This window comes from Chamaea fasciata, unplaced genomic scaffold (genome assembly GCF_029207755.1).
Source record: "Chamaea fasciata isolate MVZ Bird 193981 ecotype frontalis unplaced genomic scaffold, bChaFas1.0.hap1 SCAF_2, whole genome shotgun sequence".
NCBI classification, from domain to species: domain Eukaryota; kingdom Metazoa; phylum Chordata; class Aves; order Passeriformes; family Sylviidae; genus Chamaea; species Chamaea fasciata.
In genome coordinates, this window is record NW_027094087.1 from 67969129 (window position 1) to 68041217 (window position 72089).

At 37.9% G+C, this 72089-nt stretch overlaps 1 long non-coding RNA gene across 2 annotated transcripts; it reads left to right on the plus strand.

Moving 5' to 3' along the window:
• The first annotated feature begins 14195 nt into the window (after positions 1-14195).
• On the plus strand, positions 14196-50872 carry LOC136285991 (uncharacterized). 2 transcript variants are annotated; one of them, XR_010719655.1, is made up of 6 exons: positions 14196-14272; positions 14494-14559; positions 16675-16778; positions 41877-42038; positions 42413-42474; positions 50545-50872. It is a non-coding gene; the product is annotated as an uncharacterized lncRNA (long non-coding RNA). The 2 variants fall into 2 exon arrangements; XR_010719656.1 differs by lacking the exon at positions 14196-14272 and adding an exon at positions 14285-14406.
• Positions 50873-72089: the final 21217 nt, after the last annotated feature.

A 72089-nucleotide genomic window follows, 5' to 3' on the forward strand; every position in this document is an offset into this window, starting at 1 on the left:
TTCATAAGAAGTGCTGACCGTTAACTTGTTCTGGAAAAATCTGAAATTGCTTTGTATCAGTCTGTCTTGTTATTGCAGAAGAAAGTGAATTCTTGTTTCCTGCTTCTCAGGTGTGGTGGTCGTGGAGGCAAGCTGGAAAGCAGCTTTCACAGTGCATCTGCCAGCAATATTCCAGAAATCACAAACAGAGACATAAGGCCTTAATCATGGGTAATGAAGGAATCTTCATGCTCTATGAAGTCAAGTTCTTTCCACTGCTAACTACCAGATTGTTTTGCAAGACCTTATGTTTGATGAGTGTCAGAAATAGTGGAGATGTTCAGCTTTGCTCACCTATCATTGCTGTAAGGGTGTATTTAAACATCTCTGTGTTTAAATTTGCAGCTTTAATGTTACATTCATGTTGCATTTCATTATGGATGCAGCAATGACTGTGAAGAGGCCCCGCTTCTTGGTAGCAGCCTAGGAATTAAGATGACAGCATTAATTATTTATGCTGTAAAACATCTTCATTGGCAGGTGGTGTGAGGAAAGGGGGGAGGTCAAAAAACATCTCCTTATATTCTTTTGGTGAAAAAGCAGAAGAAATAAGAAGCAAGCAATTAACCATTGCATGTATTTGAAATCAAGGCATGAAGTTGCAAATGGTTACTGCAGTTTCCTTGTCCCACACATAATAAAGTACTGTGATCCTAAATCTAAAGTGGTTGTGTTTGAGGACAACTTTTAAGACAAAATAAAAAAGTAGAAAGGCTTAATAAGGACCTCCAGAAAACAGCTTAGTGTTTAATAGATAGAAAACACAGGATATCACTGGACGTGGTTGGACTTTTAGAGATTTCTTTCGTCCTTTGAACACTGACTGCCATAATCTTTCAAGTGAGATGGAACAATGCCATGAAGATGGATTCTTCAAACTGTCCTGTGAAATAATGGTGAAAATACATGCAAGTAATATACTCCATCTGTTATTACAGATTTTGTTTCTTTGTTTGGAAAAGTGCCTCTGCTTTGTATGACTTAAAAATAACACAGTGAAAAGATATCTTTTAAGATATTTGGATACAACCTTCATAGATAAATAGATAGAAAATGTCATATAGCTAGAGAGACAATGAAAATGTAAGCTGTCAGTGCTAATGCAAACATTGCATTTCAGGGGAAGAATTATAATGTTATAAGTTGTTTGGGAATAACATCTAATTTAAGGAATAACATGAAGAACAGAAATACTTCAGAATACTATTATTTGCTTTTGGCATCACCATAGTGTCTACTGGTTCCAACTGGAAGATACCATATCATACCAGATATTGAATAATACAGACAAAAGATAATCTCTTTCCAGAAAACTTAGTTTTCAAGCAGGCGGGCTAGAAATTGGTGGGAAGATAGGCTGCAACTTGTCTAGAGTCACACAACAGCAATTCCTTCACTGCAGGTCTAGTCAAGCATTCATAAAATTACATTGCCAACAAGTTGAACGTATCTGAGTCGTCCCAGTCTCAGCATTGTGTGCAGTGATCTTGAAATGGCTTTTGACCTGAAAAAGTGCTATTCTTTTCTTTAATGACAGAGGAGCTGGCTATTGAATTATTTAGTAGTTATTTTTATAGAGTCACAGAATGGCTTGGGTTGAAAAGGACATTTAAGGATCATCTAGTCCAAACTCCTAGTCACTCTCATCCTTGTCCCCTGGCAGGCATGTCTTTCACTCAAGTTGCTCAAAACCCCTTTCAATCTGGCCTTGAACACTTCCAGTGCTAGGCCATGTACAACTTTTCTGACCAATCTGTTCCAGAGTCTCACCAATATCATCCTAAAAAATTTCTTCTCTTTCTTTCAATTTAAAACTTTTGTTGCTTGTCCTGTTACAACAGACCTTAATAAAAAGTCTTTATCTTTTTTGAGGACCTTTAAGTTTTGAAAGACCTTAATTAAAGTCTTCCAGAGCCTTCTCTTCTCCAGGGTGAACAACCCTAGCTGTCTCAGATTGTCTTCATAGGAGAGGTGCTCCAGCCCTTCCATCATTTTTGTGGCCTTGGCCCTCTTCCAGACCTACTCAAATGTCTTTTTTGTGCTGAAAACCTTGAGGTTTCTTGTGCTCTCCATGTCTTTTCTTTCTTGTGCTGGAAACCCTGAGGCAGAGTGCAGCTGTCTGTGTGAGGTCGCACAAGGGTGGAAAAGAGGGACAGAATCACCTCCCTTGACCCACTGGCTATGCTGCTTCTGAAGCATCCCAGGATACAGTTGCCTTTCTGGGCTGCAAGTACACATTGCTGGCTCATGTCAAGCTTCCACCTCTCCGGAGAGTGATCTATGCCGGGATCCAGATCCAGTACTCTAAGCCAGGTGTTTGCGTTGGGTGTCCACAGCAAGGTGCTGGCAGCGATGTTTTTTCTGAGAATACACCAGGAGTTGCCTTCAGTGTCAGGCAGAGCCAGTTCCAGCTGGCTCCAAGGGAGACCTGTTGCTGGCCAAAGCTGAGCTGGTCAGTTGATGGTACCTCTGTGATAACATATTTAAGAAAGGGTAAAAAAAGCTGCAGAACAGCAGCTGTGAGAGAGGACTGAAAAAATGTGAAACAATTCTGCAGACATCAAGGTCACTGAAGGATTAGGGGAAGGAAGTGCCCCACAGTGGGACAGGTATTCTCTGCAGTCCATAGAGAAAGCCATGGTGGACCAGATACCAAACTGCAGCGTATAAAGACCCTGGGCCAGAGCAATCTCTTGGTAGGAACTTCACCTCATGGAGAGGAGCCCAGGAAGCAGCAGCTTTTCTGGTGGGACCTCTGCCCTGTTGGGGGGACCCACAGTGGAACAATGTGTTCTTGAAGTACTGCACCTCATGGAAAGGACTCAGACTGGAGCAGTCCTGTAGTACTGTAGCCTAAAGGAAGGACCCAAGCCGGAGCAGAGGAACAAAGAGAGGAAGGGGCAGAAAAGAGAAGCTGTTATGGACTGAGCACAACCCCCCATCCCCATCACCCTGTACTACTTGGAGTGGGTAGAGTAGAACAGTTGGGAATGAAGGTAAAAACTTAAGCCTTGGATGAAGGGGAAGGAGCAGGGTGGATTTTTTAATCTTCCAACTCAATTTCTATTTTAATTTTCCCTAATTGAGTCTGTAATGCCTATTATGGTGATTTGTAAGTGATCTCCCTGTCTTTATCTCAATCCATGAAGTTCCCATCCTGTTTTGTCACCCATTCTGTTGAGGAGGGGTAGGGAGAGAGGTAGATGCTTCCCAACTGAACAAGGTAACCTTACTACAGTGTTGAAGACACCAGTGCAGTTAGAACAGGAAATCAAATTCCCTTTTTATGATGCCTATCTCTCCATCCTCTATAGTACTCAGGTGGTATGTAAAATCCTGTTTTATGAGGTGTTTCTAATTTATTAATGAGCTCACCTGAGACATGAAAAATAGCTAAATACATATCTTTGAAAAATATTTTGAAAACTCTTCCCCTTTGTGCACAATTGGAAATATACCTGTTCTTGTACATATATGCCTGAATTTAACCTATGTCTTTATCAATGTCAGCTATGAATGTACATTCTCATCTGCAGACACACCTATAAAGAAGTCTTCTGTGTTCACATAGAAGTTAATAGTCATGCAGAGTTAACCAGAAGAAAAGGAGCATTTTCTTGTTTAAAGAAAAACTCAGCTCATGAGGATTCTGGGCATTGCTTACTCAGGCTTGAGTTATATTGACCTCTTGTCCATTAGAATAGGCTTCCATTCCATAGAAACAACTGCTGGTGCCACCAAACTGTACAGTTTACAGAATCTGGAGGAACCTATAAATGCTGTGTTTTCTAAGACATAGCCTTACTTAATTTCTATGTTTTTCCAGTTGTACTATTTGTGTAGAATTACCTATATAGAGGACATTTCAAAATCATTTCTCCATAGTATAAGCCAGTTTCTTACTGGCAAAGTAATAAATACCTTTTTCATTTTATCATCTTGGTAAAAAATGGTATCATATTGTCTCATTTTGCAAATGAAAATTAATGGCCCATTATTCACAGTCTTATAGTCCCACACTGCCTATCTTTAGAGATGAGTGAGCTCTAAGGAGAAAAGTTTCATGTCTTATTCACTCCCCTGGGATCTGGGAGGCCACGTTTTGCCTTTCTGTGGCAGGGGATGCTCCAATAATTCCAGCTGTGCTCCCCTTCCATTCCGGTGATGTGCAGATTGAGGTGTTTGCACTTTTAGTTTTAGCTGGTCAAAAACATCTTCACCAGTAAACTGAACAGGGCCAAATTGCAGGTTCCAACACTGGCAAACACTGAGCCCTGCAATTAGTCATTGACTAATGCATGTAATTTTGAAGCTGTGCAGACTAGCCCTCTACAAACTAGTCCTTTGCCAGACAACGACTGAGTGTTGTTCAGGAGACAGACTTAGGGATGGTTACTATTAGGAATGGAACACTTCCAGGTGTTCTGGAAGAAAGAAAAAGGTGAGTTTTGGAATACAGGCACCCACTCTGCTCTACCATTTCAATCAGAGCCTTGATTTTCTAGTGTAAATATAACCTTAGCCAATTCTACTCTCCAGTGCTGGACTGAGGTTGTCAGTTGATATATTCCAACCCTTCTGAGCCCCGCCTCAAAAAGAGAAGATAGACAACATTGTATCAGTCTTCTTCTTGGAAATGATGTAATCCAATTATAGCAAGTGATTGACTGTCCATCTAAAATATTTTGAATGAAGGGTGCTAAGAAAATTTTGCCAAAGAAAGGGACTGTAGCATAAAACCAAGGAAACAGAAGAGACTCCAAAACACATAGTGGTCAGCAAATTCAGTAATTTTACAAGTCTGAGTTGCCCTACTACCCAAGTCAGCATGCAAAGGAAATTCATCATTCAGCAGGTATTTGACATGATTGCTGTTTTGTACAAACAAAGAGGATTGAATTACCTACCTTAGGAGAGTTTTTTACAATAATTGGAAGATACTTATCTACATCCTGAATCACACAGTAGGGATCAGCCCAGGCCTTATGAAGACGTTAGATACCTTTAAAGAGCAGGATTATATATTCAAACAAAGGTATATCTCTTCTGCCTTCTGTGCACAGTCTGAATATTTTAGAGTTTTTTATCACAAACCAATTTTTTCCTCCTAAAGAAGATGACAATAATAGGTGAGACCTTTTATTTTTATCTCCTGTGTCTAATGAAATAAATGTCATAGAATGTTAAGAGACATGCTGCCGTATTTTGTAGATCTGCTATTCTTATTAGCCACATTTTATTACCTGGGATAAGAAAGTCACAGCTGCAAAAATCATGTATGACTAGGTCAATAAGGCATGGAAAATTAATTTAAATCCCTTAACTATGTCAATTTTCTGTGGAAAGGAAGTGTGGAAGATCAAACTCCTAAACAATTTTGTATTTTGTGTGTCAGGTGCCTGTCTAAATAACAAGACAGAGTCAGGTAGAATAACTGTATTTCAGAAATCATGAAGAGAAATAAAAAGAAATGAGTGTTGAATTGTGGCAGAAAGACTGGAATTAGAGTTGGATAAATTAAAGACGACAGAATTTCTAACAAAACTATGTTGAAACAAAGGGGAAAAGGAAGAAAAATAATCACAAGATTCATAAGGTAAGTATAGCAGAAACAAGAAAATAGACAATAACCATTTATTTAATGATAATAACCAAATCAGTAAATAATTATTTTAATTGATCTGGGAGATGACTAATGCCATGGAATCATGGAATGATGTGGTTGAAAGGGAGGGACCTTAAAAATAATCTAATTCTAAACCCTTGACATGGGCAGGGACACTTTCCGCTGGAGAAGTGACAGAATGGTTTTAGATTTGAGAGCAGAAAAAACCCAGGAAAGTTCTGAGAGTAAGGAACGTGAGGTAAAAGAATTTAGAGGGATAGTCCTCAAGAAGGAAAAAGAGATTAAGGAGATGTCATTTAAGTGACACAGACCTGCTGAACTTGTGAAAGAGTCAAGATCCTTAAGTCAGAAATTATTCTGGGAAATGTAATTCTCTATCCATTGTAACTACAATCTGTGTATGAAGCATGAACCTGGCTAAGAAATCTAAACCTAGGGTATTTTCTTCAGTCATTGTGGATGATGTAGTTGCTGCACCACTGGTGCAGTTACCAGTTTCTATTCTGCAGTGCACTGCTAATCATTCCATGCTTGGTTGGCAGACTGAACGAACCAGCTGCCAAAGAGACAGCTTTGCATTCCCTGTGCTTCCTGAGCAATGGTAGAGAGGGGAGTTTCTCCAGTGCAGGAGCTATTTAACCCAAGCACTTTCAGTTCTGCTAAACTTTGGATAAAACAAATTGAGAGCTAGGAATTAGAAGCTGAGGTTGTTAAATATGCTAGCAGTTGTGTTAAGAGCCATTTCCTCAGCTGGTTTTTAAACATTTTTAAAGGAGGCATAAAAAAGAGCTTGTTTTTACTGCCATCAGGTGTGCAAGAATGCAAATATAGGCTGTTCTCACCTGCAACCTAGCAAAGTCAGTGGCAAGATTCCCTTTGCTCCCAGGGCAGCTTGGCCAAGGCCTGTTGACTTACCTGGTGTGCTTTGTCCATGCGTTATACAGCCTGCTTTCTTCTCAGGACATCTACAGAAATAGGTGGGCAAAGCAGAATAATCCTAGTAAATACCCACTGCATCCCATACATTCTGTATAACAGAGAGGTGTATTTCCCTTTTCATTGCTATGCTCTAGTAGTCCACAGGTGACTTGGGATTTAACAGCAAAAATGAAAATGGTGGGAAGGATGACCACACATTTGTGAAATTCATTTGTTCCAATGGTGCTGAACTTTTCTGGGTGACACTGACAGAGTAATAGCTGAGAAAGAACATGGTGCAGGTATATCTTTGTAAAGGAGTGTGAAACATCATACCTAGCCCAGGACTGGTAACTGCACTTCTTCCAGTGTAAGATGTCCAACTTTGAGGAGTGTCTTGTGTTCCTAAGTTTCCTAAAGCTCAGGGTGGTGGCATGCCTTAAATTTGATGCTATGTTTGCATGTATTTCACTGTATTAGCTGTGCCAGTCCTAAGAATGCTAAATCTTCCCTAGAAAACATAAGAGAGCAGCAATATTAGTGTAGGTGAGGCATCTCTCTTGCATGTTTCCAGTGACACACAGTAAAAAGCTTGATAACTTAGAAGTGTTTGTGAACTAATCATAAAAAATACTGATGCTTATATATTTATTAAAAGTTCTAAATATATTTGAACAGACTGGTTTTGTCAGAATAACATTTGACAAATCACACATACCCTCTAAACAATTCTATTCTAAATAGAAGAGGGAGAAAAAATAATTGTTTCTTTAAACGAAATAAATCTGTTCTTGTGCCAAAGCTATAAAAGACAAATCTTTATTCAAATATGTAGTGAAATAATAAACCTGTTTAAGAGATAAATTTAATGGGGTTTTGGTGACTATATATTTTCAATAATTGTTTATATTTTTATTTTAGTAGAAGTTTTACAAAAAGAAGTTTGTCCCTTGAAAAAATCTTGTTAGTTCCAACAACGGTGTAAAAAATTACAGAAGCATTCCTTCTGGGACTGTTCTTCATATTTGTTTTTGTTTCAGAATCAAGAACAACACAGCATGAAATTATGCAGCAAGGACCATAAGCAGCAAAAGAGAGGGAAGAACTTTTTAATTTGATCCAGGCATAAATTTCTAGAAGTAATGGTAAAAGTCATACCATTTGCTGGCATTTGCAAAAAGAGAACCAGGGCTATCCTATTATGTTATCTTTGTACTGCATTGAACATAATAACAGCTTGATTAATAGCTGGCTCTTGTAGGCACAGTCACAGTGCAATTAAGCATGAAACATCTTATTATTAACTTTCAAAAATAATTAGCCACCTCAGTCCCAGTTAGAAAAAATTACTTTAGTAGTTGGACAGTAAAACATTAATTCTGTAACTTGTGTTCTCTGAACCACCACACATTCAGTGTGTGAAAAATTATCACAGTCTGTTAATTCTAGGTGTTCAGAATCCTATCTGGTTAGGGGTTTCATGGTGCCTAAAGCAGATTGCTCTGGACTGACAACTGCATTCCTTCAGGAGCCTGGCTAGACACAGAGTAGAAGCATTATTCTTTGTTCCCTCTGCAGAGAGTAGGAAAGAGTAGGAACCAACAGCAGCCAGGCTTTTAGATAACAAAGAGTGAACCTCATCATTAGAAGGTAAATATTAATATGTTCTTTCTGTATCTGATACAAAACTGAAATGTGCTAATCAAAAGTGTCTCACTGTTTTCCACATCTTCTGCCGCAGTCATCAGTGGGCCCTCACTTTTCCTGGACTTACTTTTGTAACTAAAATACCAGAAGAATCCCTTCTGGATGCCTTTCATGTCACTGCCAGATTCAGTTCCAGGTAGGTTTTTCTTTCCTTGTTCCATTCATCCTTGCCACCCTAGTCTGCCATACCTAAAGAGTTTTTATTCATCCATTGAATGATGAATGTACAGTACTGCAGCTGTGTGTGCTATCCCACTGTATCTGTATTTCAATAAGATTGTTACTCTACAACTGCACACATCTCTTCTTTCTCTGTTTTTTTTTCTTTTTTTTTCTTTTTTTTTCCCCCATGCTATGCATACTGTGTGCACATACTGCAGGAACACACAGTTATACTGATTTCCCAGAAAAGGCATGAGAACTTCTCCTGTGACGCTGTCCTGTAGTCACTCCTGTATTTATGTACATGTGGATGAGGTGGTCACCCTAAAGCCCTGTTTTGATGACTGGAATTTCTTCTCCTTACCCTTTGCTTGCCATCCCCATCACTTGATTGTGATTTTTTTTCCTATTTATCATAATAATTTCATATTTTGTCCTTGTTTGTCAAGGAACCAAAAAGAATCATTCTAACAGCATCAGAAGAAAAAAGTAAAATACCAACCCTGTAGTTTCCTATATGGCATTTTCTGGAAATGGTGGTTTGGTGACTCCCTTTCTCCTGTCTCTCTTTCCTCACTGTCGCCTTCCTTTCCTCCCATTTTGTACCTTGCCCACTTCCTTTTTTCTCTTCTTCCTTCAACATATCAGATTTTTTTTCTCTGAGTACTAGAAACAGTATTTATCTGAGCAATATGCAGTCTGAGGTTTTGATTTTTTTGAATGTTTGTCCTGGAGTGGAAATTATCAAAATAATGCCTCTCTGGCTAGTATGGAAAGAGACTTGAGACAATCATGCATGGGGAAAACAACAGCATTAGAAACTGAAATAAGCAAGGGTTCAACAAACTCCCAGTTCTCCAAATATTTAATGCAGGAAGCTTCTTCAAAGTCAATCAGCACTCCATAGGCAAGGAAGCAAAAGACTGTTCCTTGAAATTACAAATGCAGTTGATTAATGCCATTGATTTTTGATTTAAACTGATTCAGTAACTTGCGAGAAAAATGAATTGCTTCCTTGGTGTTACTTTCATGCATAATGCTGTAGATAGCACGATATCTGAGTAATAGGCACAAGAAACAGATATCACTGATGGCATAATTATGCATTTACTGTAGTTTCAGATTTATCAGCCTATAAAATACATGGATTACTGCATGTTCTACACTGTTAATGCAGTTAGGGCAATTTGATTTCATCTAAACATATTAAAATCAATGCTTAGTGTTTGGTTTAATTTTGGGCATAAATACTACCCAGGGTTCTCAAGATGTAGAAAGCAGTTTCTTAGTGAAATGCATATTTCATAGCATGTGTCACTTATCCATTATTTGGCTGCAAAGAAATATATCAATTGAGAAAGCTGGTAACAAACCACAAGTCACTCAATGAAGCAGCAAATAACGGTAAATGAGAATTTTTTGCTGTCAATTCAAATTCAATCAAAAACAGCTCACTTTATTATTTTGTACAAAGTTGTGAAAGAGCACTTGGAATTTATTCTCTTTCCGATGACCTTTTGTGTTATTTTTTTCTTTTAAAATGTAAATTACTGTAAATGCGGCTTCCAGTTGCAGGAGTATTTAACTGAATACTACTATTCTAGCTACATCAGAAGATTTTTTTTAATGCAAATCCTTAATATCTTCCATGATTATGGCTTTTGGAGTAAGTTCTATCTATTGCAGATCTTTCCTGCTCTGATTTTTGTTATTTCCACAACAACTGTATTTTTGTCTCCCTGGTGTTTCTAATTACCCTTCTAGTAATCTCCATGCTTTTCTTGTACTTTTATAATTTCTGGCTCTTATGTGCCTTTGACCAATCTTACCTTCCATCTTTTGTGTCACTATCAATGCACATACTTACCCATCTTCTCTTTGAAACAGTTACAGTGACATACATTTTTGCCTGCTCAAATATTGCCCATATGTAGAAAGCATTTTATAAATTCCTCATCTCTTATGTCCTTCTGGCTCAGGTATGTGTGATTTACATGAATCTTTTTTACATTATTTCACATCTATATGTGATGTATGGGTATGCATTATTTCACATCTATGTGCTGAGTATGGGTAGGTTTCCACTGTCTATAATGTGAAGAAGCAAAGTGCATGATGCTCCAACCATTACTAGAGGCAGAGGTAGCTCTTATCTCTTACAAGATTTGAAGCTTGGAGAAGAAACAAATAGTGGCAGTTAGACTGCAGGTGTTTGGGATTAGGTCATGTATTTATGATATTTAACCCTTTATAAAATAATTGTTGTATAAAGGGGCTCTCCTTCAAAACACTTTTCATTTCTAGGAGTCTTTGGTGACTGTGGCTGTTGTGATTTGGAAATCACTGATAATTTTTGGTATTAAAAGTACTTTTAAGCAAATAGCATTTGAGTAGGTCAGAACAAGCAAAACAGAACAATTGCACATAGCAGTTTAATATCTTATTTTTTAATGGATGGTTAAGCATTCATGAAGATCTCTGTTTAGAGAGAGAAGAAATTTTATAATTGTTTTGAAGCTTTGATGCAATTAACATTCTCTAAATGAAGTTTAAAGTAGTTAATGAAAAAATGGCAGTGGTAGGAGTTGTATGGGCAGAAGTACTGTAAGGAATTGATGACACCAATTCACCCACCACCTCTCAAGTTTAAGATATAGGGAAATGGGGACTGTACAGGTCATAGTTTGAGTATTTTATGAATGTACTATGGTTTTATGTCTGGAATATATTGTGGTATTCTTCAATTCCTTTCTGTTCACACAATAGTGGAGTAACCCAAATTGGAGGGGGTGGTCTGTGCACCAATGGTGGTCAATGCAGTTTAGCTACATCAGGCTGTTTGGGACTGTGTTCACACATCCTGAGTAAACTGTCTCAGCCTCCTCCCTGTATTGTCATCTCCAGGCCTTCAGCTACCTTGCTGGTACCTTGCTGGACTTGGTCCAACATGTCAATATCTTTCTTTTACTGGGAAGTCCAAAGCTGAAGATTATTTCAAGTGTAGGCAGAGAGATGTCTAATGGTGAGGAATAATCATGTCTTTTGACTTGATGGCTATAATTTTGTCAATACATCTCAGTATGCATTTGGTTCACATCTCTGCAAGAGCATGATGCTTGACGAATGCTCAACGTATTTCCTTCCAGAATCCAGGTTATCTTTTGCAAAGCTGCTTACTAATGCTAGCACTCTATACAGATTCATGGAGTTATTCTGACACAGGAATGGGACTTAGCAGTTTTCTTTACTGAATTTTGTGGTATTTCCTTAAGCCTTTCTCTCTAGCCTGTTGAGACCCCTCTGAATGGCTGCCCTCAATAATGACTGTGCATCCAGTCTTGTGGTAGTTCATGAACTTGCTGAGCATGTTTTCCACCTCATTGTCTGGGATGACAATCAAGGTGTTATTGGGCATAGCATGAAGCCTTAAGGAATGCTACTTGTAACCAGATAGTCCTTGGATATTGTGCTTCTGGTCACTACTCCTTGAGTTGGGCCATGCGTTAATGTCCGGTCATATTTTCATGACCAGGTGAGTACCATATCCACTGTACTTCACACTTCTGATTTGAAAATGTTGGCATACAGCATTAGGCATGTGTAGGATTTTGGCTGAGGTTCTTCAAGGCTTTCACATAACAGAAGGGAAAAAAAAGAACTGTGTATGAACAGCAGCCCCAACTCAGAATAAGGAAAATTCACTCTATAGCACTGAAAATGTGGTGTAATTCCAATGAATGACCATGCTGTGGGGGAAGTAAAGAGGAAAAAGCATTTTTTTTGCACTTCTGCCATAATATGCTATGCATCACAACAGTCACTTTCTTCAAATTATCAGTGATAAAGTTGTTAGTGCTTTTATTACTCTGAAAATTAGTGTCTGACTTTTCTTTATTTGTGTAAAGCTTTTCTGAAAATGGTGTTAATGTTAGAAGAAGCACTTCTATAACACTCTATAATGTTGAGCTGTTTTCTGCACAGCAACTGTTCACAGCACTTAAGCTTTTTCCTTATTTTTTATGTAGTAAGTAGCCATATTTATAGTGTTTATGTTAATGATAAATTATTTTTTGTTTATTTTGCAGTTTTGACCATGCACATATTCTGTCGTATTTCAGTCTGCATGGTTTTATCTCAGATTTGTTAAAATCAGACACAAAAAAAATCTCTACAAGACAAGGAACTAAGGGACTTACACGAGTGTCAGGCTGAGCACCAGGATAGCCTTTTGAGTTCTCTCTCAAACCATGTGTGCAGCACATTCATACAGTGAATCTGAGGGCAAGGTGCTGAAGCCCAGATGCAAAGCACAGGCTGTGCATCTGCCTATGCAAGTACAGAAGCTTAGGAAGGGGCAAGGCACCAGTGGCTGGTTTTATATCTGCTCTGCCAGCTGAGGGGTTCTGGGGAGCACCCAGCCCATTGCTGGGGTTGAGAGTCCCTGTGGATGGCCCTATAGCAAAAGTCCATAGGAGAAGCTCGAAATTGCAGTGGCCTCACAATTGTTCCTTGCAGATGGTAGAGATTGTCATCTACCTTTAATAAGCAGTGTATAGAAAAGAAAGTCATATTATATATTTTCAGTTTCTGGGCTCCATACTCTGTGTTTTTCTTATTTTTCAATGGGCAACTGTTCACATCCTGACAGGGATGTGTTGGCTAAATACTTTATTTAAAACCAAATTTGTGGAGATTTTTCCTTTCACATTAATGAGGGAAACGAGAGGGAGATCCAGATTCTACCATTTTTAAAGTACTAGTACTTAGAAGAGACAGGACATCTGTGGTGTATTATTTATTAAATTATATTTTATGTTTGTTTTGTGTGAACAAATCAAAATTGACTGTTTTGCCAATATTAATCCGCCACTGGTGCATCTCAAAATGCAGTCTCTTCTAGGGACAGGCCCAGTTCCTCAGGGAAGTAAATAACTCAGTGATTTACTGATAAAGCCACCCAGTACATATATCACCTATGTCTCATACATCACTGTCACAGGCAACAGCTTGCCTTGCTAAGTGATTCTGTGTTGCTCTTTTTGGACTCATGTAATCAGGTCATTCTACAAACTCCTCATAATTTTTCTCATGCTTATATGTATGAGGGAACTTAGTTTTAAAGTGCAATTCTATAAACTTGACTATAATAGTTGTTGTTGTGAATTTATAGATGGCTTATCTATAAGCCATGTGGTAAATGTGGAAAAATGTTGATAACTACCAGTAACTGTGACATGGATTCTTCTCATGAATTTCAGGGTGGTTCTCCAAATCCCTTGGAAAATTTTAAGGTTTCTGCTCTGATGTGATGCTTTCAAATTCAAGGAGTAGTACTTACATTTTAAAGATTAGGAAGAAAGCATGGATGACCTGAGACTATATATAAATTACAGATAAAAAAGGGCCTGGTATTCCAATTGCATAAACAGTTTCAGGTTTTGAGACTACTCTTGAAAAACTCCATGGACCAGCCAAAGATGCTTGGGCTCCATCTCTTTAATAGCTCTTGCAGTAAAAGCTATTATCAAGTTCTTCCATATTATTTATAGTTCAGATTTGCTTCAAAGAAGTGTTGCCCTAAATTTTAAAGGGATTACAATTGCTGATCTCAGCAATAAGGCTTGGATTCATAACACCTGAAGGCATTACACTGACCTACAGCAAGAACAACCTAATCAAAATCCAGGAGCTGAACCTATTTATCTTGAATTCTGCCCTCTGAAAACAGCAAGGAGGAAGGGGGAGTGTTTTCTACTTAATTGAATACATTCAGCATTCTTAATTCAATGCATCCAGGAACGGTATCCCATCTAATCCCAGGTATTCCCTTAATATGCCTCAACTGAGAGTGTAGTCAGAGGCTTTTTACACTGAGTGGGGAGATGAGACCCCCCAGGAGGCAATTCAGATAATCTGATTTATGGTTATGGCCATAAAGGCTCAGGATCATTGGGGTAAAGGTCTCTTTAAGACTTACACGCTCTTGTCTTCATTGGGAATAAGAGTACCTGGATTGCCTAAATCAATTTGCTTTTTTACAGCCTCAAGGAACAGTGCTGTAATCTGGGAGGGACACTACAAAGGATGCTCAGGTCTTGTCTTTCCAGGTAAACATATCAAACATCCTAAATAATCTGAGTTTACCTGATTTTACTTCTTGTGATCCTCATATATCATTGCCTGAAACTTGAAGAGGGAAAGTTTTACTTTTACACTATAGTAGATCCTTTATGCTGCCTACCCCATCCTTTGAGGGACCCTTTAAGGAACCTAAACTGCTTGTTTAGGTTCTCCTGAGCCGAGTTCTAGGGCTGCTCTAGGTCTTTAATACCAGACATTTTGGCACCTCTTTGGATATTAGTCATGAAAGATAAATGAAGGCTGAGAGACCAGGCTAAGTGCAGTGCCCCCCTTGTCCACCCTGCTGGATTGCTGGTATGGTCCACAGGTGTATTTTGGGCTCCTTGGGCGAGGTCACTCCAGCCACTTCTGATCCAAGGCACTGTGTGTGAGCAACGTGGGCTGCAATCTGTTGGTGTCATTTGATCTTGAACCATGGATTGCTCCTTGGTCTCTTTTTTTTGCAGTAGCAGTGATATATGTGTAGCTACTTATGACCCCAAAACATTACACATATGTGAAATTCAGGCTTTCTTCCTTCCCTAGCCCTGATAATTATCCTCATAATGGAAACCCTTTATCTGCACATGCATCAGTGTAGCACTCAGGTGACCTGTCACATGCTGTGCTGGCTCAGAGCCACTGAGACCTTCAATGGAGTAACATCCCCATGAAACCAGTGTCAACAGAGTGGAAAATGAGAACATTTGGTGGGGAATATATTTGTGCTTAAGTTGATATTTAACCTGCTTTTAAGGAGGAAATGCTTGATTTTATTATTTTAAAAAGATAATCAGCTGAAATGCCGAGATTCCTACAGGGTGGTAGACGTTTCCTGAGTGTAGCCTGGTTTTGAAGTCACTTATTAAACTGTTTGTGACTCATTTATGGTGCTTTCTCTTGTGCAGGGACATGTTGTCCATGGATGATTTCACTGATGTCAGAATGAAATAAGAAGGTGCAAGTGAGAGCAAATAACACAGCAGTATTTGTTCCCAGTCAGAAACTTTCACTTCTACGTACTCTGCTGCCTAAAATCGATGATACCTCTAAACCAACAACAAACAAAAAAAGAGAGCAAAACTGATTTGTTGCTTTGTTGAAGGTTACACAGAGCAAGTAGTAAATCCTAAAGGGATGCTTCCATTTGACTGACTGTTAGATAAAGAGAAAGCTTTCAGTCTTCATTAAGAAACCAAAAATAAAATAGAAAACAACACCCTACCACCAAAAAAGCCACAATGTAAAAAGCCCCAGACAGTTTCAACTGACTGAGTGAGTATAGGATGGTGTCAGATGTAAGCTGATACTGGAAATGTGTTAGGAAGGACAAACAGAAGGGCACATTTCTCCAAATAGGAAAAAGAGATGAAGTTGTTTTTTTCTTCATAAGATATTTTTTTAAAAACAAGATATCTAGAGATGCTTAAATATATATATATATATATATATATATACATATATATATATATATAATGTGAGTTCCTGTGAAATCCATTCCTAAATATGTCTGAAAATGTATTTTTTTTCAGATACGTATCTTTCAGACAGGAATTATATTTGCAGCATATTTTTTCTTTAAAGGGTTTTTCATTTCTGCATAAAAAGCTTATTAATTATTTGTAACTGCTTGCCATCATATTCTGATAATAGAGGCCTGGTTATGGATAATAACTACCACATCCTATTTTGGGTCATATAGATTTTATATATATATATATATATGCATGTATATATACATATACAATTCCTGGTGCAATATTACCCAAAGCATCTCCTTTCTCCCTGTACACAGGACCAAAAGTGCAGGCACATCATTTATTGATAAGACAAAAAGAATGTAATGAAATTATCAATGTTCTTGAATTAATTATGAACATGATTAAGAAAGCTAAAATCTCAGGAGCCAGGATCTCATTACCCATTCAGTCTTAGGGATTGCTTTCATTCAGCAAGGCAAAAAGGCTTTGAGCAGTCCCACAATTGCCTTAGTCTCATTTATTTGTGGTAGTATTAAGGTTTATTTGTTTTCTGGTTTGCACTTCTTCCGAAATTATTTCTTAGTTTATTCATTTAACAAAATGTTCCTTCCTGTTCCACAGAAGAAAGTGCCTGTAAGGCCTACACAGGTTCTTCAGTCTGCAAACCTCCCTTTGAGAACATTTCTTTCAACTCACATTGCTGGAGCTCCTAAATATCTTTCAAGGTAAGTCTGAGAATGTAGCCAAAAAAGTTCTTTCAGATTTATGTCTGCAGCTGTACTATGGTACTGTCTGATTCCCATTCAGCTCGGAGCCTTAATGACATCATTATTACGCTGTCTGAACCAGATTTAACTTGGAGCCTGCACTATATTGTTACTTATCTTCCTTCCTATGTGGGAGATTCAGCATTACTTTGTTTAAAAAAAATAATAACGAGCAGGCAATGGTGTTGCAGTGTTTCAGATACCAAACTTTCAAGAAGTGGGGTGACTGAATCAGTGTTGGATACATGCAAGCATGTCTATTTTAAATTAATTTCTGAGTCTAAATGATTACAATCAGGTATTGCTTTTCTTGCACAATTGTCTGAATGAGAAATGTGATGTGCAGCTGCCTTATTTAGGGAGTTATAATGCCCTGTATTACTTAGCAATTTTGTCTTTTTCTCTTTACAAGGCCCTTCTGAATTTCTTGTTATTGCAGGGTTTGCCCCCAAATAAATGTCGGAATGATGGGGCATAGTGATTAAATTCTGGAAGCAGCCCTGCAAAAATAATGCACTTAGGATTTTTGAAAATGGAAATAAAATCTAGTTAGCTAAGAAGCAGAGATCTAACAAACTACAGGGTTTTGGTGAGGCTTTTTTGTTGTTGTTGCTCTATTATTAGAAGTTTGATATGTCTTTTTTGTTCTTTCTTTCTTTCTTTCTTTCTTTCTTTCTTTCTTTCTTTCTTTCTTTCTTTCTTTTTATTGTTTCTGGTTTTTTATGTTCAAAAAGAAGAGAGGATTCTGTAGCCCTATATTTGGTACAAGCTATTATTTACCAGAATAGACCAAGAACAGCAAAGAACATATTTTAGATTTAAATAAGTGGTGTCTGTGACAAACAAAAAAGATTGATTCTGGCTGTTTTCTCCATAATGCTTTGATATAGTGTTTTACTGCCTTTCCTAATCTCAGTTAATAAATATAAGTAAAATACAAAGCAATTAATTTGCTCAGAGTATGTACATCACCTAAATGGGACAGTCAGACTGAAAAAACAATGATAATGCCTTCCCTTCCTCTTGGTAACCTTGAAATGCAGGATTACATTTACAGCCTGGAACAAAAAGCCTGTACAAATACTACAGTGCTTCTGTTCCAGTAGGTCTGCAGACCTACCAAATGGCAGTATCTTTAAAGAAATAAACGTAGAGGGACTTTACTTAAAACTGACACCTGAAAGTCACTCATACTACTGACGTATATATTCTGTAGCAATTAGAAAATAATATTACTGTGGTTTTTTAAGATTCAGGGATGTGTTTTTTTAAAAAAAAATTATGTCTTAAGTGAAAGATTTTGCCCTCAATACAATTCTTTGCTGTCTGCTTCAAGATTTTATATTTTATTTTATAAATGGCTATTGAAGATAATTTGACACTCTTAGAACTATACTCTATTGCTCTGGGCCTGGTTTTAGCTTTCTTTTTGAAAATGCTAAAGCAATATATGATATAAACGACATAAATTTTATTCCTGAATCAGATAGAGGAAAAAAGGATTTTTCTCCTTTTTAAGATTTTTTTGGAAAAGTACTGAAGGTAGAGCTTTTTATTTTCATCTGTTTCTGAAGAACTGAAAATATCAGCCTGTTATGATATTTCTCTCCCATACCAGCCTTAAAAAGCAATATTATGTAGATGCAAGAAATTGATCAAGTTACAGAACAGTTTCCAGTGTTATCAAGAGAGAGAGCGTCAGCAGCATATTTTAGGTGCCATCTCTCCCTTTAGCACTTGGACATTTTCTGATGCTCAAGCAAAATAGTTTGGAAGATCAAATTTATTATCTAATAAGAAATATATAGCTACCAGTAAAAGCAGGAGTAAATAAATAGTTTGTCACCTGTATGGTATGAATCTTGAAAAAAACCCCCTATTTCTTTAAACTATATTATCATAAGAAAACACACTGTTTTGTTTTATTAATGTTGCAATATATTTCTAATACAAAATTCATGCTGATTTTGTTATCTCAAAGAGTTCACGTTTGCATAAAGTACTGCAAAAGCACATACTGAACTAAAATTACACAGTTTAATAGGAATTGTTTAAATCAAAGAATCAGTAAGAGTGTAACCTTTTGCATTTGTGGAGAATACTAAATTACACTAATTAAAATAATTCATATGTGTAAGGGGTTTCATTTGGTCTGTGAACCTTTGTAATGTAGACAGGAACAGAAATGCTGACTTTTTGTGTGTGTTTACCCTATTCAATATTTTTTAAAAATTTCTGGTAGGGAGTGCATTTAGACTAAGGGTAGGCAAGTATGTCACTGGGGAAGAGTTATGGGAGGATTACAAGGTCAGGCTCTAAACAAGCTTCAAGAAAATCAGGGTGAGAAACAAGCGGCTTGTTTGCTAGAATCCAAATTTCTTTTTCTTTCTTATTGTTATTCAGAGGGATAGTTCAGAAATAAAGGCAATGTCTCCAAAATAAGTCACGAGGGAATCCAAGAAGTTCGAACTCCTCAAATTACGCATGCTGATTATATGTCACTTCGATCCCATTAACTCCTAAAACACGAGGGACTGACTGTTGCAATCAATAATTTAGCTCAGACTGACTTTGGAAAGAGCAGGATCAGGCCCAGGAAAATTGTGAAGGTGACCATTTAGTGTGTCCAAGTGCTTGAGCTGGAGTTAGCCAGTAGTGAGAGGGTGTCGACAGCGTGCGTTGTTTTTGTGCTCTCGTAATCTCTGTGAGCGCCGTGTTTTTCAGGCGGGCCTCTCCCAGCCGGCAGCGCATGGGCATTTCCCAGCTCTGTCAAACTGGGTGCAGTGGGCTTTTTGTCTTTCTAAACACTAATCATCTAATTACTGGCCAAATTAACATAACAACATTTAAACGAGTTGCATTTGGAATGTTTAAAAACTGTATTTAATCCCCTTACTTCTTAAGACATATGAAAAAATATAAACAATACTTTTAAGGATTTTTTAATGAAGACTTGGAAGGGACTCTTCATTGACATTAGGTGAAAACACTAGAAATTAAAATAGCTATGACTTGCTAAACTGCTGACTGATAGCAATGTTTTCATTTTACTTTTGGAAATTCAAGAAAAGTTACAATTGCATTTTCCATTGCAAGAATAAAAATATCTTTACAAGCAAATAGAATCTGAAGACTGCCTTCCAATAAATGTTTTGCCAGAAAATTGTGGTGAACAGTGTTTAAATGTTGCCTTTTATTAAAAAATAGATTTTCAGACAAATTGACAGCAAGATGATTTTAGACAGGCTCAGTTAAATTAATTCCTTCTGCATACAGTATCCTAGTTTAGTTCAAATTAGAATTTTGAAGAATATTAAACTTTACTACTGCAAACTATCGTATCTTTGCAGAGTGACAAGGGTTTAAGATTTTTTTTTTAAAGTGGTTTATGGCATTGTGGTGTTTGGTCCACACTTCTGCTGCTACTTCTTAGATTCAGTGCATGTCACACCTGGCAGCATAGAAACAGTTTGCATTACTTTCAGAAGAAATAATCTTGCAAGGAGGTCAGCTTTGTTCTGAATGGGTTAATCAGAACTACCTGCTTTAGATTGATTTAAATCAGTAATGGATCTGCTCATAAAGCGGCTGTTACTAGATATTACACTGCTATCTTAGTCCTTTGATAGCCCTGATAAGAAGTGCTTACCACAGAGGATGCTCCTAAAGGACAGATATTGTTTCCTGTACCTCAGGGAGTAAAACGCCATACTGCTGGATCAGGAACTTTTACTAACAGCAAGTAAATCCGGGCCTTATCAAGTTACAGCACAAACTGCACTCATGTTTTATTATTCTCATTAGAGATTTAAGGACTAATTCCAGTTGTTAGCACTTAGCAGTTTAATGTTTTCCATAGATAAGAATTAAGATTCTTCTGGGGGAATTTTTTTGTTGTTTGCTAAAGCTTGCAAAATATAATGCAGTAATGCACTTAATTTGAGGTAAACTGGATTTCCTAGTGTTTTTAGGACAGGGTTAAAAAAATAAATCTAATAACTGATTTTTTAAACTATAAAATACATTCTTTTTCAATAAAATAGGGGTTTAGAGAGCTAAAAAAGGCAGATATTGCTTTGAAAAAATATGGTACCAATATTGTTAGTACTTCAGCTTTTCTATGCATTAATAATGCTGATGCAGATCAACAAAGTTAAGAATTTCAGCATGCAGAAAATTATGTTTTGAACCAACTTATTACAATCCCTTCTTCACAATCAATGAAGTTGTATTATTGAGTCAGAAAAGGAGGAAATAAGGGTTAACTAGATTCCTAATGAAATGACTTGTTCAAAGAGATAGCAAATCTTAAATTTTGCATCCATTAATTTCTTGAGAGATTCATGAAGACATGAAATTGAATTATGTGAAACAAATAGTGATATATTTGCATTAGGTCCATGAAGGTAATGATGTCAGAGGAATGAATCTGTGTTTTTGTTCATTAAGGTGACCTGAAACTGAAGCTGGAGCTTCATTACCTAAACTTTCTAAGTTTAATTTGGTTTGAAAAACTAAGATTTGGGATCTTGCAGGGGTTTTTCAGAGCTGTGCAGCGACACTAATCCCAGCCATAGTAATGGCAAAGTTTTTGCTCACAAAACTCTGATGCATCTGGTCAGCTTTTGGAAGTTAAGCATTGGATCCCCCGTGACTTGTCAGTTTCCATGTCTCCCAGTCATTCTCTCAGATCATAGATTCTGCAAGTACTGCAGGCAAAGTTAGAGTAATCTTGCATTTTAGGAAGTTCTGTTTTGGTAATTAAGTCTACTTATCTAAATAAATAACATAATTTACTATAATCCACCCAGATCCAACAATCATAATTTCAAGTCCTCACATGTTGTGAAATTTTGTTGTGTGATCTTCCATTTGTTGTATTCTGTCTGGGCATGTTTCTGTTTGATTCCTCTTTAAATTTCCCCGTCAAACTCATTGGACCCAACCTATTTGAAACGTTTTCCTTGGTTGATATTACTTGATGAAGGCAGGCCCTGTGATGCTGTAAGAGCATCACAGCTAATCAATAATTGCTGTTGTTAGTAATTGATTACCTATGACATTGCATTTGGAAGACATTTTTCATGGAGTAGCAATACTAGGAATAATAGGATAAATCCCAGTGACTCGGAGGCATGTTTCTAGAAAAGCTTCTAAGTAGGAGTCCTTCAGTATTGCTTTCAGCTGGGCTATACAAAAGCCAATTTCTTGAATAGTTTACTTTCTACAGCAATGTGAAGCTTGCTATTGGTACACTCCACTACCATGCAAAATTGTTTTCCTCTGGTAGTTTCCCTTTGAAAACTTCTTGCAGTCATGTTATTGGGTGTAATCCTTCCCCATATAAAAAATAAATTTATTATGAGGATTTCCCACTAGATATCTTGGAAAACTTACACATAGCTGTTCTGTGTCCAAAATGCTGTTCAGTAGATTTTCCAAAGCACCCAGGTAACAGCTGGCGCAGGCCATGTGCCAGCCTTGACAGCCCATATGCTCTCTTTAGTGCTGTAATTATCTCAACACAAAACTCTGATAACCCAGTCTACAGGGTCCAGTTTCACTAGGTTAAATTGACTCAGTGGCTTTGTTAGTAAGTTCCTTTGGCACAGTAAGAACTTCATCAAGACTTTAAGTATTGTGGCAGGCTTGGAAAACCAATATGACTGCTAGTTTCAAGACAGGTGTCTTATTAACCCTAGGAGATTGTAGGTTTCAGTTCATTATGGCGGCACCCAGCAGCACTGCTACAGTTAAAGGTCTGTTGTCGTTCCCATTACATGCCCTTCTTTTCCAGAAAACTTTCTGATTCCTTTGGTTTAACCTGCTTTGGTCTATACTTTGGCATATGACTCCTCAGACTAAAGGCATTTTTCTTTTTCAACAGAATTTGATCAAATTTGCTTTATTTGTTGGGTTATTTTGTTGGCTGTTTTGTTGTTTGGTTTGTTTAGTTTTTAATTAGGACAAGAGGAAAAAATAACACTTTTTTTTAGTTTTTATGCTGTTTAAAGCTTGTGAAGATTATGAATATTTCTCTTTCTAAAATAAGCACTCTGAGTGTCATGATTTTGTGCAAATTTCTTAGGCCAAAAAAGACCATAAATAAATAAAATTAGATTCTACTCTGTTCCAAACTGTAAGGAAGAAAACTGTGTGAAGGTCAACTCAACAACTGTTTTTCTCTTCAATTTTTCTGTATGGACCAGAGGAGAATATGTTCAGTTGCATGAAGTTATCCAAAGTTCCTTTCAATACTTTTGCAATGCCTAAGCTGAAGTGCATGAAGAGACAGTAACAGACCTATGATTTATGTCTGACTTGTGTGCCCTGTGCTGGTTCAGTTCCTTGTGGACAGGTACTGACGTCACCACTGGATCTTGGATAGTCTCTCTGTAGTGTTTGATACATGTGGGTCTCATCCAAAGCCAAAAGAAGTCAATGAAATCTTTGCATTAGGCTTTTGGTTTGGCATTTAGTGATTAACTAGGCGTGGTCCCTGTGATTCAAAAACATGAGGAGCGAACATGAAGAAAGCTAAACTATTGCCTGCATAGTGCAAAGTGAGGTCAAAAACTACTTGTCTTGTGTATTCAGAGCCCTTATTGATTCTCCCAGGGTGAAGAATCTTCTTCTTCTTTACACTGGTGAGGTAAATTACAGCTCACGGCTTGGTAGATGATAGCTGTCTGCAGTCCTCTGCTTAGCAGGCTGATCTTTTTCATTCGTGCAGGAGTATAGAAAAACTTTTGAAGATCTGTGAATTGTTTGATACCAGTTGCTGAAAGGAGGTTATTGAAGTTAGGAAGTGGTCAGACTCTGGCTTTACTCTGCTGGAAAAGAGACGCAAGGACTCTTGTTATCGGGCTGCCTTCCACAGGTAGTCAGGCAACTAAAGTCATCATTTATATGTTGTCGGGAGAACTTACCAAATTTATTGACTTGAACATTATTCTCTGCAAATAAGTTTTAGCTGCTCTCTTCATATTATAATTAAAACGGCAAAGACTTTAATAATTTATGAAATTTTAAACTACATACTGAATATAAATGTATCATTCAATGTGATAGAATGAATTAAATTCATCACTGTCATATAAATGTAGGAAAGATGAAATATCTCTCATCCCACATCATTATCCAATGAAAAGGTCTGTTTTCCAAGGCTGTAGTATCGCATATGGTTTGTCTCATCTTTAGTGCATTTCCAGCAAATGAGACTTCCAAAATACCTTTGAAAAGTACATTTTTCAAGAATTGTGTTTTTAATAACAGCTAGGCTAGGCCAAAGCCTTATATTAAAATCTGATCATATAAGGAAGTTTTGTTCTTTAGTAGTACTGCGAGCAGTGTCAACCGTCAAGTGAGTTGGGTGGAGCCTTTCTTTCATTACCTAACGGAGAGGTTTCTGTCAGGCCCATGCGTTTTATGTGAAAAAAGAGGTGGTTGGTTCTTTGCCTTTTGCTCTGCTGTCCCACTGAAACTATGTCCTACTACAGAAACTTCAAAGCTGTTGCCAGTAGAGGACAGGTTTGGCTTGAGGGGAAGCTCCAGCATCAGTGATGGAAAAGAGGATCCAGCACAGCAGCTCCCATGCAGTCACAGTGCTATGATACTGGGAAGAACATCTCTGAGGGAAGTTTCCTCTGCTTTCTGTTGGTTTTATGTGGTCATAGGATTTGGAAGTGAGTCTAGAGATCATTCCATGAGGTCATGCTCTTATCAGAAAGAATCAGTCTGAGGAATAAAATATGGCAAAATATCTCATTTGCTTTGTGGAGCTGTCCCTGATGAAGCCTCATCCAGCTTCTATTTGCCTTTCCATATTTTCACAAAAACTGCTGAAGACCAAAGACAGGAAAACTCTTTCTAAAGACCTGACTGATACCTACTCTTTTTGAAACTGTCATTTTTACTGGAACTTTTCCTTTCCTGACACATTAAATTCAAAATTTTGCTTGCAGTTTATTTCTCTGCATCTGTCTCCCATAAACTCCTCTGAGTGCCTCCTGTCTTCTCTGTTTTCCCAGTGACTCCTGCAAATTGTCTTGTCATTACAGACAATCAAATGGTGAGGTTCAGTCGTGAGAACTGAAGCAACAATTCTGGAATCTTGTGTTCCAAAAGTGTATAAAGTACCAATATCAGAGAGCTCTTCCTACACCAGCATCCTTCAATGGATGGGCAGTTCTCTTGGGGAGATGGACTGTGACAGAGTAATTTTTTTCAGTCAATTTCTTACAGATTTTAGCTCATGCATGCTGGAGACCCATCTTTATAGAGGAGCTCAAAATGTAGAGATCATTGAACAATCATCAGATGGTGTAATTTGGACTCCTCCTTGAAACCCTAAATTGTCAAAATGATTCTGCAGAGGCTACATACAGTCTCAGTTCATTTCAGATGTAGATTGTATTCAAATCAGTGACCTACAATTTATTCTGAGTTGACAAATACTTAAATTAATGAAGCAATCACTCTCTTATATAACACCAACAATATATTCTGAATTCACAGTTAATATGCTAGTAGAAAGAAACTAAGAAAATAGAATGTATTTAATGTTTCTCATTTGTGTTAGAGGCATCACCCTCCTTTTTCATAAGTAGCATAAATTAGATACTTTTCACTGTATGTATTATTTGTGTAGTATTTGGCCATATATCAGGATGAAATACAGTTCTCTAATTAGCTCCTTCCAAGTACTTACAGTTACCCCAGGCTGGTGATCATCCATGAAAGCAAATGTGGCCCTGGCGATTGTTTGTACACGCAATTGCACAGCCACGGTAAAATTCTTTCTAAGGCTTTGTTGTGGCTCACAACCACATCGTGAACAGTAATTGTGGGAGACAATTTACAAGGATCAGGCAGTTTGCTTGTTTTGGTGAAGCACATATCTTGAAAAAAGGCATTCGAGGTCTAGTCCTGTCTTTCTAATAGCTTTATGGTGGGGTTCCCTTATCCTGAAAGATTTTACTCACTTGGAGATATAATTTTCATGACGCCTCAAAATAAAGAAAGGAGTAGAAGTAAGGTACATTTTCTAAACCCTTTAAATTCTTTTTCTCTTGCTTCCTAGTATTGTTTCAAGGACTGGAAGGTGATGTTGTATTCCTTAGTGTGCTGTTTAAAGTCAGGAGCGGCAATATTTAGCACATGCTTGGGCAGCCGTGTTTGAAATCCATGCTTCCTCTCTCTGGTGTTCTGATGTGCCTTTAGGGGATGCTTGCCTGTTTGTAGTTTGTTTTCTTTTGTTTAAGGTTTCAGCTACTGCATTGACTAATGATTATATAGCAGTAAACTCTCGTCCCTGCTAAATTCAGAGGTAATGCCTCAAAAGCATTTTTCCCCTGTGTGACATAAAACAATAAAAGAACTTGACAATCCCCTTTTGAGAAAGAATAATCCTTTGTTTAAAGAAAAAAAAAAAGGAAACAAGCATCTTCTTGCTGCCAGAGGGTATAGAATTCAAATCAAAGATTAAGCTAATTGATAAAAATAAAACAAATTTCTCACAGTATAATCCTCTTTAGGCAGAACTAACATTTTTTGCATCGACCAGTCTCCAATATGAACCACCTATGCTACTTTAGTGTTACATTATACTTGATTTTGAACTATTCTATATCTATTTGATAGAGAAATAACACAGAACACACTGAATCTGAATTTCATCTTGTACCCAAAAGTAACCAAAAACTTCTGTCCTTCAGTAATATCACCTCAGTAAAGAACTGATGGGACCTATTTATAATTTTAAGAGGATTTTGTAAAAAGCCTGAAATGCCCTTACTGAGGCATTAATTTCTGTATTCTGTTGACCTATTGAAGAATTTATAGAAAAGTTCTAATTGTTCTAATTAGCCAGTCACTTAAAGTGAAAAAGAAAGAAAGAAAGAAAGAAAGAAAGAAAGAAAGAAAGAAAGAAAGAAAGAAAGAAAGAAAGAAAGAAAGAGAAAGAAAAGAAAGTCAATGTACTGTTTAATTATGTACTGCCAGGAGGTTCTGAGCTTTTGTATAATGTGTAATAAATTCAGCACTGCCAATTGAGTTCCACTGTTTGCCTAAAATATTAGCAGCTACCTATAAATGAAGAGACACTTCAATTTGGAAGAAAAGCTTACAGCTAATAGAGGAAAGTGCAACATGCTTACATACACTATTACTTCAGCCACAGTCTGCAATTGTTGGATACATTTGTAGTGGACATTATTTTCATTAGTAGAAGTTTGACAGCAATAATTATTCATAGCTTCATTTTTGTCTGAGTAATATCAGAGCTTTCAGAGATAAGTTTTATATTTAGCTTTCAGTAGACTTTTTTTCCCTCTCTGTTTCTATTTTTTTTTCCTTCTGTCTGCACTTCTGGGCTTGCAGTCAATTACTAGCATAAAACTGAGGGGGCAATTATCCCCTGATGCAGATGCTATTGCTGACATATCTAAATAAATACAGAGTAATTATAGACTAGATAGCTAGGATTGCAGTCTGTCACTCCTTCCTTATTGAGATGGGTTTGTGGAAGTGGCATCACTGCCACAGTGGAAAATGTGGACCCTAATAAAAACTAGACAGTTTGTGTTTGCAGGCTGGAGCCTAGTCTGCTCTTTTGCCATTGATTATGTCCTGAGTTGACAATGAACACAAATACAGTGACTGGGTTGAGTCTCATGATAATCTGAGCCATTACATGAGCCTAATCCAAGAGACAGACTAGACATCAGCCAAAAAAGGGCACCAAAATCAGATATTCCCAGTTTGGGCATCATGTTTAGCCTTGTTCACAGTGAAACAAAATAAACTGCTTCAGACACAGGTGCAGAATTATGGCACTGCTAAGGGCAAGTACTTCGGTGTGTGCTGTGTGTGCAGCCCAAAGCCACGGCTCTTCTGTCTGCTTTCAGCATATAAACCCTGCTCTCCACGGGAGCACCTGTGTCAGGACCAATGAGGAAGAGGGATGCACGTTGCAAACACTGTCTGTTGTTTCTTGCTCACTATGAGCATCACCCAGATTGACCCAAACATGCAAGAATGACTGACCATAAAGTTACTTAAGAAGAACTGCCCAGTGTCCATTAGCCTAATGTTTTGTGGGGAGACTGAAGTCTATAAAAATGTTCATATTCATAGAAATTAAGCATCAAAGCTGCCACTACATTTTCTTTGCAGTGAGTTTTTAACATTTTGGAGGTTTGCTCTTTTGCAAAACCACACACTCCACAAAGGTATAAAATATAGTACTTAATGGCAATGGTACATTTACTCAAGTGCATTAGACAGTTCTTCCTTCTCCTTCTTTTCCTGCTTGATTGGCAGCCAGAGATCCTAGATGCAGCACTACAGGAGATGTTGTTTATAGCCAAAGCAGCAGGATCTGGCACCAGAGAGGACTCCACAGGCATTTGTATTGATGGTGGCTTTGCACTTGCCTCTGGGTCTTTCATGTGGCTGGGCTGATGAAAGTTATCTGGGCAGTTATATGCTCTTGGAAACCATTTATTTTTCCACTGACATTTTAAATGGTTGTAGTGATTAACTGTTTGTATGCAGAGAATTTTAAAACCTTCACCACAGTAAGCCTCTGCAGACGTCTCTGGCACATGGTCTAAGTCTATATTTCTTTTTTCTGCCTAAAACCCCTTTCACAGATCAGTGTGAACAATTGTTTAACTGCAATCCTGTGTATTGGCAGTGGAACTCCATGGAAGGAAATCTGAGGCTCTAGGTACAGCATGGTGTGAGGTTTCAGTCCTGGCTTCAGGACCCCTCTCCTGAAATTGCTTGGGGACTCCATTCTGCACATCTCAAGATGAAAAAGTGTAGTACAAGAACATCCAGAAAGCCAATTGCGTGTTTTGTAGCAGATAAGTAAAGTTGTGGATAGGCTCTGAACTTTTTTCTCAGCCTCTTCTTGTATCTTGTTACACTGAGTGCTGAGTGAGGGGGAGAAAAGGGCCCACAGTGGTGTTCCATTGGGTAGTCCATCCAAACAGCTGGCAACACGCTGCTGCGTGGTGTTACCTGAGATTCTCTGCTGATCCAAGCACATGCATTGTCTTGGGTAAAAAGCACAAGGGATTTCACATTTGGAAATAGAAAAAAAAAACCCAGACCCAGAGTTTTTATTACTTTTCAAAGTACCAGGAGTTCCAGCGTATGTTGTACCTTTGATCTCAAGGAATGTATTTCTTTGTTTCTGTGTTGACAAATACATAACTTTGCATAGAATTAAAGAGTTTATCTGTTAAATGAAATGGTTAGCCAGTAAAACAATGCCATATAAATCAAATATTTTGGTTTCCATTAGATGAAAAATTGTTTTGTGTGTGATTGTATTCTAAAGGATGACTTCAATAATTTACAGTTATTTACAATATTCTGGGATTGGTACAGAAGGAATGACCAAATCTCTACTCTACAGCTTATTCTTCAGATAAATATTTAGCTTATATACATTGGATTTTGCAGTCATGTGAGCCAAACTTTAGGGCAATATTTAGTCACATTTTCTGCTTTTGCCCAAGTGGTATCAAAGCTATCAGAGACAAGTATTTAATCTTCAAGAGTCTAGAGATTTTCTTATACAAACATAAGTTTCATTTTGAAATTATGTACTTTATATTTTAATGCTAACTTATGTATCATTAAAACTAAATTACTAATTTAGTAATTATAATATTATTTATTATAAATAATAACACCTATTACATTTAGTGTTATTATTTCTCATTGTTTCGGTTTTTAACAATTAAAATATTTTTAAAAAAATGTAAAATATGTAAGATCCCCAATCCCACAAATCAAACCAGTGAAAATATGTTTGCAGTTCACTGGTGCTTCTGAAACTTTGAACAAACTCTATGCAGTCTTGAAGCTATGCTTTCGAAACTGAAGTCATACAAAGTATACATTCTGATTTCACTAGAATCATGTTGTAGGCTTAAGTCATGTCTAAAGTTATCATAAAGCATTCTGTACTTGTCAGTGATGAAGGTAATTTTAGTGTGGATATCCTGGAAATTTTTTAAAAGTTAAGTTCGTATAACAAAACTGAGGAAAAGATTTAAAGAAAAGAAAGACAAAACAAAGAAAAAAGAGGGGAGTTCCACATACTTGTGAACAACTGTTCCTCCATTAAAATCACCATAGGATATTCACGACAAACGTTTCACCGTATGTTGCAGGCTTGCATTGGCTCTGAATAATCCTGGAAAAATCCTGGTTTGCTCTATGTGGTAGATGGTTCATGGCAAGCATCTTGAGTTCTTTCTGTGTACCTGCTGCTGTCCTTCCATCTCAGTGGAAACCAAGGCTGCTTCATCTCCGTTACAAGGGATATAATGGAAGGAAAGGGAGAGGAAAACATTGGCAGACAAACACATTGAGAATAAAACACAGGAAAATCACATTTAATTATATAATTATTTCTCTGTACAGAATCACATTTTTCTGGGGCAGATCTCTTAACTTCCACTTGAGCAGACTTAAATGCAATTAAGGTGTGGGCTGTGTACTGATCAGCGGAAGGAAGGTTGGAGATTTGGAGGGGACAGATTTATTTTATAAATATGAAGTGGTCATTTACTTTGCTGGCATTATGCTAAGTTCCATCATTGTTATTCTTTTTTTGAAAGTGCTTCCTTTTAAAGAGAGCAGCTCTTCCACCCCTTAAGTATGGTGACATTTAACAACAACAAAACAACTAACAATTTTTTGTTGTTGTTGTTAATTTTTATTAGAACCTTTTTACAAATTCCATTGAATCATTAAAACTTCATTATATTGGATCAGGCTTCTCACCTCGATTTGAACAAAACTCCTGCTAGCTTGATTGGGAATTATGACTGAGAAAAGTCTTGTGTTTTGGCTAACTAAAACTCAGTCAACACCTTATAAATTATCCTGATACCAAAATATCAACAATATAATTTCCATGAAAGACCTATAGGAGAAAATAACCTTGCTGAAAAAAGTTTGAATTCATCAAACAAGTGTATTGGTTCCAATGATATCTTGCTTTGAAAAACAGTATGAATGATTTAATTTTAAAAAATCATCAAGGCCTATTTATGTATTAGGTGAAATATAGTCTATTTTTATTTGTTTGCACACTTTGTTTCAAAGGTTTTGCATTTTATATTTTCCCAATAATTTTTATTGTGTTGTATTACATGAAGGTTTATATATTTTATTTTGCTATTCCAATTACTCTTAAATAATATAAACTATACATCATGCTTTTCAAAACACAAGCTTTGAAAACTTGCATGATTTCCTACCTCTCACAGTGGAAATTCCTGGGAAAATGAAAGCATTGAAACTTTTTTTAAGCTCCTAATGTTCAGTTTAGTTTAGTTTAGTTTAGTTAAAGGTAAGTTTAAACTTTTAAATTTAAAATTCAGAGATTCAACTGTTTATAATTTTATCTGTGATATAATATCAATCCACCTAGACAGTGTAATCCATCATGGAAGACGAGAGACTCAGGAAAAGCACTAAGACTTCTGAACATTTCTTCAGATGTCCAAGTCTTAAAAGATAACTCTTCTTATTGAGATATTTTTATGACTTTGCATTAACTTTTCCTTCGGTGGTAGCAAAGTCTAACTCCAAGCACACTTCCACTATCCATCCAAGCTATGATTTCCTGATTTTAAGCAGAGCCCTTTGATCTGAGGTGATTTTTGAATTTTCTTTACTATTGAATATTTTGTCTGTATAACTCCATTTAAAAGAGATGGAGAGTTGAAAATTTTTCTCTGTTTTACCAGTTTCTACTGAATTAAGTTCAAGAATTTGTCATTGTTTGCAAATACGTGCTGGGAGTGGCTTTTCATGCTTCATGGAGATTTGAATGTGTTTTTGAAGTTCTGTGTTCCATCAATTACAGTGATACTGAAATTCAGCTATATATACATTTATTCTATCTCCAGGAATTCTGATGTTTCCATCCAGACAGATGCAGAGATGCAGTTAAATTATTCTTAATAAACTCATGTATTAAATTCTTTAGTACATACTTGACGTTTTTAAACTGAAAATTTTAACATGAGGTGTTCCAAACCTACCTAGACTTTGTCAAACTCCACTTTTGTGTAAGACAATGGAACATGGTCAAAGCTTGCATACAGACTTGGTTCAAGTGCTTCGTGCTGCCATGGAAACTACTACTGTGTTACAAGCTGTGTAACATGTACTGTGTGAGTAACTCTAGGGGAAATTAATACTGGATATACACAGAAGTGTGATAACTCTTTTCAGTAAAAAAAAAAAAAAAATCACAGAATTCCAGAATCAGATAAACAGGTAATAACTCATTTTTTGGTGGACATACATTGTAATAAAAAACACATTGTGTCATATAGTGTTAGGCTTGCAGTTTGTTCTTAGTGAGTTTTTCACAAGATTAAAGGACATTCCTGTTTTTTTCACTTGCAGTTTTGAAAATGTTACTTAGATATGGTGCAGTTCAATTTTCCTGATCTTTCAAATGGAGGGGATAGCATGAAAAAAAGGGAATCACCACAAAATCCTAAAAAGAAAGAAAAGATAAACTCTCACACTCTGGAACATTACAGGAAGCTCAGGTATCACTATAGTTGATGTGGTTGAACTTGTTGTCATTGGTCTGTAGTTAACTAGGCTCCTGTTATAGACACTTTATTTCAAAGTGGTCCAGTTGAAATGTCCACTATCCAGATCTACTTTCGAAAGTTCATCTTTTATTAGTTGTGACTAATGAGCCATTCTAGAGACACAAAGAGTATTTCTGGTCATGATTTAATTTATAGTTGATGAAAAAAAGGCACAAACTCAATGTTAGAACCAACAATAATCAGTCTCAGCACAGGCAGTTTCCTTTTCACTGGTGTAATTTTGCTTATTAGAACTGTGCCTCAGAACTGGGTAGATCCTTTTACATTCACAAACATTTTGGTCATAGGTAGTGACTAGGTGATCCTAAATAGGGTGGAAAACAATGTGAATTTATTGTATACTGATTTAAAGTGTTTATGATATATTAATTAAAAAAAACCAGGGTGAACTGGTGGGATCTAACTATATGGATCTGAACTTGTTTGCCTCATCTCTAAGCTGAAATTCACATGCTTACCTAATTAAATCTACAACTGACCTAAAAATGACTAAAGATATTATTGCAGATTCACCCCATGTTTAGCAGGCTAGCTCAGAAAAGCATGCTAGTTGAAGTTAATTAAGCTGCATACTATTTCAAAGTGTTCCTGTCTAGATAATACCAAATTAAAATAAATTTGTGAATATTGTTTTCAGACACTCCTGCACAGTAGTTATTCTTCCACCATGCTTTCTGTCCTTTTAATGTTTTCTGACACTATCTCACAAGCATTTCTTGGATTTGCTGCAGTCAAACCAGAGTTGGAAAACAGGAACTCAGTTTTTACCTGTGGAGAACCAAACCTCACTGTTAGGGAGAATGAAGTGGGATGTCAATGTGTGAGAGAAGACCGGGACTGTGTTTCTGATTTGCACACTTGATGCTGTGTTGTCCAGAGAGGCAAAAAGGCACAGGAGTAGAACTCATTTTGCCTACTCCAGCCATTTAAAATCTAAGGCTGATCTCATCTTTCTGGGCTTTATGGATTACCAATAAGGGGAAGCAACACCTTCAGAGAACAATTAACCTCCTCCTAAGAGGCAGACCTGAGCTGCCTGGGTTTGCTTTTGGAAGTCGATTAATTTTCCCCTGATGATTCTAAAGTAGCATACATCACTGGTTTGACTTAGGTATTCAACATGTAGGCATCCTGTTCAAAAGTTCATCAGAAGTAGTTTTACCGCACATGACGTGCTCACAATGACATATATATATAATCATATACTACTATGAAAATATATGTATATATCCCACCTCTGAATATATATATATGTATTGACATAGGATTCAGTTTTGGATCTTTCACTACAAGAAAGTCATTGAGATGCTGGAGAGTCCAGAGAAGGGATACAGACCAGGTAAAGGGTCTGAAGCACAATGATGAGGAACAGCTGAGGGAGCTGGGGATGTTTAGCCTGGAAAAAAGGAGTCTCAGGGGACACCTAATCACTCTCTACAACTACCTGCAAGGGGGTTGTAGCAAAGTGGAGATTGGTCTCTTCTCCAAGGTAACAAGAAACAAGATAACTGAAAATGGCCGCAAGGTGCACTAGGGGAGGTTTGGATTGGATATTAGGGAACAAACTGTTTATGGAAAGGGTTATCAAACATTGGAACAGGCTGCCCAGGAAGTGGTTGAATCTCTATCGCTGGGTGTGTTTAAAAGATTAAAAGACATGTAGTCATGGCATAAAGAATTCGATGAATTTTATAATTTTTGCCCCTGTGGTGTCTGTATATGCTGTCTACATCAGCTTTAGGAGCAAGGAACCTAAAGACTATACCAGTGAGCTTAGTGGGTCAGTGGTTCTCCAATCCCCTGAACAAGAGCACAGGTAGTTCCCCGTACAACAGGGAGAGAGCAGTCTTGGGCTGGAGTTGTTCCCTGAATTGTGTTCAGGCATTGCATTGGCAGGCCCGTGCATTGGCTTACCAGGAAGCACAACAACATTTGTCCAGTACCAGTGGTTCAACCACGGATCCAGACACCTACAATTTTATGGTTTATAGTCTGTGTTATTTTCCAGACAGGCCCTTTTGTATGTAGACTCTGCTGTTTTTCCAGTAGCTTGGAATTTCCTGAAATTTTGAAGGTCTAAACATCTCACAAGAGAGATTTAGGCAGAAGTGTCCTTAACCTTTCACAAGACTGAGGTTAGACACTTCTTTTGTATTCTCCAGCTGCAGATAAAAGAGCTGTTAAGTACCCAGATCCTCAGCCAAGCTTTAGCTATTTTAGCTATGCTCATTCCTGATTCTCTAATGGGGTTTGATTTCTCAGTGGAGAGCAGGAATAACTGATTGCACTCCTGAGAGGATAAACTGCTGAAAGTCTCTCCTAGTTTTTCAAACCATCAGTATTTCAGAGTGGCTGCTCTGGCCCTTCCAGAGAAGAAGGGAGCACTCTGGTCGGTGGTCACCTGGCAGTTCTTGCTGCTCTTCTCTTTTAGTATTGTGGTGCTTTGGCTCTTCAAACTTCTGCAAAGTAGCCCAGCTGTAGATGTGTTCACCCAGTAGCTGCGTGATCATCTCTCTCTCCCATATTTTGCAAGCTCCTCTCTGCACATGCAAATACTGGTTTTCAATACCCAGAGCTCTTGTTTGACTCTGCTTATTTCCAGTTTCAAATTTATTTTTCTCCTTTTTGTCTCTCACCTTCTCAAGGATGCTCTTATTCTCCTTGCTCTAAATATTTGTCTAAGTCTTGCTTCTCCTGATTTTATTCTGACGCAGTATAATTTTTAATTTGGCTAATTTTATTCTAGGGTTGCAAAGCAGCAGGTTCTTTACTGCTGTCTCTATTCTCATCCTACCTTTACAGGGCTTTTGATGCAGTAGAATAATTAATATTTGCTAAAGTCCACATTGTTAATGCTGAAAAAAGGTTAAAATATGTTAACAAACCTGGGAAAAGTACAGAGGAAAGCATACTGAAATGAGCTATGCTAAAAAGTCATTCATATATCATGAAGTACTCTCCTAAAGAAAGAAGATATAAATGGAGATAGATATATAAAACTGATTGTCAGTTTTATGCCTAAATATTCTGTGGTTGAACCTCTCATTCATTCCCGTTTAAAAATGTTACAAGTTTTCTTAGAAAGTGTAAAAAGATTACAGATTATTTTTGAATGCTGTTTTTATTAGATCTACTGATTTATAGCCAAGTTAATAGGACTATAGTCTTCTGTAGAAATAAAATTAATTTCTTATTCTGTATTCTGGTGATGCAGATGGTGATATCATCTACCACTAATTTTGTAATTAAGAGTTTTTTCACTTTTAACCCAGGACTTTCTATTCTTGATAAAACCATTTTTAGACTATTTCTTTCCATTTCCAGTTCAGGCACAGTTTGCTAAGGTACTGCCAGAATCCGTGGTCTCTATGACTGATTAAATGATCTTCCTAAATATAATTTAAGGCATTAATGATAAATGAGTACTATTTCTATCTGCTCTTTAAGAAGTTTAAGTTGTTTTAAACAACTAAGGTGCCTAAAAAGTCTACCTGGATCCTCCTAGGATCTAAAGTCTCTAAATCACCAAGTGAATTTTTCATTTCTTATGTTGTACATATCGTAATGACCTTCCCTGTTTTTTTTGTTAACTAATTTCTCTCTAAAAGACAGGCTCTTTCTCAGAACATTTCAATATGAATAGGCAGCCATCAAACATCTGTGTTTTGTCAAAAGCTATGTCCCCTGTAATTTTTCAAGTGCTGTGGTTTTTTAGGCAGTCCTAAATCACAGGTTCTCACCTGGATTAGCAGGCTTTATGGTGTGGATTTGGGATTGTGCTGGTCTCTTGTATAAAGTTGCACTGTGAAATGAGAAGAGTGAGAAACATGTCATTTTCCTCAAAGATATGATTGAAGGAAGTTGACAGCTCCTCCTGTGTCAAAACACTTTAGCTTTTGCCTCTCGTTTACCAAAAGCACCTTCTCAGCCAGTAACAATTTGACTAACACCTACTTTTTAATTAAATGTTGTAGCATTTAGGAAGATGCATGCTAATCTGGGCCCCAGATCTGCAGCCCTCAGCTTTACAAGATGCTGCTCCAGCAGGGGCCGTAAAGCTCTCGATAAGAGGAGTAAGGAGCAAGGTGCAGGTCCCACAGCGATAACCTCCTGACTCCAACATTATAGGTCTTTCTGCTGGAATTGAGTTCTACATCTTCCTCGATTGGTTATTGTCACAAATGAGTAATGGATGCACCCTGCCTGCGTCCCCAGGTACACGAGCCAGTCCATCAGGCCATCGGGAAGCGCAGCTGCTGGCCGTGGGGGCAGGCAGATAACAGGCAGGCCCCGAGAGGGATGTTAAAGGCGCCGCCACCACGGGGACAGTGGCCTTCAGTGCTCCTGCGAGCGCCCGCCCGCCTGCGCCCGCCCCTTCCACGGCCCTGCGCGGGCATTAATCAACCTGCTCCCTGCGACCGTGCAGGGCAACAGATAAAGTGCAGCAAACAAATCAAGAGCAGGGAAGCGGCTGGAAAACGCACAGCGTTCAGGCCACGCTTAGTTAATTTTGGTCTATTATTCAGAGGGGGAGAATGTTTAGGATGCCTTGTTCACACTGGGAATTACTGTTAGAAGTGTATAGACATACATGCATATATATATATATACATACACATATATACACACTAAAATATAGTATATGCTTATAATGCGTTATAGTATTGTATTTCTTATTATGTATTATTATATGATAACACGTACATAACATATATATATATATATTTAAAATTAAGCCTTGCAAAATTGTCTAGCTACCTGCTGAGCTGCAAAATGTACTTGTCTTTTTTTTTTTTTTTCTGTCAGTGATGATAGTGAAACAAGTAAGTGGTATTTTAGTAAACCTGTCAGGGAATCAACTCATGCTGACTGAGAAGTGAGTAAGTAGGTAAATAAGGCTTGTGTTTTAATTTATTAAGCATGTTGCTTTGAAAGTGGTGTGATTTGCATTACTATCGCTTTTATAAAGGCTTGACTGGAGGTTTCCTAGAGCATACATGATAAAGTGGATTTTTGTTTAACATACCAGGTAAATTTGAAGGTCAGCTCAGTTTCTAAATGCATCTAACTTAGACAAATTGTCCACATGCCCCTCCAAAGGAGGACGTTTGTAGTATTACCCTGCCTATCATAATAGTAACATTATCTGTAATTCAGGAAATTCCATTTTCTTATCATATTATTTGTTGGAATAACAACAATTTGAAATTAAAAGCTCCAGAAATATCCTTTCAAAAGTGTAGAAATAGAACCCAGATTGAGAACAGATTTTCTAAAGTACAGAACTTCTGATTAACCAACTCAGTAGATGTTGGTACGGTTTCCAAAACTGACTGGAAGCCAGTGCCACAGAGAAAAGCAACAGAACCTGTGATGTACTGAGCTCCTTCAATATCTGGTCATAACTATTACTGTGATTGTGCATGTAAATATATATGCAGTTCTATATTTCTGTAGGCTGTGATTCATCCCATTTGGCAATGCTCAAATTTAATAGAAAGTCTTATACAACACTTTGTCACACAAGAAAACAGAAACATTATATCACAGAAAACACATCTAGTATTCCTCTGGATGAAAATGGCAGAAGCGTTTTTGGAATACAAGAAGGAAACTCCCAAATTTTCATGGCTGTATATATCACAGATTTAGCAGTTATATATTCTGTGGGGGAGAAGGGGTAGTGAGAGAGAAGGTGGAGCAACAACCAAAAATTGTAAAAGTTCCATAGTAGAAAAATATTGCTACTAGAAATTTCAGAATTACAAAATAGTTTACTTATGTCTTTTTTCTTTCTGTGGTGACTCAGAGCAAGTCTGCACTTGGATATTTTCTGGAAGCATTGTTTCAGAATAGCTAAAGGAAAAGAATGTAATTTTCAAAGTTCCATAGCTCTTTCAAAGCAGAGTAATTCAGGGTGGAGATCTCATGAACATATACATCAAGTTCTGTGCTATTTTCCCTTATGAAAGTCTTTGTTCAGTTTGTTTTAATTCAGCTGCTCTTTGACTATTTGGATTATAATTTTCTATGTCATCTTTTTGCCTGAAACAAAATTGATTTAGAAAAAAAATAATTAAGAAAGACTGTTCAGCATTTTTGGGACTAGATTTGGTGATTAAAAGTAGTATTTTGCTAGAAACAATATTTTTTCTACCTTTTGTTTAAAAGGTCAGCATCTTAGAAAAGAGAGATGCTGCTGAAACCACAGATAATACTTTCTCACCATCCCTATTCAAACCTCTCCAGTCTCAGCCAAATTATAAATCCATGGCTTGCTTTCTTTTCACTTTCTTGGTAGAGATTGGTTGGGCCTCAGAGAATTGCTGGGAAAGGGGACTGATGTTTGAAGTCAGTACCAAAGGCTTTAGATCCTCCTCCTCCTCCTTCTCATTATGCGAACCTGTAGCAGGCCTAGAGACAAGATTTCCCCCCACAGCACCCTCTGAGCCTGTTACAAAACTTTCCCATTTTATCAGCCAAGGAGCCACAGAGAAGCTTGCTCACATTGGTTTTCATCCTTTTCCCTAGTGGTGCTGAGATTGCAAGAAAAGAAGGAGCAGTTTTTCTAGGAACATGGGTGAGGAGGAGGCAGTAGTCCATATAGCCAGGTGGAATTTTGGAAGAGAGGCTGGATATAGGCTGTAGGAAGGCAGAAAAACATGGGATGAATACACAGCAAGGAAAACTCACATACCAAAGGCTGAGTATATAAACTCCCATTGCCTTGAGTTTCCACCTAGGAGTGTCAAGTGCAAACCTTAATCCATACACTATGGTATGGATTGTACTGAGTTAATGGACCATCTCACCTTCTAAATTTTCCTTTGTTAAGTACCTGGGTACATCAAGCCTCAGGCATGCTGAGGTGAGCAACCTGAAACAAGAATTGACTCTTAGTCCCAGAGATGTCCATCTCCACATCAGCTCACTTGCAGTGACCACGCTTCTTTCAAAGGTACTCATTGAAAAAGTGAGACTTGAAGAATAAAGTGTGTTCTCATATGAGGTTGGTATCTCCACAGCAGGAGTGGAAATAGAGCCCACTGTGCTACTCTTCTCTACCTTATTACTGGGACAACATGAATTCCTTCTCACCATCGCTTGAGTCATTTCCTCCCCATGTCCCTTCCCACTTCTGCAGCAAGAGACACAGGATCTCTGCAAATAGCACCTTCCTTCAAGGCATATTCATTTTTTGACCACCAGCTGTTGTTGAGCATTGAAAAGTCTGGCTGGTCCAGGCTTGGTGAAATAGCCTCAAATTTTGTGTATCAAATTTAGCTTCACTCGAATTTTCAGCTGTTTACTCTTTTCAGGATGCTGCCGGGTGTTCTTCATCCTGGCCCTTGTCCGCAGTAAGTCACAACACTGGGGAAGATAAGATCAATGCTCTTAAGGGTCTAGGCTTGGGGCTTGATCCTGCTCCCAGGGTCATCTGCAGGAATATTACTTTAAAATTACTAGGTTGACGGTCAAAGTACAGAAGGAAAAAGACAGCATGGCAAATGATTTTGGGGGGACACCTACTATTTTTAAAGAGTGGTTAAGCACATTTAAGACAAAAAATATTACAATAGGCCATGGTTAAGGAAAATAAATAAAGGGAATAATGAATCATGTCATATCCAACTTCATTTTCTAGGAGCTTGTATAATCATACTGAGATTGATCCAAAACTTTCTGAGGGTCTTTCCCTTAATGCAGCCATTTTTTAATCTGTGTTTTAAACAAAAAACATGAAACCCATCCCCCCTCCCAAACCAGTCCTTCTAAAATCAATCCACTGAACTGAGTCTTGGAAAAGAAACCCCAGAAATCCAGCAGCTGGCCTTACAAAACTTGGGGTACTTTCCATTTTTTCCAAATAGTGGAAGCTGATCACTTACTGGACCTAAGAGGTGATTTGTGGCTAAGGCTTAGATTCTTTAGAATATGTTACCTTTCAAACTGAAGGGAAAACAAGCACAAGGGGAAAACAGGGAATGAACCCTGTTTTGCAAGAATTTTTGCCTTCCTCATTGGAAAGGTATTAACAGATGAAATGCTGTTTTCTGCAGAAGGCTGAAGAAATTATTTTTCTCAGCATATGGAATTTTGTTCTGTGTATTGTCTCTTCAAAGTGTGTTTGCTTTAATGTTTGACATATGCAAAATTCAGCCTTGGTGGTTATATTACAATCTTAAAATAATAATAATGTTTACCCCTACCATGAATTCACTTTTTAGAGTTTGCAGTTGCCTGGGTACTAACCTCTCTGTTGTGCTTGAAGTGCAGCCCCAAAGAAAGTTCTTGTTAGAATTTAAGATGTGAAGATCCATTTCTGCCTAACAATCTCCTACTCCTGCATTCCCTGAAGTGTATCCCATCTGCTTTTGGGAGCTCTCATTGCAATATGCAGTGATTGCAGGATAAGCACACCATTTTCCTGTCAATACTTTCCTATTAGCCTCCTGGATCCATACATCATCGTCTTGCTGGCCTGCAGTTTGCTTATCTTTGTCTCTGAGGCTGCCTTTGATTTATCTAACACCCAGGTTAATGAGGCATGGAGCCCAGGGTGGCTCCAAGGATAATGCACTCCTGTATAAAAATGCTTAAGGAAGGATCAAGTGATAATCCATTCTAGACTAAAAGGCCTAGCTCTTCAACAAATGTTGTATTTCTTAATCACTAAGCTAAGACTATAATAGCTCCCTGTTAAGCTACTGCCATCAGTAAAACTAAACCCGCTAACTATATGAATTTACAAAAGAACTGAAAATTAGATTTTAATTTGTGTTCCAAAAAATACAAAAAAAAAAAAAAGTTCATTTCTTAGGAATAGTTATCACCATTATTTGACAGTGTTCTTATGCAAAAATAAGTTAGCTTTAATATTTAATTTACAGTAATAGTTTTATATTCCCTCACTGGGACCTATGTTTTTCTAAAGACAAAAATAACAGAAGCTAGAACGTTACTGTGGCAAGGATAAATCAAACTAGCTATTTCAATAATGGAGGTAATTACAAAGTGTATATATCTGAGATGTACTGAGTGGTTAGGGGTTGTTTAATTAACATAAAAATTTCAATATCATCAGCAAGAGTGTTGGTATCACAAAAGCATTGTTAAAAATGCATCTTAAAATAGTTATGCCATTCTCTCTTCCTAGCCTGTACATAAGGCTAATATACATTAACTTCCCATTTCTGCTAATTACCATCTTACACAGAAACGTTTTAATGAAAGCAAGGTAAAGATCCAAATAAGCTTTCAAAGCTTTATTTATTTGGGTTTTTTTTTAAGCGCTCTACTGCATATTACTTTGATGTCTGTTTTGGCTTCCTTTTTTGGTTGTTGTTTTGTTTTGTTATGCTTGGTTGACCTTCATACTATGAATCTGCTGCAGGTTCCTGAAATATATGTAACGTATAGCCATTTAGAAAATGACATAGCACCAAATAATGGGATCATTCCTATGGGAAGACGTGTTCATGTTTTGAAGCAAAAGCCACACACAAGGAAGACATTCACCAATTGGCCCACCATAGCCCCCAAGGACTTGACCCAGGTAATAAGTCCTTTACTGGTCACTAACCTACATTATTGAAATTGAGTTTGGATTTTGATGACATGACATTGTTAAGGGTTGTTATTGAGATGTAAATGATCTTCCATTGGGTTATTTAAGACACATGAAGGACCTAGTTTAGAATGAAGATTGGTTATTGATTATTCCAGCAATTAACCAAATAAATTTTAGCACTTATATTAACATTTTTGGCAGCCTTAAATTATTTTTTGCTCAAACTGACCTAAGCAGCTAGGTTGATTCCTTAGCAATCTTTAAGATGTTTTCAAAAAGGAAAACAAAGATAAGCAAATATTGTTGTGCTGTTTGTGGTATTCTGTTTTAAGTCTATTTTTTTCTCTTATATCTACTAGAGACCAGTGGTATATGATGCAGTTGCCTACACAATTGTACAGTGTGCTCCAGAGATTCTCAGGTATTAAAGACATGTTTTGAGCACATACAAAAGTCTTCCACCTCTTTGTTCTATTTTTTTTTGAAACTTCCATCATTAGATTAACATAATTAGTCAATTTCAGAGTTCATTTTCTCTCCTTGCATTTCTTTCATTAGTACTTTGAGTCTCTCTATTCTGAGATAGGGGCCAGTCCTTTCAGATGCTTGTTACTATTTGAAAGCACCTTGTAGTGATATTGATAGCACAAATATTAACAGAAAATATTTCCCTATCTCACTTAAAAGTGGAGAGTGTATTAGTTTACCCCTAGGTATTTTAACTGGAAAATGGGTTTCTTGCGTTTTTTCAGATGGAGTAGTGCTGAGAAAGCTTTAGAGGCTGTTACATCCACCACAAGGTCACATGACATGTGCCACTATATATTTGGTTCGGTGGCAAAAATCAGAGAATAAATTATATGAATATATTTCATAACTAATTCAGCTTAGTCTTCTCTCTTTCTACGCTGCAAGATCCAGCAAATGAAGGATATTAGGCACTAAAGAGAGACACATGCTTTCTTGTTATAATTTCAGTGTTGACGTCCCCGTGATACTTTTATATATAAAATATTTAGGTAGAGAAATGGCACAAGCAGCTTGACTGGACTGCTAGAACTCATTACTTAATGTGCTGTCTGTAGATGGTACTACTGAACTCACTGAAACTAATACTGTGGTCATGTGCTCTCTTTTGTGTTGCTGTATCGTCTCAGGATCCTCCACACCTCAGATAATATTACATGGAAAATTAGCTGCCTCCCCACTGCAGTTAGAACGAGGCTTTCAGAATACTCTTCCACACGGAGATACTTCAGTTTAAAAGTCCCTTTCAAAATTAGCAGCTAATAGCAGACGGTTGGCATTTTCTAACATTGACTTCCCTTAAATAATTCTCTCTGTATTATTACACACTTCTTTCCTGCTGTCTCAGTATTGCTGGTCGGATACAGGCAAAGTACCCACAAATTAAAATGAGTTTTATGCCCTCTTATGGTCCCTGTCATCATTTCAATGTCCACATCATCAGAAATTGAACTCATCTACTCTTTGACATGACAGACTGCATTATCTCTGATCATAGTGGAGGATTTGATGTCTGGGTATTTACAACAGCTTTCACACCCACTAAACATATAATGCCAGCTTGGGCATTTTTGGTTCGTTTGGTTTTATGTTGGCTGATCACTTGAATTAGGGATAAACAGCAACTCCTAGCATATGACTTTTGTAGCTTTTCTAATATAGGGGTTAAATATAAGTTTCCGGTGTTAGTATTTTGATACACAGAGAAAATCTAATGGTGCCAATAGATATTAAGACACAACAATAATCAAAATATAAGCATGAAAACTTTGTCTTTATTAGGCTTGAACAGTATTTGTCTTCTAGATCTAAAAAAAGCAAGATATATCTGCCAAAACATTTATTCAGATATTAACCATTTAAAAAAATCTTTAAAGAATAAGCTATAACATACAGCTTTAACTCCTATGAAATAACAAAGCAATGAAAATAGAACAAGTATATTCTGTTTTCACCCAGTAATTACTGATTACTTCAAATGCTGTTACACAGCTCTTCTAGTACATCTTCTGAGCAGCAACAGAGCTGTTTTCTGACTTAGTTTCCATGCAATGACCAGTGAGTTTTTCAATAAACTACCTGGGTGAGAAGTAGCCACCTGCATGGTGAGTGCAGACAGACATCCAGCTTAAGAGTGAATAATTCTCTGGAAGTGACTATTTTTGTCCATTAATTCATAAGACTATATACTCCTAGATACTGATGTAAACGTGAGATTTCTGTGCCTGTCAGCTGAACTTCCCAGCAAGCCCACCACTGCTTCACTTATAGAGGTCCCAGCTCAAATGCCTGTGCCATGTGCAACCAGGGCAGTATCCTGAAGAAATAATATCCTCCAACCAAATGCAGTTAATCAAGAAAAGATCATAAAAGTTGTCCAAACAGATTTTATAACACATCCAGCAAGATAGCAGCCATTTAAATTCACTGGCCTTGTTTCCCTTCTGTCACTGTAGCTGGGGTCACATTTCATAAGTGTGGATCGCTTTAAGGGCATTTTTCTTTTCAGTGAAGGTTTTCTCCTGTTTTAGGACTTAACATTTCTCTAGACATATTTCCTAACAGGGTCAGGACTTCACTATTCTATAGGCAGCACAGCATCCCACCTCCATCAGGCTCCCTTTCTATCCAGGCATGCATTACCAGCACCAGCAGTGCACATAACCAGTCTTCAGAAGCATACTCTAGAGTGTTTACTGACCTCTGATTGCAAGTAAAGATTATTCCCCTTAGACATTCCCATAATGGGGATGTGTATGATGTGCTGTTTGCATATAGGAATGTGTGAAGATGGAAATAGGAATATGTTAAGAATGCACTTTCGTGGCACTTGGAGACAGGGTGCCGTCTATAGATGAGCACATATTATGAAATACAGGTATGTGTCCAGCTTCCTGTTGAGATATCAACCTGTGGACTGTGAGGGAAACATTATCTGTGTCTCTTTCTTGAAATAACATGTGCTAAACAAAACAATTGCACCTGCAAATATCACCTGATACAACAGTTTTAGGAGAGATTGGTGTATCTTGCATTAATAATAAATGTGAAGCAGAGCCTGATATTTTATTTCATAAAGATAAAACACAAGACTGTATACTCAAGAAACATTCATAATAAATGTCAGTTTTAGGGGAAAAAAAAAAAGCTGTAATATTGTTTAAAGCAATAAAGGTGTGTTTTGCTTTAGGAACTGCAAACCACTAACCACTTTTGATCCATGGCTGTTCTTGTGGACATGCTTAGCTTAAAATCTAGCAATTCAAGAGAACTCACAATATACTTTACTATTTACTAATATGATCGATAAGATGTGGATAACTGGCCCCATGACTGAAAACATTCGGGAAAGTGTCTAAGGGGAAAGGTGGTGAAATAGATCTGAGTGGCTCAGGTGCCTCAGGCCATTTGGTTGCCTCCTCCTTGTGATGCCACAGAAGAGCTGGATGCAGAAACCCTGGCTTCTTGTGACCAGTGACCCAGATGGCTCTGCAGGCAGGTAATTAATATACATGTAATATACACCTCTCCTATTTTACCTACCCTTAGGTAAGCAGGAGGTGCCATTGGCACTGCTTACATTGCTATGTTCTGTTGTGTTTTGTGAGTAGCACAGTCACAAAACCTCACTAGATTTCTTTTTCAATTATAACTGTGCAGATTTATATAAAATATTGTTAGTGAGTAATTGCACATTTGTTCATCCATTTCACACAGTGTGCAAGCAGATGAGATTCTTCATGCAAAGCAGTGAAATGCAGTGCGCAATCAAGTATTTAATTAGTTTGGCCTAAATTAAATACACTGAGAATAGCAGACTTAAATCCTTACGAGAAGAGAGACTGTCTAGTGGTAATCTAATACAACTTCCTGTAGCCCTTATTGCTCCATTTATAAAGTAGTTTGGAAGCAAGGGCTCCACTTGGAAAAGGAGAAAGTAATTTAAGAAGTCCAGATCTTTAATATGCCATTTCAAAGAGGAATTGCTTGGTTCCCTAGGCAGTTCAAGTCCTGCTTTTAGGGAAAAGTGCTGAACTATCTTCTGCCAACTGTCATACACTGGGATTACCCTCTGATCCTCTCTTCCTTGGCTTAGTGAGCTCCTAGGCAGGCGCAGTCAAATGCAAAGTGTCAATCATGCAGGAATAAAGGCTGAAGAATTATACTTCCTTCACTAGCAACTAAAGCCCATGGGATCATGGAACAGGAAAAGGAGAGTGTCTGTGCACCATAGCCTTACTTTGGTTGGTATTTGTCTTGTCTGACAACACAGCAAGCAGTACTGTAGTGGGGAAAGAGTTAAAGACATGGGGTTTTTTGTTAATGTGAATAAACACACTTGCTGACATCTACAGCTGAACTCTACGAAGGGAAGTGTGCATCTAAATGGTGGGATTTGGATGTGCACACAGATTTTGTGGTAGCACTACAATTTCTGAAGTGAGGATGTGGGGGTTTTGGTGAATTCTTCCTTGGAAAACAGTAACTTTCTGATATGTTACTGTCCTTTTCTCACGTTTTCTGTTTCTCACTTGTCTGGTTTGCCCTTCTTTAGCCATAATTATCTGCACCTTAAGGAAAGAAGGGTGGGACCTACTGTGTTAGAGCCTGAGTTCTCCACCTACACAGAAGGATGCATAAATCTAAATTATTGAAAAATACGCTTCAGCCAAGAACATGAAGTCACACAATAGATGAAATCCTGAAACCTTTATCCAGTCCTTTCTCAAAAACAACCATTATGTGAGTCATCAGATTTCACTGAGGTATGACTTACATTTGGTGATCAAGGTTGTTTTGTTTGAGCAAGACAAGTGGGATGAGAATTGTGGGAAGAGAAAAGCTAGGTCACTTTTCTCGTTTCTCTTTAATCAGCTAAAGCTGACAAATAAACTGAATAGCTGAACCAAAAAAGTTCCAAATAGCTTTCCTGGCAATGCAAACAGTGTTTTTCATAAACAGATGATGTTTGAAATTATTTTTAGTTTTCTAGTTAAAACAAAAAATGAACGTAGGCATTTTTGTTAAATGGAAGTTATGTATAAGAGCTTCAGGTGATTGGTCATAAAATATATTTGTACTTCTACATAATTTTCTCTTTTTCTTTCTTTGACAAAATCAAAAGTAAGAAAGAGTGATGAGATTTCAGGGATCAGGTGAGAATGAAAACAAATAACAAAAAAAAATTAGTTTGTTCATGAAAAATATTTTCACAAAAATTTTGGCTGAATGCAATTTGGTTGCATCATTTATTTACTACCTGAAAGTTTTACATGGTACAAGGTGGCATCCCTTCCCAGAAGTCTTAAGACTAAAATGGAAAATGTCTAGTCAAAGCACTGGGGAACCTTTTCTCTTCTGCTGAATACCCTGTACCCCTGTGTGCTAATGATAGACTCAATGCGTATGAAATAGGGTTTTCAAAGCCCACAAAAGCACACTGATGTGGCTTGCTGCTACACTGGTTCTGAATCTCTCTCTTCAGATACCAGGCAGCTTCTAAGGGTTTCTTGCTCTATCATAATATGGGATTGTATTAATGCAGTTGCTGTAAATCAGAGGACTAAACCTCTGCTGTATCATCAGACTCTGTGGGTTCAAAGCCTGACTGTGCCATGGAGTTATACTGAGCAACTCTGTTAGCCCAGTGGCCAGGCGTCTAAGCAATCAGGTGAAAATACCATTGTGGAAAACATTGGGCTCAGCAGTCATAAATGTGTATTATGATGTGAAAGCAAAGCAATTCCCCGATTCTGATAAATTTGATCTCTCATTCTCCAGTGTCAGGAAAAAAGAAAATTCAATTTCCCCCCAGTTTGAGAGTGCCTGGCTTTCTTGAAACCACTTGTAAACAGAGAATTTGATAAGCAGACATTTGAAATTTTTTGGAAAGCAGCACTGTTAAACTGTTCTTTAGTTTATTTCCCCTTTTCCCTTTTTATATTGCACAGCATTGCTAAAGGGGTGTGCCCTTCTTGTTTCCCTTCTGATCTTTTTCTCCACTTTCTCTATAAGACTTTAGAACAAGTATGATTTTAAAGGTGATAATAGTCTGGTTTTAGTTATTAAAAACAACAAAAATTGGATGTATCAAATTTATCTTTTTTTAGGATATTTCTAACTGGCTTAACTTATTTCTTAAAGCTAAAAGTAGATCCACATAACAAAATTTTTAAGCAGACAGAGGTGTTTTCTTTTTTTTCTAGGAGCTGTTAGGACTCAAAATGTTAAGATCCACAGTAGGCATAATTTGAAATATAAAAAGCTGTGTCTAGATTAAATGGGCTGCATCCTGGCAAATTTTATAGTTAGAACAGGTCAGGAGCTGGAACCATTACGCAGAAACACAAGCTAGCATAATGCAATGGATGTTATCTGTAGCACTGTATTATTTTAATATTCCCACCAGTTAAGATATCCATCTGATTTTTCCGAAGATGCCACATTACCTAGCGATGCCAAATATACATTAAAATGGGTAAAGCTATGGGCGTGATTGAACTGTGATAGCATATGGTTTGTACAGTCATTGGCCTCTTAAGAACTTACCTTCCAGCTGGGATCTGTGTAACATAAGAAACAAGGATATCACATTTCCCCCCTCTCTGCTTCTGGCAGGTGTGTGCTAGAGACTGACTGCTAAATACTTTGTAATTAGTATGCCTTGGAGCAGTGGCTGTCATCTTACATCTGTAACTGGAGTGAGGGCACTGTTAGCATGACTGTGTTCATTTCTTTAGTGTCCCAAGCCTATAGACCTATACAAGGCAGCCTGAAGGATCAGTGTTTGATGCATGAACCATGGGCAGACCTCAGAAATGTATCTAATTATACCAGTATCTGACTGCACTATTGTAGCAAGATGTATTATTCATAGATAAAGATGAACTGCTATTCAAGGATAGATCTTGTATGTTCTGCCAGTTCTGAAGTTCAATGTCTAATTGAAGATTAAATAGTTTAAGACAATCAATAGCTGTATTTTAAATTTTCAAAACTATTCCTGCACAACATGAACCATTGTCATATTTCCCAGGGTACATTAAATTGTTGGTATCATCTTTCAAAGTGGGTGAGAAAGAGACAGAGAGAAAGGCAAATTATTGTTAAGATATAAAGTTAAACAATTTTCTGAAAATATGTAGGAGTACCTGTAATAACATTTGAAATTTTTACCGGATTCCCCAGCTTGTTTGTTTGTTTGTTTGTGTGTTGCTCATAAGATTATAGTGTATTAAAAAAGACAGTTCTTCCTCCTGGTGGGAGGACAACTCAAAGTCATAATAACTGCTTTTGGTACATTCATAGACTTTATTTTCTCTCTGTTTAATCGACAGTACCTATTTTAAAACCATCTATAGGAATCAGAAGTTATATGCCACAAATACATATGAGCATTTAGACAGCAGCCATTCCTCATGCAAAATTCAGAGGAAAGGTCCCCACCCACAACTTCAGGAGCTCTGATCATGAGGGGACTTTGGTTCTGTTTGGAGGTCATGGTAACTACAGGTAGCTCTTTGTAGAATTTAGAGGATTTATTTTCCATTTCAGAGTCAGACACATAGAAAGAGGATCTCAGAAGGAAATGGGTCCAACTGAGCACTTCAAATATCCCTTAAAATTGTACCTTCAAATCTATTGGTAGCACCTAAGAACTGATATTGTGTGACATGACAAGTTGCACATCTTAGTAGGTAGATCACCACTTCCTTTGCTCTTTGTAAATGGTTTACATCCATCTGAAGATGCATCTTGTGTTATCTCCTAATCACCACCAGGCAGGGAATTTCACCTTGAGATCTTTCCATCACACCCAATAGCTGAGGTTATGCCTCTTAGAACCACTTCCAGACATAGAAGTTCTTGCTTTCAATGTCTGATGAAACTGTAGCTGTTATGCAGGAGGTAATCCAACTAAAAACAATAAATATTTTGGGGAAACCTTGTCTACCTAAATTTTTCTTAAAGTTTTTGGTGCTTAAAAAAGCAGACATCTCAATTAAATTCTTACATAAATACTAAAAAACCCAACCTAAAGCAAATAATAGTCCCAGATGTTTCTCTGAATATTTGAAGGATTCCAAATGGTTCCTAAAATGTAATCACTTTGTTTAGATGTGAAAACACCTCAATTTGAATATCTAACTTGGATGAGATTTAATTTTTTTAAAAAGGTAGGGTAAGTTTCCATTAGGAGTGTCAGTTTGCTAGATATCTCAGATCTGATAACTGGAATAGTACTCATGCAATTCCTGAGCTTTAGTTAGTTCAATAGACCAGATCCTGCTTTTACTCCTGAACATACTTACGTCTAGCTCTGAGAAACTGGTACACTTTTGTTTACACATAAAGAACCTGCTATCAGAAATCTTTTCCCTATGCTTGCACTTTTATACTTGTCAAATAACTTCTTAAGCTTCACCTTGATATACTAAATAAAAGGAGTATCTTTGGTCTCTAGGGCAGGTTTTCCAGGCCCTGGATGTCTGCTGCTGAGACAAGATGAGTGCTTCAACACTGGGAGTTGGAAATCCTTGCCATGTCTCAAGAGGTAGCCTTTTTCAAAAAGATTCCTTTAATGGTCCTTAAATGTTTCACATCTCAGAGTTCGTTGACCTTCTTAAGAGGAGCTGGCATATGTGTCTGTATATTTAAAGAATGCTTTGCATTAAATAGTCAATATTTATGTAAATGTTCGAGACAATATCTGACATTAACTTGACTGTTCTTAGGCAGGTAAAATTGAGATGAATGACAGACTGTTTTTGAAATTCCGAAAGAAACATCTAGTAAACGCAATAAATGATAAAACAGTTCAAAGAAACCTCTGAATCTGGTGTGCAATATCCTTCAGAATTATGGATTGTGGTATGTGGGATAGGGAAAGATAAAAGCAAACAGGGTTTTAGCCACCACATCTTTTACAGTACATCTGCTTGAAGATATTTTTGGGAGAAGAAAGACAGTATCTCTCCTCCAGTCTGGACTGAATTTGCTATTCAAAGGTCTAGTTTAGGGAAGTATTCACTCAAGTTCATGGGAGAGGTGAAGAGCCAGAGGAGGAACCTGCCCCAAGCTACTCTGCATTGCCCAGTCAGGAACCTTGTCTGTCTGTACTGGCTAGAGAAATAAGCTGTGGAGATGGATCTGCTCTGAAAAATCATAAAAAAAGAATACTCTTTTTATTCATTAGTGGATAGGCTGGTGATTGACCATCAGTCTATGTAAAGGACATTACAAAATTGTGCTGCCTGAGGCTACACTAAAAGACACTGCATCCACTAGACGGAATCCCTCCTAGATTTTCTTCCTAACTGTGTCCTGAAGGTGCTGTTTCCGCCTGGATTCATCCTAGGTACTTTAGGGGGGAAGCTATGTTCCCCTCCAGTCATCCCTCTTTACTTCGTGGTAGGAGGCAGGAATTGCTGGAGGGGACACAGAACTTGTATCTGTCCCAGGAGAAATGGGGTGACTTCATTCTATCTTTCTATTCTATCCTCTCCAGCTAAGTGAGGATCCTACTCTGAAACACCTTCTCAAGGAGATCACTTTGGCAAAGTAGCATCAAACCAGCTGATAGAATATGGAATAGCAAACACTGAAGTGCTATAATTTTCAGAGTCACATTTGCATTCAAGTACTGACACTTTCACTGTTTGCATATCTGATACCCAAATCAACTCTATCATTTAGCTGGGAAAGAAAAAATCTCTAGTGCATGGGATACACAAACCCTTAAAGAAAAATGTCTTATGTAGTAAAAAGGGTTTGTTGGTACTATCATGGACATGTACACCAAGCAACATTTTCATCTGGGAGATAAATGATAATACTTGGCAAGTTCATATTAGTTATTCTTTCATTTCTTCTTTCTCTTATTTCTTGCTATTATTTTCTTCTTTCTCTGTAGCTCCTGCTTTTAAACTGTCTTTAATTCCTGACACTTTTTGCTCATGGGAGTCCCTACACTTTGAGAATACTTGACATTCAGGAAAATACACTTTATATGTTAAAAATCAATGGTGACACAATATTTACAGCCCAAAGGCCAAACATTTGTGCTTCTTTATAGAGAGTAAGTGCTTGGAGACCAGCTTTGTGCTGCTAAGCTATAGACATCAAAGAATAATTATACCACAGTTTTAAACTCAATGGCTTGAGTGGGTTCCAGCACAGTTTAAGTGAGGGACTAGATGATTTTCTGGATTTCCTTAATACAGAGATGGATATAAGCATTATTATTTTTTCCCTGAACTGTGAACCAACTCTCTTTGTCTAAGAGAGGGTCATCTGTTCTCTGCTAAAATATTCATATGAAATCTAAAATTATAGGACAATACTTTCTCCTTCTTATGAAAAGGATGGAGTCTCAAAAAAAGGTATTTTTGTTGAAGTAGCAGTTAATTCCTTGCAAAAAAAAAATCCTCTTGCAAAAAAAAGGTCACGTGATAATGCTTCCTCTCTTTCCCACTATTTATATAATAAATATGCAACTTTTCTGAAACCTTGATTTTTGAGCTGAAACAAAAATTCTTTTAGAGATTCAGCTTTTCTAACACAATAGGTAGTTTGTCATTTTTGAACTGTTTATGAAGATTTGTTTTCTATTCCAGACAAGAACTGTAAGGTTTTCAATTGGCATATTTTACTTTAATAGGCTTAATTTTGGTGCATGAGACATAAACACTGCATTTATGACATCATTAGAAACTGCACTATGTACCTAGGGAATGCAGTGTTGTTTGGTTTGTACATTTGACCCCTGCTTGTTATTAGGTGCACTTTACTAAATCAGCAGAAGGAGATAGGTCACTAATGACTATTACCAAGCTAATAATAATTATAAGGAGGAAAAAACTGTTATTGATGTTCCAGACACTGTTCCATATATGCTGTTCCTGAGACACTGAATTGTGATTTGCATTGTTAGGAATGAACTTTGTTTGACCAGAGCCTTTCATTTGGCATAAGTTAGACTGTTCTGATAGCTACATACCATCCTTTCTCTTGGTGAAATTATTGTATTTAAATATTTTAATAGGTTTTTGAATTATTTTGATTTTGTGGTTTCTCTAGAATAAATTAAAAAGGGAGGAGAGGAATTAGAAATAGTACACATGAAAAAAAAATCTTGACAAGTAATAGGGGTGACCAACAGTATTTAGGCCGTATTTTGAACCATTGAAAAGTTGTGTTAATGCTGAGCAATTCACATCATAGGAGTTTATCTGTCATCATCACCCTCTCACTCTGACCATACTCCATGTGTGTAAGCATATGAGGAAATGCAGTGAGCTCAGCAGGCTTGTGCTTAAGGTCAGATTCTCTGACTTGTGCAACTGGTGTCTGTTTTACTGATTATGATGGTCCCAATAAACCTTATTATGCTGTATTGTGAGAAGGGGAATAGGTTGGACAGGTTTGTATGTTTGCACATACAAAGTTGTTCCTTCTACCTTGTGGTACTATTAAGTCAATGAAAGCACATCTTTTCTAAAAGGGCTTTGCAATATGGACTTGGTTGTTAATTTTGTTGTATCTGGAAAGATTTAAATTATCAGTCAGAGGTCAGTCCATCAGGTTCGTGACATGGGACATAAGTGAAGCAGAAGGTTTCTGTTTGCTGGATACAACAGTGTGAATTTCTGTTTGCCCACTAGCAAAAGGTAGGTTTAAAAGAGAGAATAAAGGTGCTTATTAGCTGTGGAACTACTCAATGGATGTTGTATAAGTATCATTTTTTTTAAAATAAATGCATGAAAGAATGGAAAAAAAATCTACCCTGGGCCATCAGAAAGACCTCCATTAAGAAATAAAGTGGTGACTGAGAGACTGTTCTGGAGAAGTTCTATCAGCTGTTGATCCTGTTATAACATGGTTATACACTTCTTAGGTCACCAGTACCGACCATCTTGGGAAACAAGATCCTAGGCTAAGTGGGATTTTGATCCAGCAGATGCTACGATTCTCCTGTTCTTATGATGATTTGTGTCATAAAAGAAAACCTTACAAAGCCAATCTATAAATTTTCAAATTTCCATTGTGTTCACTTCCTTCTGTCTTTTCTCACCTTCCCCGAGTTTCTTTAAAGGCACCAGTGCCTTTCATTCTGGTGTGACCCCACATGCAATTGTACATTTCTGAATGTATCATGCTGGTTTCTCATGGTTTGTCTTCTCTAGGAAAAAAGCAGACAAGCAGGTTATTTTTCCCACATGTTTATAGTTGTGAAAGTCCAGTGACAATGAATGAGATTTCAGAGGGCAGCAGTGTTTCTGTTGCCGTACCAAGAAAAAAAGATGTATTCTCAGCATGTTAGTGAATATGTGGTAAAATCCTAAGGAGACAAAGGCAAATCTCAGCAGAATTGAAGTAAAAACCGTATTCCAGTTTAATACTTTACATGCTAGAACATTTTCAATCCAGAGATGATGGTGTATTTCGCAACATTTCAATAGGCATATGATGAGAAGACAGAGGAATTCAGTTCCCAGTACACAGATAAGGGGTCTCTGCAAAGCTGTGACTTACCATGCTGGATTACAAAACATAATGCAGATAAGAATCATATTGCACAACACGGGTTGATGGTGACTAGGGAGGGGAAAAGAGAAATGCCAGAACTTAGTGAAATTTCACTTCATTTACACAGTAAAATTCCACAGACAAGTATAATTTTTTGCTTGTTTTGTATCATCATCCTAGACTTGATATTGTTCTCTGTGACAGGTTGCATCATTATAGTGTACCTTTAAGGCTCACGTCAGAGAGAGCAAGTGAAAGTGAAGAGTGCTATCTGTGTTTCACATAGACAGCAGATTTTTTTTTTCCATTCTGATGTGTGAAAAATACATCTTTCTGCTGAGAGGAGAGGGAAAGGAAATATTAGTTAATTTACTTGACAATCTCATTGTATTTTGTTTTCAGCAGAGTAAAAGTTTTCCTGGAAAGAAAAGGAGATTTTCTTTCCAAGTTCAAAGGACATTGGACAAACACTTTGAAAAAGTAATAAATTGATGCTTACTTGAGACATAAAATCCCAGGCAATTTCAGGAAGGCCCATAGCTGGAAACAGCTGGAGATTAGGAGAGGACTAGGAAAAGGACCCTGTGTCCTCTTACACTTTGTCTTTACAGTCTTTCATAAGCATTCATTTTTGGACACTAGTGGAGTCCAAAACTCTGCTGTCCAGCAGCTACAGGATGAAGCATCAGGATATAGGTCCTGGGTTGGTCCATTTGGGCCTTTCTCATGTGATTCCCTCCCCACCACGGGAGACATTAGGACTTGCGGAAGGGTTCAAGAAACATTTCTCATAATAGATTAATGAGGGGAAGAACAAAGCAGTTTAAGCACAGGGTCACCTGCTCAGTGGTGCCCTAGGAGCAGAATTTGCAAGGCTGACTTCAGCATATCTGCTCTGAGCCCAGTGAATGGAGGAAGTGTTCAGAAAGATGCTGATGTGGATCCATTAGATGAAGATTTTCTACGGATGAAGCAGGCAATTGTACGAGGCACCTGTGCCAGACCCCATCTGTCTCCTGCCTCACACTTCTGTCAAACTGGGATTTGAAATTTGACACAGGTACATGAAATTAAGTGACTGGATGGGATGGCGAGTTCTCCAGGGGTTAATTGCAAGGCACCATGTGAAAAACTTCCCATTCCTCAGGGCATGGACCAACATTTTGTATCTGAGGAGTCTCAGGTGAACATGCTGCCACTGAGCCCCACATACTCATCTGCTTGTTTTCCTTCCGCCTTTTTGCCATTTCCATGCAGTGCCCTTCCCTCTCCCCTGCCCATGGTTTGTTGAGGACCAGAAAATATGCTCCCTAGAAATACGCTGGCACTCTCCACAAGATTTCTCTGCAGCAGGGCAGTATAAGATTGCAGCCACCTGAAGCTGCACCCTGGGTGTATCTTTCTGGCAGGAGACCTCTAACCACCAGGCTATCATGCAAAACAGGTGCTGTACCACAGTGAGTTAAAAATGGTTTATGCAAGCCTAGCAAGTGAGATTTCCCCAGAGGTGTGAGTGCAGCAGTGCACATACTCTGGTACTGAAGGAGCCACAGGTAGGTCACAGACAGATAGCTCCCTTAGTCATCCTAGAGGAAAGGATGCTACTCAGCATTCCAAGAAACTCAAGTGCCCTAGATGAGGCAGGAATTACGCATATACCTCTCCTCTGTTTAAACATTTTCAAATGATTAGTTGTTTGTTGCCAGGGTCAATTAAGCTTGTTGCATAGAGTGTTTGCTCATTTTGAAGTATTTTTTAATTATTTCCTTTTTTCTTAATTCATCCTGCCTTTTATCCTCCTTTCTGGTGCACGCTAATGTTATCTCTCTTCTTTCAGTTAATTTGGGGCCCAATGGACTCATTTCTGAACTCCAGCTTCTCTTTCCTCCCCACAGCAAGTGCAGGAGCTGGCTGAGGCCTCAAGTATACCAGAACTGAAACTTGGCTGATGTGCAATTAATGCTGGGAACCTGATTAAAATTCACAAGAGCCAGGGGCTTAAAAGGCCAACTTTCCAGCTGCCTCCAAGCCTGCTTCTGAATTCACCCACATTAACTTCATATTTACAAGGTGAAAAGGAATTTGTGTACAACACGCAGACAGATGCAGCGTTAAGAAAATTGTTGCTGAGTATATAGTTACTATATTCATTTACCAAAGTTGTTTTGCAGACTGTTGATCACAAACTGATTGTGCTCTAGGTTATACATAAAACCTCCCTCCCAAACACACACACATGTTTTAGTATTTTTTGTAATAGAAAACTTAGTACTCTGCTTCTTAATGAGTGGTGCTGATGGGAAATGACCCCTGCTTTCCTAAACACACAGCAATCTAATTTGAACCTGTGTGCCAATTACTGGCCTCTGTGGAGCACTTTGCTGTGAAACAATCAAGTCACAATAGGATTAGAAAGCGTTGCAGGGAGACCACAAGGGAAAGCAAACACAGGCGTAACTGCAGGTTTATTCCTTTAAATTGTCTGTAAATAGCACTGATAGCTTCCTCAGTGCCACCTAGGTATTGTTTCCATAAATTCTCTGTAGGTACAATCTAAAATGAATATAGACAAGGAGTCTTTTATAGCATACAAGCCTTACTCATTGAGCTGGTCTGGCCTTAGGAAGACTGTGGCTGTTACTTAAGGAAAGGTATCCTCAGAAGACAAAAGTAGAAAAAGCTGGACAGACATCTTAGCTGCCTGAATTTTTTTTTTTTTTAATTCAGAGAATACATTTTAATATTCTTGTTGCTGAATGAAAACTGTCATTCCTGTGAGAGCAGCCATACTTCTATCTAGATGTGCATGCATAGATCTGGCAGATTGACGAGATGCCTTCAGTTCACCTAAATTAATACTTTGTTTTAATCCTGAGCCAACAGTTTAATATGTGGCCAATCCTGCGTAGCTCAGCAGAGGCAATGCCCTGCCCAGTGTCATGAACAGGCTGGCTTACCTCGCTAAAATGGGAATGGAGCTACATCCCCCTCTTGTTATGTGCATGTGCTCCTTGGTGCTACTTCTCTCATACAGTGGCCTAAAGCTCATTTTTTGTAGAGACCTTTTTCTCTAAAATTGTGCTAAGAAACCTGTGGGATATACCCACATAACAGGACTTACAGTTATTTCTAAATAGCCTCTGTAGGCGAGGCTACTTGATATGGAGTCGTGAGGCCACCTAACTCTACAGACAGTTATATGTGTCAGTTTCAGGTGTCAGTCAGAGAATAAGATCAAGCCGACTGTAGTTGCTAAAATTGTCTATGAATAATAATCACTATGTGATTATTATTCATAGACATAGGTGGCAAGAGCTGCGGCTGCTTCTGTGGGGAGGTTTCTTCAGTCCACATACGCATAACCAGCTGTGCTAGACTATGTCATGTTTGGAGTAACCATACTTTCTGACTTCATAGGTGCCAAAATAATGAAAATGTGGCCCCAGAAGTTATCTTTCATCATCCTTCCACTACTACACCTTAGGTCTTACACCAAACCACTTTCTACCGTACATCATGGCAGCTCCCTTTTAAAGCTTCGTAGCTCTTCTGTCAGAAGCACAGGCTGTAGCCCTGGTTGAATCTTGTGAAAAACCTTTCCAGTTCCAGGTAAGTCAAAGAAGCTCCCTAACTGCTGTGTAAGTTCCAAAACTTACAAGGATGTTGTGAAGAAGACAGAGGAAAGCTCTTCATGGTGTTGGATGATGAAAGGACAAAATACAATGGGCATAAGCTGAAGAAAAGGAGCAGCTTGGACTTCATGTAAGGAAGTCCGTGTTTCCCATGGAGACAGTGGAGCAGATCTCCGAGAGAGGTTATGATGTCTTTGTCCTTGGAGGTTCTCAAGACCTGACTGGACATAGCCCAGGGAAATCTGGTATGACCTTGGAGCTGCTTCTGCTTTGAGCAGGAGTTCAGAAAAAAAAAGCCTCTGAGGTCTCTTCTGATATGAATGTGTCAGTGATTCTGTGCCTGATACTTGTTATTTTGACTGACTGCAAAGTAGTAATTCCAGGTTACTCTGTGATTCCATATGGTGTATAATATGTACATATCAATACCAGACTGAACCTCAATTAACCTATCTGTTCAGAGTGGTGTGTACTAATTTCCTGTCTATCTTTGCAAATCATAAAATTATTGAAATAAAGACAGTTCAGCTTGGAAAATGTCAGCACAAAATTGATCATACACAAAAGTGATCTTGCTGGGTTGAGTCTTCTAAAACTATGAATATTTGATCTCTTAATTGTAGCTATGCCTTGAATGACACTTAAAACCTCTGATTTTATTAAGTTTCATCTTAATAATTTAATTAGATAAAACCAAGATAAGAGGTTTAGTAACATACATTTTGAAATTAATGAGCTGAGTGCCAGAGGATGAACTATATTACCCACTTCAAGTGCACATACAACATTAATTAATGTAGTCTAGCTTTGTTTTAAGAGCAGTTGATAGTCTGCCGTGTGCAGTACTTACTGCTAGTTTGAAAAGAAGAGCCAAAAAAAGAAATAAAGAAGTCAAGTTCATGCAGTCAGGTTTTTTTCATAAACATTTCAAGAACAGAAGTAATATAAGCCTCAGAAGTTTAGAAGCAATTTTAATTTTAACTAGAAAATAAGTTGAGACTTTTCTGTGGAATATTACTCTTCTTTGAGGGAAGACACAAAAGAAAAACAGAAGGAAAGGATTTTTGTGAGAGGTAATAAAAAAATTATTTCAACCTGTTTAACAAAAAAATAATAAAAGAGGGAAATGATAAAGGCAAGTTAAATGTAAAAAAGTTAAGTGCTGAACAGTTGGGTAACCTTTTTAGAAACACTAATGAGAATGTCTATATTTCCTCAGCATTTTATGCTGTGAACAACTAGTCACATCATTATGACAGCTATGTTTTTTGCCTAAAAATATTTTTAGAAGCCCCTCTAGTATCTAATTTTCATCAACATCTACCAAATGAAAATGTATAGATTTATTCCTGTTATCAGTAGTAGCTTTATTAGTAAGAATTGTTACAGTACTGTTTAAATTCAATAGCACAGAGAATGATGGAAAATGTAAGGCTTGTAATTTTGTCATGCAGTTCTGGAGATGTTGTGAGTATTGGAGAAAGGACTTTGGATTTACTGTAATGCTGAGATGGACTGAGAGCCTGTATAGTGAACCTTGCTTCTGTCTAGTATTTATTAGTATTTATTCTTCACTTTTTTTATAAAGGATTTTTTTTATACATACATGTACACACACAAATTCTTCTCTTAAGACAGTTTTACAGTGGATTTCCAGATCCTACAAGTGTCATTGATTATATAGTGGCAACATCATTCTTAATTCAGCTGAGAAACTTGGCTGGGAGAAGTATAATTGGGATCTTTTTCTCAGAACTATGGTAACAGTGTTAACAATAGGGCTCCGTTCAGTGCAAACTGGGGTAATCTTTTCCACTAAAGTAAACAAGGAGTCAGGAAGCCAGAGTGGGGATACAGTTAATGAGGAAGTTTGTGAACATTCCACAGAGCCTGCCTGAAATCTCCTTACCTCTCTCACTTTGCATTCAGTCATGCAGGTTTTACTGCTCATCTCATAATCTTTTCCCCACAAATGAACAAAAAGCTTTCATATGAGAACAAAACCACTTGAATGCTCAAAATTAGTGCCAGGATTATGTAAACGATGGTCTTTGTTCTTGCCCTTTTTTAAGTGTTACTGTAATCTAAACTGGCAATTAAAGCCATCTGTCAACATGCCACCACTATTCAGTGAATTGACTCCAGAAGAGGAAACACTGTAGATGTATCAATGAATTGAAGGGTCCAAACTCATTAAAAGGTCACACTTACTAGTCTAAGCTCCCAAATGTGTGGAAATGTGGCTACACAGCTTGCAGGCCCTGGTACATGTCTGCAAGTGCCCACTGTGTGCCTGGACATGTATCCAGGTTCTCTATCTTGGCATCCCATTGTGTCATGTGTACACAGCATCTGATTTTATGCTCCACAGAGTACAGATGCCTCTTTTTTGTGTTTTCAGTGAAGGACTAAAAATGCTTGTGGGTGCCTTGAAATCAATATTTATGATGGTAATATAGTATGAAGTCTACAAGTTTGAAAATTGAGCCCTGGATTGCATGAATAATACATCACTTTATAACAACAGTACTGGAACTGGAGATGATAGAACAACCAAATGTTTAAAACTTTCAGATGGATAGCCAACATGATGCAAATGTTGGTAAACTGTGGGCCAAGAATGAGGAAACCAGAGGGAAGACCTGAGATGTTCTGAAGTGTTATCTCGCTCAGATATTAGGGGTGTGCAGCAAAAGGGGAACGATAAATAAAAAACTGACCTGCATGTCATGAACCTTCTGAGATCATGAGGAAGCATATCAGCTTCTCATGGAAGAGTATCCTTGGAGGTCATATAGTGACAGTCCCTTTTTATTCCCCACACTCCCTGCATTTTGACCCAGAACCCAAAGTGGTTCTTAGTGTGAATAGAATCATAGAAGGGCCTGTGTGGGAAGGGACAGTAAAGATCATCTCCAACAGTTCCATGTCCTTCCTGTGTAGGGACCCCAGGGCTGGATGCAGCCCTGCAGGTGGGGTCCCACCAGGGCAGAGCAGAGGGGCAGAATCCCCTCCCTGGCCCTGCTGCCCACACTGCTTTGGATGCTGTCCAGGACACGTTTGGTTCTCTGGGCTGGGAGTGCCCATGGCTGGGTCATCATGTCCAGCCTCTCACCCACCAGCACACCCAGGTCCTTCTGGGCAGGGCTGCTCTCCATCTGTTCATCTCAGCCTGTGTTGATACCAGGGCTTGCCCTGATCCAAGTGCAGCACCTTGCACTTGGCCTTGTTGAACCACGACATTTTCATGGGACCACTTCCTGAACTCATCCAGGTCCCTCTGGGTGCCATTCCATGCTTGAGGTCTGTCAACAACCCCACTCAGCTTGGTGTAATCTGCAAATTGGCTGATGGTGCACTCCATCCCTTTGTCTATATCATTAATGAAGATATTAAATAGCACTGGTCCCAGTAGGGAACCTTGAGGGACACCACTTGTCACTGATGCCCATTGGGACACTGAGCCATTGATCACCACCCCCTGAACCTGACTATCCAACCAATTCCTTATCCACTAAACAGTCCCCCCATCAAACCCATGTCTCCAAATTGAAGAGAAGGGTGTTGTGGGGGCCTTTGTGACATTTTGGACATCCAGGTAGATGGCATCTGTAGTCCTTCCCTTGTTAACTGATGAAGTGACTCCATCACAGAAGACCAGTAAGTTGGTCAGGCAGGACTTGCCCGTGGTACAGCCTTTCTGGTTGTCTCAAATCCCTCCCTGTTCTCCATGTGCCTTAGCAAAACTTTAGGAGGAACCGTTTCACAATCTTCCCAGGCACAGAGGTGAGGCTTACAAGTCAGTGGTTCCTAGAGTCCTCCTTTTTACCTTTTTTGAAGATGGATACAAAGTTTTCTCTTTTTCCAGTCATCAGGAACTTCACCTGACTGCCAAGACTTTTCAGGCATCATGGAGATGGTCTTGGCAACTACATGGGCCAATTTCCTCAGGACTCTGGGATGGATCTCATAGGGTCCTATAGACTTATGTCTATTCAAGTTCCTTAGGTGGTCATAAACCTGACCTTTATGGACAGTGGGAAGGACTTTGCTTCCCCCCTCCCCATCCTGCTAATCATCTACTCAAGAGGTGACAAGAGAAGTGGCCATTGAAGACTGGGACAAAATTTCTGATGAGTACCTGAGCATTCTCCTCATCCATTGTTGCCATTTTTCCAGCACTGTTTATCAGTGGAGGGAATACACCTATTTGCACCATTCCTAGCAGGACCTAAAAAATATCTCAGGCTTCTCACTCTTATGTGGACTTTCCCACAAAAAAGTGATGCCCAGTACTTAAGGACCCACTGTCATTTGCTTGCAACCAGCTCCCATGGCAAGATATTTCAATAGTCAGTGTATTTACTTCCTATTGCTTTGTGTACCTATGAGAGAACATTTAATTGCACAATTTGGCACATATTCTTCAAACCCTCCAGTATATGATCCATGAGCTCTTGTCTGTGTTTGACTTCCATAGGAAAAGGAAGACAAACTTGTATTTTTTCACCCAACTATCTGAACAATAGGGACACTCCTCAGCAGAGTGAATTTCAAGATTAGGGGAAAACTCCTTGTTAAAGGTTGTTATTATAAAATTACTGTTCATTGTTCCAAATTAGCATCACATTATCCTTTTTCTAATTTGGTTTTGGATGGAAAAGATGGAATCAACTATGAACAAACCATGACTTAATTCAAATATGAGGAATGCTAGTTTTCAGCAGGACTGCTAAACAACCTTTTCTCCTCTGCAAGTAATGAGGTATTTAAAACACTAAAATCAACTTCTATAGAAATTCATTGTAATAATAATAATAATAATAATAATAATACCAATAACAACAATAATGAGAACAATATTAACAATAAATAATAACAATAATGGCAGCAATAATAGTACATTGGAAAAAATAAAACATCATAATAATAATAAAAAAAAAAAGCTAAGCTGATAGAATGTATTTTATGTTTTATAAATTTCTACAACAATTTGGAAACCCCGAAAAGCTGGGCTTGTAATGGAAGTGCTGGCAAACCTGTAACTGTACTGGTGTGAATGGAGCTGCTGTAATGAGAGAAACTATTGCTTGGAACAAGGACAAGTATATTCTTCTCTGAGCTTCTACAGTCCCTGCACCCCTGGAGTACCATTCAAGACAATGATGAACCGTGGTCTCAATTCCCTTATTAGCTGTAAGACCTAAAAATTATATGTGCAATTAAAAGGCAAAATGCTGATATTACTCATAAGAAGCACTTTGTACATTAGCAAGGTACAAAAGTCTGCTGACACTTTGCAACAGAGAGAGTCAGCAGGGCAGAAGATTAATAGAGCCTCATAAATTTGCGGGGTGAAAACAGTGGATGGGGCAGAATAAGCATGTTGTGTTAGAGATAAATAAAGGGCATGGTCATCATGACAAAACATTTAACAAGGAATACACTCCCTTCTTTTAGACAATTTGCTGGCCTAGCATTAGGCTGTTTTATGTAACTACATATAATTACCTCACAGCAGTTCCAGCTAGTATCACAAGACCTTCTAGTATTTCAGGCAGCATAGTGTTGGGAAAAAGCATTTTAAAATGAAATATATTGCCTTGTTTCTATATCTTCTTTTCTGAAAAACATTTCTGTCATCTCTTTCTGGTCACAAACTTGCCCAAGAAAATACAAGTTCTTCCAGATCTTTTTGACTGTTTGAAGCTAAAAATCCTCTTGGTTTTAGCATGTGCAAAATGAGAAAACAAGCTAATTCTGTTAACTTGTGTAGACTGTATCTCTCCTCGAGTATAAGAAGGGCCCTTTTATTTGGGAAGAAACACTGGACTGAGAAATCTGTGACAGTATTTTACCTTAAGCTATCCTGCTTTCATTGCCAGAAATGGAGGGACAGTGTTCATTACAGGAAGATGTAAACATCCATAAATGAGCACAATAGGAATTAAAAAACAAACTATGAACCAAATGTCACTAGTCAGCTGAACATTTTTATGTCAAAAATGTGTTCTGTGTTTTGGTTGCAACTCAACCTGAATATGTTCAAATTTATGTGAAATATCTGAAATATAGTATTTACAGTGCTTTTTGCTTTCAGACTGACTGAACCATATCATTGAGTATATGCATAGGGATGAGAAAACAACAAGGCAGAAGCATTAAAAAAATCAGATGAAATACAAAAACATGAACAAACATAATAATAAATAAAGGTTGTATTGTAGTGACAGATACATCCCCAAAGCAATGGAGGGCAGTAAGAGTAAGGGATGTGCAGCTGGTGTGGCTGTGAGTGTCAGCTTTTCTGTACCATGAAGTCTATAAGTCTGATGGGGAAAGAGAGTAAATGCCCCATGTGCTTTTGGTAGATTGTCGTAAGTGTGATAACTCATAGGGAGATGTTTATTTTTCTTGTTTCTTTTTTTCTTTTCTTTTTTTTTTTTTCCCAATGAACATGGATGCAGTTTGCCCATGCCTTATGTGTTCCTAGAAATCAGGAACTAAAATGAAAAAGGAAAAATGAAAAAGAGGGACAGTCTGATTTTTGTCATATTTTCATATGTGTAGTTTGTATATTCTAAAACACACACAAACACATACATTTTTTTGTCTCATTCTGTCCAATACTACCCTTTGATAGTAAGATGTTTCACACCTAAACCTAATATACATGTAGGTTCCAGCTATAGCTTTTATGGGATCTGTAAATGACAGGACATGTGTATCAAAAACTATGTTTTTTCCCCATTGTGGGTGTTAAAAGGGTACTATATAGTATTTTAATTTTTGTCTAATCCAAATGAAATTTTAATATTCTACTTCATCTCTACTTCCTTGTGAGGTACTGTGTTAGTAACTGTATGAGAAAAAGAAGGTCACACATGGGATAGGAAATCATCCACAGGATTGTGTGAACACCTGCTGAACTCAGTTCCCTGCTTGTTCACGTTGTCAGGAAAAACTTCTTGATGAATTGTGTGGATAACCTGTCTTGATGAGTTATGATGGGGGTGAGAGAAACATTGGAACTGCTTGGATTGCATGTGAAATTTGAAGGAGTTCTGAACCTGAGTTCCATGGGCTCTGTAAAATGAAGGTACGTCTAATATAGGCAGCTTCCTGCTTGCAGAAGGGATTGTACTGGTAATCTTAAAATAAGTTTATCCCATTGATAATGGGGTAGAATTCCACCTCAGAAAAATGCATTGGAATTCTCAAGGGAATCTGCAGTCTCACAAATATGCAAAGCCCTTTCATATAAGGATTATAATAAGCACAGTTCATGATAGGAGAATGCCTGTTTTGCAAAACTTAAAAAAGTGATAAGTGCTGTCCTGAAATAAGAGAATAGGGCATATTTTTATGGTATGACAGCTTTTGTTCCTTAGTGATGCTCTTTCTCATGGTTTCGAGGAAACATACAAAATATTCTATCACTCCTCTTTTATGGAGGTTTTGCCTTAAGAGATGTTTAAAACCATGCATCTCCTCTGTATTTACCTAAGGAGGAGAGAATTGCATGTAATCAAATATACTGAACTCACCATCAATGACACCTGCTAAATGCCTATGGAGTTACATGATATGGCAAAGTCTGTCTGGTCTTGGGTCTTCGATGTTACTTCTTTAAAAGAAGGAAAACATGTAAAAAAATCAAGAGATTTTTAAATCATCAAAATAAAGATACTCCCTTCTAACCAAGCCAGAAAAAACCCTTCCTGTTTTGTAGATTTGCTCTGTACCTGTATTTACCATTATTTGTAAAGAGTAAACATTTTTTAAAGACCCTTTTTTAAAAAAAATTATGCACTAAATAATGCACCCTTACTTGGGGAATTAATGCAGTGTAGATTTATCACAAGTAACATTAAAGAAAAACTATAACGATTTACATTTTAAATAAGGTTGTTATGCTAAATTTAATTAGAGCAAATGTTGATCTACTTTTTCTAAATACTGCCAGCAAAAAGCCTCCCTGAAAAGCAATAGGACATTTCATTTTAGACAAGAGTGCTTTTCTTTCAGACAAAGGATGTTGTTCAGGCAAAAATTTCAACACTAGGTCTCCTGAGATGCTTCAGCTTCAATTGTTAAGTTGATAAAACACTTGAATAAGCAGGTTATGTTTGGTAGCATACAACTAGGATTCTAGGAAATGTCATCAGGAAACTTCCCAGCCTGGTACAGCCCACAGATTATTATCCATTACTACTCTTCTGTGTGGGTGGTGATGAAGACAAAACACCCTGCAGAAACTTACAGTTGTTCAAGGAATTGTCAATAGGTCTTCCTGACAAATGGCCCTCAGGACAAGGGAGAACAGAGCTGGCAGATCTTTAAGAATCATTTCTAGGTAGTGCAGGAGCTCTTGATCCCTAGGTGCAGGAAATCAGAAAAGAGAGGCAAGAGACTGGCATGGCTGAGTTGAGAGCTGCTGTCAAACTAAGACGAAAGAAGGAAATTCACAGGCAGTGGAAGAGGAACAGGTACCTTTGGAAGGGTGTAGGAATGCTGCCTGGTTGTGTGGGGATGAGGTTAAGAAGGCCAGGGCACAACTGGAACTGAACCTGACAAGGGACGCAGAGAACAACTAAAAGGTGTGTCAGGCAGAAAAGAAAGGTCAGAGAAAGCCTCCCTCCCTCCCTCATGAGGACATGACCCAGCCATGGGCACTCCCAGCCCAGAGAGCCAAACATGTCCTGGGCTGCATCCAAAGCAGCGTGGGCAGCAGGGCCAGGGAGGGGATTCTGCCCCTCTGCTCTGCCCTGGTGAGACCCCACCTGCAGGGCTGCATCCAGCTCTGGGGTCCCTGCACAGGAAGGACATGGAACTGTTGGAGTGAGTCCAGGTGTGGGCCACAAAAATGGTCAGAGGGATACAGCACCTCTCCTATGAGGTCAGGCTGAGAGAGCTGGAGTTGTTCATCCAGGAAAAAGAAAGTTCTGACAAGATCTAATAGCAGCTTTTCAGTAACTGAAGGGGGCCTATGAGAAAGCTTGTGACAGTCTTTTTAACAGGACCGGTAGCGGCAGAATAAGGAGTGATGTTTTTAAACTAAAAGAGAAGAGATTTAGACTCGATATAAGGAAGTAATGTTCTACAATAAGAGTAGTGAGGCACTGGCACAGGTTTCCCAGAGAAGTTGTTGTGGCCCCATTCCTCGCAGTGTTCAAGACCAGGCTGGATGGAGCATTGAGCAGCTCAGCCTAGTGGAAGGTGTTTCTTTCCATGGTAAGGGGTGCACTAGATGACCTCTAAGGTTCCTTCCAACCCAAACTATTCTATGATTCTAATAAAACCTCAAACCTGAGTGCCAACTTCACTCAATTTTTCAGTGTTGAGGAGGTAAAGAACAGGTCAGTGCTGGCTGTACTTGAATTATCACAAAAAGAGGATTCTCAGATTTTCAGGTGTTTGGAAGTGATTTTAGTGTTTCAGTGTCCTGAATTCCAAAGTGTAGATAAAAAATAATTTAAAAAGTAGGAAAGAAATACCTATTTTTTTAGAATTCCCTCTGCTTTTTTTACTTAGTCTCATCATAACTATTATTAAAACACTTAGATATTTTTACTCATATAAACAACACAATATAACCCATTTCTGAAGCAAGGGAAAGGTTATTCCCTGTAGATAATAAAATAGTTGTTGTTAAAAATGTAGTTGATAAACACTTTCTGTTGAATGAACTATTTGTGAATATATTTTTTAATTCAGCTATTACCAAATAACTAAATTCAGCAACTTCTTGTGCTACTTAACAAACACATTATTTACATATATTTTCTGTTTCTTGTTCAGCTCTAACTGTAAGAATTTTGAGCCCACTCTTACTTAAGAGAATTTGACTATATATTTTAAGTAAATAAATTTCATTGGTGAAAGGACTACAGAGAAATTAAACAAATTATTTTTCAGTCTACCAGAGAAAAAAAATGTGTTTGTATCACACACTCAGCTCTGCAATAAGCATTTCCTCTGATGCTAGAGAGAATTGACTTTGCACTCTGGTTACAGATGTCTGAAGTGGCTGTAGTGATATTAGTTGAAGACACCAGACCTTCTTGGGAAAGCATAAATTTAGATGAAGTGAAACTTAATCACAGGAGGAAGTTGGATTTAAGTGGCAGGATTTCAGGATTTTTTCATTTTTTGTTATGTTTGGAAGAAAACCCAAACTATATTGTGAGTCAATGTGCAAGTTTTGTCAGCATTGAGGGATAGTAGCAGCAAACATGAGAACAACCTTTGCTGGATGTGGCTTCCTGATCTTTTCTGCAGACCAATTTTACATTCAAATGAAACAGGAATAACTGTTATTAATTTCAGTGGAAACTATTGCAGGTTATGCCAGGACTGTAACTTGATGCTTGCCATTTGGTAAAGTACTCAGACATTGGTTTACACTTATTGCCAAATCAACAGAAGTTATATTATTTGTATGCCCCTTTGACCAGCTACCAATACCATTTACATGATTGCTATGTTTGCCACAGTGACTTCTTTTCTGGGCCAGTTTTCACTTCTCTGCATTTACTGAGCAAAGCAAGAATAATAGTTACCTTACTATCTATTTGCATATAGATTTATCCATTGATTTGCCAGAGGTAGCTGACAGGAGGCAATCTCTCTGACAGGTTAATTGAATTACTCCTCTGTAGTTCAACCGCACAAACTTCTTGTTTAGCAGGTGTTGCCACTTTAGCCAGTTAGGGATTTTATTGCCATACTTTTAATGCCATGCCATTTCTTTCCACACTTTGCAGATTTTTTGTATATCTGTAGTTTATCCTTTATTGCATAATGAAGTTCTCAGTGTGTATCACTGAAGTATATTAGTATAATAAGCATGATAACTACAAATTACCTAAACAAACAAAAAAGAAATGTAACGTTTAAATTTACAGTCTGGTTAGCAAAGCCTTAATAATACCTGATTCCAAGATATCCCTGCACAAATACTGGGCCAAATTTCAATATTTGCATCCTTTTCTAGGTTCAGTTCTCATTGAATGAACTGTGTTTTCCTTGAACAAGTCTTTATGGCTAATTGAATCGGTGCTTTCCAGTAAGTGATCAAGGGCTGACAAATTGCTCCTAAAGAAATTAATGGTTTACCTTCACAGGGAAAGAATTCTCTTCCCTCTGTCTTTCATTGTTGTGATTTACCAGGCTCAATATGTAAGTGGGAAAAAGATGAAGCATTTGAAGATATTAAGATGCTACAGCTGGGTGAGGGCCATACTGGTATCAACACAGGCTGAGGATTGAACAGATGGAGAACAGCCCTGCAGAGAAGGGCTTGGGGGTGCTGGTGGTTGAGAGCCTGGACATGACCCAGCCATGGGCACTCACAGCCCAGAAAGCCAAACAATGCACTGTTGAAGCTAAGAGATAATGTTCTTTTTGGTGAAACTGGAGGTTCTCATTCAGCATTTGTCAAAATAAGATTGCTGTGTGGAACACACCCATGCAGAGGTAATCCCCATTGAATTTGTAGATGTTATGAGGACCATTAAATTTGACTTGGTCACAGGCATTCCCATCTCCATCCTCATATTTTGAGAAATAGACCCTATCTTATGTCTTTCAGCATCTTCAGTTGACACCTGTGGGGGTGACCCAAAGCTCAATGAAGCTGATGAAAATAACACAATAACTTTACCCAACTCTGTGGGAAACCTTTGAAGCTGATAGTTGTTCATATTCATGGCTCCTTTTCAAGGTGGGAGACAGCTGTAATCCAGACAGCTGTGATTGTGTGTTTGAAGGCAGAGACAGATTAATTTGAATTTACTAGAGGTAGAAATTATTGGAAAGAACCAGAGGCAAAAATTAGAAAGTCCTGAATTCACTCCAAAAGTGAAGAGCTCTCATAGTTTTTAAAAGAGATTTTAAAAAGCAATAGATACCTGTTTTTAATGGGCTGGTGATTTTGAAAAGGAATGAGCTATTTCTGTAGGCAGAATTGCCCACAAGGTGTGTGATTTAGAAAGATTTAGAAGTAGTCAAAGCTCCTCCCAACTTTGTAAAGAGGATATGAATCTCATATCCCAAGGAATCCTCATCACCAGGATTTTGACCCTTCTAAAGTAGGACTCACTAATTTCCTTGATGAAGCTGTTCTGCTTTATAAAATGAATGAATTGTTTGGTGAACCAGAGGCTTCAGTCCTGGTCTCCCCTAACCCACCTGAGTTCTATAACTGCTGGATTGTAGAGTCAATTTCTCCCACCTGCTTTAGCTCAATTAACTTTTAATTATTTTTGAAGAAAACAAACCATTTAGTAACCAATGATCTACCTGACTCTTTGCTTTACTTTCATAAATATTTATTTTCATATTGCTCTTATTGATCCAAGAAGTCAGGTAGAGAACCAGCTGTAATTTTTGGTTGTTTTGTGGAGGATTCTAAGCAAAAAAACTCAAGATTTTAATAAGCTCCTTTTACAAGAGCATTTATACGTAGTGAAACACTGCTAATAACATTTGGGCTTCAATCCTGCAAAGACCTGGCTGTTTGCCAAGTCCTGAAGACATGAAACAGGGCTTGTATGCAAGAAAGTCTGTCTGTTTTTCCAATTATATCTGCAGTTCTAATGAAAGATAAGTCTTCACATTACAAACTTTTCCTTGTTTAACTCTAGGCTTTGAAAGTAGTCTCCTTGGGTTTAATTACAGCATGTAAATTTGAGCATACATATTGCTCTTTACGGGATCTGGGCCTTGGCACTTACCAGGGCAGGTCAGGTATTAAGAATTGTTGTGATTCCTTAGCACAGCTCTGAAAATGTGTTGATGTGTTCTCTTGTATTTTCACGAGCAGGTATGCAACATCTTGCAAGAAAAGGAAGTATCCTCCTTAGATGGATTAATGAGGAGCAGGAAAATTAAGCCCAGGCTGCCAGTGGTGGAGTACAGGTGCCAGACTGACAGTCTGAGCCCCACCCACTGTCGGTGGGTGCTGATTTTCAGACTCATCCTCTGCTCTCCCAGTCTTCCTTCAGAAACTCTGGCATTCCTTAGACTCAGCCTTAGATGTGGGCTTTCAACAGTTGGCACTTCTCCAGCTTAGCACTCCTTTTCACACAACAACTCTTATTTTTAAGTATTGATGTGCAGAGTTAGCCTCTCTGGTGCCAGCTCAATTCCTACTCAATTCCTGCTATTGTATTTAAAGCTTTGATTATAGTCAAGGGCTATTGAGGGTTTCCGGCGAATCTGTAAAAATCCTCTTAATCAATCTGCTCTGCCTGTACATTGTTCACAGCTCTGATTAAATGCACTGCATGTGTACTGTTTGAGTATGTAGCTGCCAATCCATTTGTCTGTCTGCAATACACCTGTGAATGTATTTTTACATACATACATGGGCATATGAAACACACAAAGCATATGAAGGCACATTTATGACCCGAAGGAACATCACCTTATTGCAAAAGAAGTAACAGTGTAGCTTGTTCTGTTGAAACAGTCAAAACCACAGTGTTTGGTCATCAAGACTAACCTGATGGTTCCATTCTATTTCTGTTGAATAATTGTCCAATAACAGGATTCGTCCAAACCATTTGTCAGACTACTGGCCCAATTCCAGTGCTCCTAGCAGGCATCATTCTGTGTTAGAACACATTTGAATTAGTTTGCAGACAGTCAATGCTTTCTTTATACGATTTTAAATTGTGATAATTTCATTTTGGGCTCACTTGCAGATCTTGCAGTACAGATCAATATATTTGACCATTATTTCTCATCAAAGCACTCTAATTCCTTTCTATCTTGGCAAGACTAAAATAAATAATTAGCAAAAGGTAGTTCAGCTAGTTTTATATATACTATTTTGAGGTTAAGA